Raw genomic sequence first — 72,089 nt, 5'->3', positions numbered from 1 at the left:
GGAGAGAGATCTAAGGAAGTGGTTGTTAAATCGGGCTTTGATCTTCCTCAGTCCCTCCTGCCTTCACACCCCACATACCTCTACCAGCTGAGGTAGAGCTTGCCTGTCCTCAGGGTTTCCTCACTCCTCAGTCAGGGGCATGGGGCTCCCTGTCTCTGCTCTACATTTGAGGTCTTCCTGGTTCAAGAACATTCCGCAAGCACCCTGGTGCAATTCCCAACTCCAGAGCAGGTCTGACAGCGCAGTTCAGACCTTTTTCTGAAATGGTGCTCACCAGGATATATCTGCTGTCACCTTCCACTCAGAGGGAACTGGATACCTCTCTCAATGATGCATTTGAGGTCTCTGCCACTTCAGAAAACTCCCCCTGGCACCATGCTGTGCTCCAGAGCAGGTCTGCTGCAGCAGTTTTCCTCTGACACTTCCAAGACTTCTTCCTTCTTTAGGAATAAAAGCAATTCAGTCCATACTTTCATGCAGTAGCAAATAAAGTGAATACAAAGAGCATCATCACAGGTCCCCAAAAGAGTTGAAGTGGCAGTGTTAGTGCTTAGAACCATGCTCTATGAAATCAGTGGAAGGATGGGAGAGGCCGCTGTAGAAGATTAGGAAGTAACACAGCTTGTGTTACTTTTACATTTTGTACATTGTGTTACTTTTTACATTTGCTAGTAGAAGCAGAGCTATGAAGGTACTTGAGATGATTACAGTTCTTTGGGCACAGGGTATGGGCAGATGCCTGCAGCATGTGAATCCTTGGGCAGCAGCTGATTCCTCTGTCAAAAGCTCACCTGACAACTGTGGATTCTTTCTGTGATTTTACAGTTGCAGGAAGTAGAAGAAAAATACCTAAATTCTGAGCGTTGTGTTCAGAACTTGATGGCTGCCTTGGATAAGAAGGATAAAGAAGAGCTAGCTGCTGCTCAGGAACTGCAGGACCAGCTGTCAGCATGTTTTCAGAACCAGACTACTGTGAAACAACTGGAAGAACATGTGCAATGGTAAGGGAGCAACACAGTGGGAAGAGGTGTCTGTTGCTTGCAGGGGCTGGGTGGAAGCCACAGGATAGATACTCTGATTTTGAAGGAGACTCTTGCTTTCAGTTCTGTAACTTCATGCTGTTTATCTGGGATTGGTGCTTGTTCTGGTGGATTTTCTGGCAGTAAGACCTCTATTTTTTTTTTAAGCCTTGAAATTCAAAACACCAAATTGGAAGCCACTGTTCACAAACAAAGTGACAAGATTGAAGCCCTGCTGAGAGACCTGCAAGCTTCTGCCTCAGTAAGCTGCTCATAAATTTCCCCTTTCATGACTCCTGTGCCTACTTACCCAATTCTGTGGGCACATTTTATGGTGACGTTTTCCTGAAGAGCCAAGGAGAGCCTGATTCCTGCATTTTGCTGAATATAGGCTGCTCAGAAATCAGCTGAGGACCTACCTGGCTTTCATAGCAAGTGGCCTTTGAATAGAAGCAGTGAAGTCTTCTCTGCTTCCCCCTGGCAGCATCAGGCTGCTGGAAAAGGAGGAGGAAGTGTTCACTATGATTTTTTGGCTACCTTCTGGTGGCCAGCAGGATTTCTTTGTTTGAATTCACTCTGAAGACAGGCCTAATTCTGCAACAGAATAAATAAAAGCACCCATAATATGCCCAGTGAAAATTTCATGCTTGTATAACACCATTTCCCTAGGGCTCCACAGCTGCAGCAGAAGGTTGCCAATGCAGTTCTAGAGCAATCTACATCCAAAGCTTCACTAGCAGTTACTATGAGCCACGAGGCTGACCTGGAGAAAGGCAACTGTACTTGCCTAAGGAATTGGCTGGGGTTTAACAGAGTCAGTGAAAGCCTGTGCCTTTAGAATCAAGCTTTGGGTGCCTGTCTCTTCCAATACATCCTAAAAAAGAACAAGACAGTATCCCAGGAAGCAGGACAAATCTAAAGAAGTGGTGGTTATATTGGGCTTTTATCTTCCTCAGTCCCTCCTGCTTCTGCCCCCCACTAGCTGCATCTCCTCAGGGTTTCCTCACTCCTCAGTCAGGGGCATGGGGCTCCCTCTCTCTGCTCTACATTTGAGGTCTTCCTGGTTCAAGAACATTCCGCAAGCACCCTGGTGCAATTCCCAACTCCAGAGCAGGTCTGACAGCGCAGTTCAGACCTTTTTCTGAAATGGTGCTCACCAGGATATATCTGCTGTCACCTTCCACTCAGGGGGAACTGGATACCTCTCTCAATGATGCATTTGAGGTCTCTGCCACTTCAGAAAACTCCCCCTGGCACCATGCTGTGCTCCAGAGCAGGTATGCTGCAGCAGTTGTCCTCTGACACTTCCAAGACTTCTTCCTTCTTTAGGAATAAAAGCAATTCAGTCCATACTTTCATGCAGTAGCAAATAAAGTGAATACAAAGAGCATCATCACAGGTCCCCAAAAGAGTTGAAGTGGCAGTGTTATTGCTTAGAACCATGCTCTAGGAAATCAGTGGAAGGATGGGAGAAGCCACTGTAGAAGATTAGGAAGTAACACAGCTTGTGTACATTTGCTAGTAGAAGCAAAGCTTTGAAGGCACTTGAGATGATTACAGTTCTTTGGGCACAGGGTATGGGCAGATGCCTGCAGCATGTGAATCCTTGGGCAGCAGCTGACTCCTCTGTCTAAAAGCTCACGTGACAACTGTGGATTCTTTCTGTGACTTCACAGTTGCAGGAGGTGGAAGAAAAATACCTAAATTCTGAGCGTTGTGTTCAGAACTTGGTGGCTGCCTTGGATAAGAAGGAAAGAGAAACAACAGCCTCTGCCCTGAAACTGCAGGACCAGCTGTTGGTACATTTGGAGACTGTGAAACAACTGGAAAAATACATGCAACAGTAAGATAAGAACACAGTGGGATGAAGTGTCTGTTGCTTGCAGAAGCTCATTAGAAACCACAGAATAGATACATAGCCTTGTTGCATCACAGCAAATCATGATGGTTTTGAATGATGCTCTTGGTTTTGAATATTTTACTCTGTTCTTTTGGAATTGGTGCTCTAGGAGATTTCTATAATAAGACCTGTATTTCTTTTTAAGCCTTGTATTTGAAAAGACCAGTTTGGAAGCCACTGTCCAGCAACAAAGGAACAAGATTGAAGCCCTGCGGAGAGACCTGCAAGCCACTACCTCAGTAAGCTGCTCATAAATTTACCTTCTCATGACTCCTGAGCCTAATTTCATATTTCCATGGGGAAATTTTACGGTATGGTTTTTCTGGAGAGCCAAGGGGAGCTCATTTTCTGCATTCTGCTGAATAGAGCCTCCTGAGAATGCAGCTGAGGACCTACCAGACTGTTATAGCAAGTGGCCTTTGAGTGTTCTTCATGCCCTGTCCTACAGAGATAGTGCCCTTTCATTAGTAGCTTTGAATAGTAGTACTGATTTGGGCCTCATCCTGAGTGAAAAGAATTATTTACTATACTACAGCAGGTCCAGGGTTCTGCCTTAATTGCTGATGGTAGTGAGGTGATGGTAGTGAGCCTCTGAGCCAAGCTAGGCCCTTGAACTTGGATAGATGCAATTGACAAGTGGGGAGAAGTCTTTTCCTTTGTAGTAGTTGAAGGTGAAATGTCTCTTTCAGGAACAGGCAGCCATTCAGGACTTCATAAAACAAAACAGAGCCAGTCATCATGACTCACTGACCAACCAGCTAAAAGACAGAATTAGAGATCTTGAATGTGAATTGGATAAAATAAAAAATACTCAACAAGAGAGTACTCTACAAAAACAATGTACACAGGCAGAAGTGGAAAAGTACAAGGAGCTGTATCTGGAGGAAGTGAAAATTAGCAAATACCAAGCAAAGGAACTGGAAAGGCACGTCCATATTTTTTTGAGCGGTAATAATAACAGTGACTCCTGTTTCCTCATGCACCTTCCTTCCAAATCACTCTTCTCCACCTGCTCAGTGTCAGGTGTAGACACATGAGATGACATAATTCTGGTGAAAGACCCTTACCCTTCATCAGACTTAATTTATTTTAGTGTTTCAGCAGCAACACCACAGTAGCAACATCATGGCATTAACACCATACTTTTCGAGTTGATTTTAACTGGCAGCTTTTTTAACAGTCTCTATAATCTCTTCATCTGGCATACCACACAAAAGATTAATTTCATGTCCATTACTCTCTGTGTATAAATAGGCCCCTCAGAAAACAGAACTGGATTCTGTGAAGGAAAAACAGAAATTATCTTTTTTGATTTCTGTTTAAGCAGTGGCTCTGAGCTCTGAGTTTTCCTTGGGAAGGGGGGACCAGCTCAGAGTTGTTATGGAGGTGACGTACCTTCCAGAAGAAGCTGTGTAAACACATGGCTTTCACAAAAGGCTTTGAAGCCCTCATGCTGAGCAGTCCTAAGCGTTGGTGACACTTGCTCATTGCACCCTAGTGTGACATCTTAGAAACAGGCCCTCCAAACAAGCTCAGGTGAAATGATGGACTATTTTTGGAGGCTCTTCATCTCAGAAATCAAATAATAGTCAAGAACCTGGAGAATAACTTTGGGAAAGTGTTACTACCAAAGGTAATTGCTTGTGTGCTTCCAGATTTTTCAGAGCTAATGAGAGACTTGAAGAAGCCAATGCTAAGCTCCTCCGGGAGCGCCAGAAAAGCAAATCATTAATCACAAGCAGCATTGTCAGTGGAGGTCTGGCTGCAACTCCAGTTCTGTATTCAACTGCACTGGGATATCATGGCAACAGTTTAGGACTGGACAGAAGTCTCAGTCTAGGAGGAAGCTTCCTAAGCCAATATGAGAAGATCTTATTGTCAAGAAAGAGGCTGGCAGACTCTGTGGCCAAGGTAAGCATTTTGAAATACCATTCTCAACTGCTGCCGATGAGTAGCTGTATGCAAGGTTGTTCTTTTCAGCCTGAAGTTAGAATCCATTTATTGTTCCATGCCATATTCTCTAATATGCAAAGAAACCCCTAATCTTCAGAACAGTGCACAGCACTACATTGTAAGGCTGAAGATTTTTGGTCATCCGGATCTTAAAAATTTAAAGTCTTAAAACCTGGTCTTCCCTCTCACAGTCATAAATAGGAAGCACTGTTAGTGGTCTGTGTACCAGAATATGGAAAATGAGGCCTTAGTGCATAGCCCAAGGCTAGGGATGTTTTGCTGTCTGCTACAAGTATTGCAAGTGCTGCAAGAAGATTTTGGGACTCAAGGCTGCTTGTTATATTTACAAATTGGCAAGCTTCCATCCTAACAGCTGTGCCAAAGGCTCCTGCAAATGCATGTGGGTATCTTGACATGGAAAAGAATAGCGAACACTGCTAGCTGCAGCCAGTGTCAATTGGTGGATTTATGAAATCAGTTTCCCTACATAATGTGAGAAAGGGAATGTCAGCTCCCTGTGCTCTCTCAACTTCTGTTCCTCTTCTGATTTCATTTTCCAACTACCCTCTTGTATTTTAGTGGTCTTTCTATTGTGAGCTATTTTCCTTGCCTCATGTACATGTAGGCCATGTTCTTGTGTCTCACTGAAGACCTTTGAACTTAAGGCTCTTTTTCTTTCTTTCTCAGCTCCTTAACCAAAAATCTTCTCTCTCAGTGCTACTACAAATGTTTTGTCAATTTATGCTGTTAGGTTTTGATTCAAACTTGCTGATGCATTCATATTGGCCTAAAGCTGGAAATGCTTTGAAGTTGCTGGTTTCCCTGAGTGAAAGAGTGACTACTGCTGAGTACTTCTGTGCTTTATGTATTTGTGAAGTTATGGCTTCTGTGGTAGTTCCGCTTCTGTAAGATGGCACCGTATGTATGGATTTCATGTCTTCTAATGGAACTTGGTCAAACTAGAGGAGAAGGCTCTTTACTGCCCTTGCCTGTTCTGACAGTCAAAAAGTTCTGGGTAGCAACAGCAGTTGTGTGTGGAGTAGCAGTACTGCTCTGAAGTTGAGCTCCTAGACCCTAAGTATCATCTCATGGAGGCTTAGAGGATCCAAATTACCCTGTGCTCAAGAAGCTTCCTGGGTAAGTAGAAAGTCAACATCACTTCCTGAACCAGAATGACAGAGATGGTGACTGCTGCAAGTCACCCAGTATGTTACTGCCTGAAGAGCTAAGCAGTGAGAGGTGCCTGCCCAGGAGGTTTGGGCTAGTCAGCAGTGATGCCTTCTCCAGAGGGTTGGGGGCCAGGAGAACAGTGAGGACACTCTCAGAGTCCTCAAAGGTGTATTTTCATTCAAAGGCCTTTTCATTCCTTTTCAGAGAAATCCATGTGTTGGCTTTATTTCCACCTATTTCTCTGTCCTTGGGCAGGGAGGAGAATCACAGAAAGGTTACTGGGATAAATGAGGGGCAAACAAGACCTTTTTCTTCTCTTGATTCATCTGCACATCCCATTGCAGAGGGTCCTGTGGACCTTCTGGTCGTTGTGAAGGCTTCATAAACCGGGGAAAGTGGTTTCTTCCATCACCTCAACTACACTACTACAGTGCTGCTTAGGATTAGTCTTGCTTTAGGCCATCTTTTGCTCTAGGCCTTAGATTTCCTGCTTCCTTCTACTGCCCATGTCTCATTTCATGTTCTGGAGGGGTCCCTTTTCTCCAGGATTCTACTGTCCACATTTGAAAAACACTTGAGGCTTGGGGGGAGTTGTTCTTTGGCACCACTGAGAAGAGTTTGGCTCCATCTCTGTAACTCCACCCACAGTAGTGGTAGTTAATACACACAGACAAGGAGCTTTCACTGCTCGTGGAAAGAAACAGTCGCAGCTCTCTCAGCCTTTCCATATGGCTCATGTGGTCCAAGGCCTTCAGCATCTTCTTGGCCATCACAGGCCATCATCTCCATTTGGGATGATGTTTTTTAGGTTTTATCACATTGTCTGTGGGGTATAAGAATGTTGTAGGAGTTTTAGCAGTTACATTTGAGTCATACTATGTCTTAACTATGTATTTGACATATCATTCTAGGTACGACAGGAACTGGATGAAAAAATCACTAAGGAACTGAAAGAAGGTAATGTGTCATTACATTAGGAGTGTTATTAAGGAAAAAGGTGACTGCTTCCAAGTCTCGACAGCTTTCAAGCCTTTATTTTCAACTTCCTCTGCTAAGCACAGAGATTTTTTCCTGCTAGCTCTCCAGTTTAGACTTGAAGGTAAAAAATTCCTGCTTCCCAAAATATTGTATAAAATGCTATACACTTGGCTAGAAAAAAACAAGCAAAAAGAAAATTCCCCCACTGCCCCACACAGAAATACTTGGTTTAAGATGAAGTTGTCCTTCACTGGCAGCAAAAATATCAAAGAAGCCCCCATATTTTTATAGTTCTTTACAGACTGCAGCCACTCCTTCCTTCCATGTACATGGATTGCATTCAGTACTAAACCATACCATACATGTTCCTACTGTTCAATCTTGATTTTTCTTGCTATGATTCATGGCTTGCCTTTGTAGCTCAGGTGTTGCAGTCCTGTTCTGAATAAGTAAGAAGAACATGATCAGGGATAAAAGACAACATTTCTTTAGGAAGAGATCATTCAGTAGTGTTTCGGCAAGCATGAGCTCAATGCTTGTAACATGGAGCATAAAATCCACTCTACAATTTGAGACCAGAAGACAAAATCCACCTGCTTCATGATAGTTGGTCCTCCAGAGGAACTGCCTTGCAGGGACTGTAGCTGTGTAGTTGTAGAGTTCCAATAAAGCACAGCTTTGAACATTGAAGGAAAGCAAATACTTGAGGTTGAAGAGCTCTGCAGGGGCTGTGTTAAGAAGCACTTTTGAGGGCCACTGGAGTCATGTGTAGCCTCCAGAATGTCACTAACTTTAGAAATGCAGTTGACTGATATGCACGTGTACACAAAATGTGTTTCTTCCTTTGTGCCCAGCTCCTCTCTTGTTAGGTGTCCTTGGAAATTTTAAAGTCTTGGTCAGGTTTGCAGACTCTTGAGTTATGTAAAATGTTCTTACAGGGCCTTATTTCTCCCTGTCTGATGCAAAAGTAACATAAGGAATCTTTTCATTTCTTCCCAGCCACTGCTGAACTTGAAACTGGATGTGCTGGATCTTCAAAAAACCTTCATGTGGATCAGGATCCCCTTTGCAGAGCAATAGATAAGTACTGAAATGTTTTAACCAAAACTTACCTAATTAAATGAAATGCTATGGAAAGGCTCTGGACATGTTTTGCTTTCATAGGACATCTATGGTTTCCCTTCTCCCTGCTTCAGATGTGAATACTTGTCCATTGCAGTCTGAACATAAACTCTGAAGTCTTTTAAATGGATGTCAAGCACAGTGCACTCATCTATTGGGATTTTCCTGCATAGCTGGCTTCTTTTGCACTCACAGTAAGACTCAAATCTGTTTTTCCTGACCAGCAGATTGACTGATCTGCATTCTTGAGCTTGACAAAACTGTCTGTGTTTCCTCTTACAGTAGCTGTGTTATGTTGCTCCACTCACGTTCTGTGTTTTAACAAAAGCGTTCTTTGTTCTTGCTTGTCTTTTCACTTAATGTGTTTGGAATGTTTTCAATGTTATTTTCATACTTACAAACATGTTTGAGACCTGGCAGTTCAGAAGAAACACCTACTTCCCAGCAAGACCTGGGAGTGACATTTATGGAAGTCCGCCTAACCAGTCCTCATCTTCTCAAATGCATAAAGGCAGGCATTAGAACTTTGACACATCACTCTCCACACAAATACCAAAACACAGGCAAAAAGTGCATTAAAATAATGTTCCACCTCCTCTCCGGGTGATCCCCTTCAAAGTTACACATATAAAGTGAATGTAGGGGGTGTAAGTCCTAAATGCCCTTTGGAAGCCAACAAATTTAATTAAACAGTACATTGCACAAGTTCTTCACATAATTGAGAATGACAGCTCTGCAAAGGAGCAACAGTACTGTAAACTCCAAGTAAAGGCAAGTGATGTAAGAAGCAATAAACTCTGTGATGCCATGTGAGCCGATGAAATCTAGATGCTTAGCAGTTTGATCAAAGACTATGCAATATAAGCAAATCACTTGCATCCGTATTTTGATTTAGCACTGATTTCTTTTTGATGCTGGTTCGATTTCAAACATCAAGCATGCATAATTATTTCAGAAAGTCTCAGTCTTCCAAGAAATTGAAACTAGCTTGAACTTGGAAAAAAGCTAATAATCATTATGTGAAGATCAGAGAAAAACTGTTTACCAACTGAAGCTTTCAGGGGACTTTTCTGGGAACAGTCATGGTTCTTTCCCTCAGTGTCTGTTGAAAACCATGTCTAAGCCTATTCCAAACTAAAATTTATCATATCTCAAACACAGCTGGCACAAATGCTAAGCACAACAAAACATTTCATCCAACAACAGAGTGAATAATGTCATCATTAACTTTCTGCCTACTCTCTTACTTGTATAATTGTTTGCTGCTGGAAGGATGAAGGCTCCCATACCTCTTCATCAGAATGTTTCTCACATGTTCTCTGTACTCAAGCACACCTCTGGACAGGGCTGATAGGTGCACTGTAGACTCAGAATAACTGATAAGTTCACTGTATGGATGCACCAAACCCAACCATAGGTCTAACCCTACAATGCATTGTAGCTCAAATTATTTCACTACCATTACTGGAATCACTGATAGACTCTCCATTGAAGAAGAACATACAGCCTTGATGCAGTTGGATTCCGAACATTCAGCACTTTGCAGCATATGAGTAAGACTGGAAAGAAATATTAGTTCTGCCATCACTGTTGCCATAAATAAAACTTTCTACTTGATTTACTTGATTGTTTGGCATTGTTCTAATTTAGCCCAGGGGTATCCCAAATATCATCTACCTGAGTAGGCCTGTGCCTGCTCAGGACCTGACATTTGTGGCTATCCCAGAGCAGGTGGTCCAGGACTGCACTCTTGGGACCCAACACTGCTCAAAAATAGCAAAAACACCTCTATACTATCATTACTGTTCAGAACAAATGCAAAACAGCGTCATACCAGTCACTGTGAAGAAAATTAACTCTACCACAGCCCAAACCAGCACAATAACACACTGATGTTTTGGCTGTTGCTGAGCAGTGCTCATCAGAAGTCAGGGAGTTTTCAATGTCTCATGTCTCAGACAGTGGGGAGATGCACAAAAAACTGGGACAGGACCTGGCCAAAGGGATATTCCACACCATAGAAACCAGGCTTAGTCAGACAGGATGGGCATCAATTGGTGGGTGGTGAGCAACTGTATTGTGGATCACTTGTTTCTTATGGATTTAGTTTTTCCTTTTTTAAAAATTACAATTCTTATCATTTTGTTTGTATCAATTATTTAACTGTTCTTACCTGAACACACAAGTCAGGGTTTTTTTGTTATTTTTCTAATTCTCTTCCCCATCCCACTGTGGCAGGGGAGGTGCTAGTGTGTATGCAGGGGGTAGTGATCACACAGCTGTGTGGTACCTCAGTTTGTGTCTGGGGTTAAGCCACAGCATTTGGGAATTGAAGTAAGTTCTCAGTGCATTGCAGGCCTACTGTCAGCAGACATTTCTCCCTTTCTTATGGTTTATAATTTCCAAGTAGCTTAATAAAAAGAAGACAAAGGTCTTATTTTGAATTTTTCTCAACTAAAATGAAACAAACCTCACAAATCAAATTGTGACCTACCTGACTCCACAACAACAGACTTCATTTCCATGATTGGTAGCCCAAAAAGTGTGAGCCAGTGAGTATGTGTGGTTCTGAACAAGCTAGGAAGCCTCTTCTGAATCACAGTATCACAGAAGATTCTGAGTTGGAAGGGACCTACAAGGGTGGATCAAGTCCAACTCTTAAGTGAACGGCCCATAAACAGATTGAACCCATAACCTTGGTGGTGTTAGCACCATTCTCTGACCAACTGAGCCAATCTCAGAGTAGCTCTTATACTGTATTGAAAATAAAATGTCTTGTTCATCACATAGTGGAAGCTACAAGAAATCCCTTCTACATTCTGAATGGAAAGCTAGCTGTTAATCCTACTGTGTGCATGGGATATGGTATGTCAGGCGGGACTGGGAACAAGTCAAACTGCCCCCACTTGACTTGGTAACTACTCAATGACTGTAGAAGGCTTCAGAGGCAGCACACCAGAAGCACCCCCACAGCAGCAGCTCTCAGGGCAAAAGCTGCTCGAGTCCCTGTCTTCAGGATGTGTGCTAATTACCCCATCCCCTAGACCCTCACAGTTGGCACTACTGAGACACACAATCCTCCCAGCTTTTCTAAGTTGTACCACTCCTATAAATACAGCAGTTGCAAAGCAGGTGTACTAAACCAGATGCTTAGCAGTATATTGTTACTAGCCCAAGTCTTTACTGACACTTTTCCTTCCTGGTAGACAAAATACACCAGGTGCTCTAATAGGGGAATTAGCCATATTGGCAAAGGGGAATTTCAGACTTCCACTTTATACCTTGGCTGAGCTAAAGGTAAGAGCAGAGTTAAAGGTTATAGCAGACTAATCCAAATACCAGTACTTATGAAACACTTAAGTCACACTTAAGCCCTATTTGGAAATCTTCCTCTGGTACACAAGTCTTGTAATGAAACAAGAATTCAGGAACAGGAATGAAACATTTCACACAGACAGAAAAAGAAACAGCTGCTATTAGATGATACTGAGAAAACTACAGAGAAGCATAAAGCACACTGAACAGAAAATGCAACAGAATAGGAAATACCAATATCTAAAAAAAACCCAAACCTAAATCCAAAAATGAGCTATAAAAATGAAATTAAAAATATAAATGGATCAAAACTAAAAACAAACACTTTGATATCTTCAACAGCACCCTGAGCCAACACAGTTAAAGAAATAGTGTGAACAAAGATTGAGACAAAGTGCTGCCAGTTGCTTTAGTGACAGAGACTAGCTATTTATTTTGAATCTTTTTTGGTTAGTAAGAAAGGAACAGTTCCTGTTGTACCCATATGGCTCTATGACTCCATCAGCATCCCCTTATCTTTAAAAGCATGAAACCAAATTTTAGCCCATCCAGTTATCCAAGTCACCACCTAAAACTGACATTGTAATCACAGGTTTTTTATTGATACCATTCTGAAATATTTGAATGGAATTAGGGTGTCCTGGTCTTAGCCGGGGAGCAAACTGGCTGTGCATGTGTCCACTTGAAAAGAAGTTGAGATTAAATACTTCCTCCTGAAGAACATAGAGATGACTCATGTTTACCCCATGTTGCCATCTTGTAAATAAAACTTGCCTTTCTTCTAAGTCAGCTGGAAGAAAACAAATATATCCAGTTAAAAAAATGAATTTTGCTCTCTATTCTTCCATTAAATGGTCAGACTGACTATAGAGACACTCTCAAAATGGTTACTAATAGTAATCTCCTAATACTCATAGAAATTTAGGTTTTGCAACCTGAACCTGCTTAGCTGTGGTTTCAGCAAAAGAGTATTTTTTCATCTTTTTTAAATTATTGTTATTATTTTGGCTCTTCTTTCTAGCGATCAGGTCTGAAAAAACAAAACACTGCTAATACACTGAGAATCAGCTAATGAAAATGACTCTACATCAGTCACCTCGGTACAAGAAAATACTGCCAAAAGCAAACATTTGATAAAACCATGAAGACTCATTCTGGAAAGGAAAATAAAAGATTTTAATGTACATACCATTCTTAGAGATAAAGGACAAGAAAATATTTCCAGGGGCTGAACTACCTCCCTAAAAAGTGGTCCTATATTCCTGTCCCATTGCAATAACTATTTTGTTTGCCATCTGTTTTTCAGAAATTCAAATGCAAAAAGCAGTTTCTAAAGATAAGAAGGAGTGTTCCATTAGCCAGACACCCTAGGGTATACAGTACCATGGCATCACCCCCAAATTATATGGTATATGAACTACCCAGTGCTATCACTGTAGCAGTACAATATTGAGAATTATGCCAAACTTACCAAATATTTTGCTTTCTGTACTACATTCTCATACAGGCCGTCCGCACGCATGTTTGTATTCCTCTATGTCGGTACCAACTTAGCCTCATTTACCAGAATGTAACTTTCTGACTCTGTCACGGGTGTTCCGGAAGCTTCCCCGTGTGACCCTTCAGCAAACTCTGCCAGTCACACACGCAGGCCCAAAGGCTTTGAGGGCTGGAGGCGCAGCCCCTGCACGGCGGGCGGCTCCCGGGAGGTGCGGGGCGCCCCGCTTGAACATCTCCCCACACCCTCCTCTCGCACAGTCACACCAAGTTTCCTTAGCGGTTCGACCGCACGTTTCCCATAGCAGAGCCTCAGATACCTCGTTCCATAAAGCAATTTATTCCTGCGCAGTAACACAGAAACAGCTCGAGCTGGTGCCTCTGAGGAGAGCACCACCATAGAGAACCTGTGGGCTTCCACAGCCTCACAGGTGCCCTCTGACCCAGTCTTGCTCTTCCGCCCGAGTCTTCGGCTCTCGTCCCACTCCCCATGTCTATGACTTCGCTGGAGTCACCGGTCTTCACCTCCTTTTTACCCAAAAAGTCGGCAATTCCAGGCTCCAGCTGTCTCTCAGTCTGCTCACCTGACTAGCGTCACCCCCCCCTTCGCGCCCCTGGTTATCCCGAACGTTGGCAGCTCACTCTTGGCCTCTTGTCTCGGGCTCGCATCCAAAGCTTAACCTGCATCTCAATCGGCGCTTACGAACCCAGCTACCTGGACCATATGTATTCCTCTGCATCTGGTCAGGCTCGTTACTAGATGATGTCTGAAGCTCCGCTCCATCTCCTTTCCTCCTGCATTAATCCTCGCTGTCTATTCTTAGCACCCACTCACCCAACCCTAACAGCAGCACCCACGCAGCATTAAATGCCCTGGGACATTAATTCCGTCCGGAACTCCCCGCCCCCCGCGGCCGCGCCTGCGCGGGCCCGCCCGCCGCTGCCCTCCCGCGCCTGCGCGGGGCTGGCCGCGCGTGGGGTCGGGGTGGGGGCTGGGGCTGTGGGGGGGTAGTGGGCTTAGTCTCTGTCCCTGTCCCCGTCCCCGTCCCCGTCCCCCTGCTACGCCCGGGGTTCGCTCTGCCGGAGCCGCGTCGAGTCGAGGTCGCTGCCGGGAGCTCCCCTCCCCTGTCCCTGCTTGAGGCACGATACAGCTTGTGCTTCCCGCCGTCGCTCTACTTAGACGGGACTGTGCCTGCGTTCCTGCTGCGGGATGAAGAGGATCTTCGGGTTCGGGAGGAAGAGGAAGGGGCAGCCGCCGCCCGGCAGCTCCTCCACTCCCTGCCCTGCCGGTGCCTACGAGCTTCGGCAGAAGGACCTGGGCAAGCTACACCGCGCGGCCGCCAGCGGCGACCTGGCCCAGGTGCGGCAGGGACTGAGGAAATACGGCATCGACGGGCGGGACAAGGCGGAGCGGTAAGGGCGGGAGCCGCAGGTGCAGCTGTAGCAGCCCCCGGAGCTCCCCGGCGCAGGAGTGGAGCGGCAGCGTCGCTGTGAGGAGTGGGAGTGCGGGCGCCGGAGCCCAGCGCAGCTTTTGGCTGGCTGTGGAAATCAGGCTTCTGCCGCCAAAAACCCCTTGAATTCGGCCGTCTGACGCCTTAACATTTTTGGCCCGGCCTCCTCAGTGCCCTCATTCCCGGAGTCGTATGTCTTGGTGCAAGGGTGGAAGTGAGCCATTAGCCTGGCAGAGGGGACTTGGAAGAGGAACCTCGTGGCCATTCTGGCCAGGGTTTGAAGTCTGAGTGTAATTGCACCCATCTCTATGCATCTCTGAGGGCTCAGCGTGCAGGTTCCGTAGTTAAGCCCGAAGAATGCACTGCCTCAGCTGGGAGCAACTTAAAAAACAGGTGGACAGTGCAGTTAGGAAGGATTTAACACAAAATAAACGCGTTGTTTATTGATGCTGCATGCATGTTGTATTTTGTGAGTGTGATGCGGCAACCTAAGCCACAGTGTGGTTTTAGGTGGCAGTTTTTTGTTCTGAGGCTTTGGTACCGCTAATAACTTCCTTGAACTGGAAGATCTGGTCAGTGACTTGAAGAAGAAGCTGTTGCTTCTACAGGTGTTGTTCTACGGGGGTTTGAGTCAAGCACAGCAAACACTTTTAACAGTTGTACCTTAAGGAGAAGCCCTGGGCTACAGCAGAGTTCCTAGTGAATCTATCATGAGCATAAGGGAATCACCTTTTCTGAAAAGGCTGAGTCCAGTCCTTTGTGATATTCTGAAGAAATGCTGGTTTTAGCAGAGTAGCTCAGCTTCCTAGGCTGGCTGTCGAGAAGGCTGGACTTCCAGCAGCAATAAAACTCATCTTGTTTTATTGCCCTAAAAACACCTAGATTTCTAGAAGGAAACACATGCAATGACTTCCTCAGTGATTGTGTCTTTGTGTACAAGTAGACTGGTTAATTGACATCATACCTAAGATGTTGTGGTTTGAAGGACTGCATTTCTTTCTGGCAAGGCTTTAAATTGAAGAAAAAAGTACAGTTTTCCTGTGCTGGTTATATAGTGTAGAAACACAGTATTGCCACCTTGGAGAAGACTTCTTCTGTACTGGGCTTTTAATGACTATGATAGTTAAACATTACAGGAAAGTCAAAAACTACCTTCCTGTAGTCCGGATCAGAGTGTTCTGCTCTCTGGTTTGCTACATTTTGTTGGAGGCGCTTCAGTAGTAAAAAAATTAGAGAAAATGGAGAAATACTCAAAGTGCAGGGAAACTGTAATATTCTTGCAATTAAACCCATCTCCTACATCTCCAATACACTTCTGGCCCATGAATGATCAAAGAAAAACTTAGAAGTTGACTTGCCATAGTCCTCAAATTCCCTAGCTTTGGTCTCTGTTGCTGTGCTACGTCTGTAGTCCCACTGAGGGTAATACCGAATGTCTGGGCACAGGAATCTCTGCAGATCAGTTCTACGGTGAAGGAAATGTCCCCTTACTTACTAAGCAGATGCTGTGGAGGTTTTTTGCTAGCAAGTCCCAAGCATTTGGTGTGCAGCTACTGGTACTGCTAATGAAGTGGGTTCTTAAGCTTGAGATTTGCACAGTGAAACTTGTAGTCATATCTGTTTATCAAAAAAGCCTGAAATTATCCTTGTCTGTGCTAACTCAATTTATTTAATTTTTAGGACAGCTCTGCATCTTGCTTGTGCAAATGGCCATGTGGATGTAGTTATGTATCTAGTAGAAAACAAGTGTAAGCTAAATCTTTTTGACAATGATAACAGAACGCCGCTGATGAAGGTACGTGGACTATGGTATGCTCTTCCAAGTGAGGCTTACTGATTATGAACTAAATTACGTATTTTTCAGTATTCTTTATGAAGACCTTTGTAAAATCACGCAAATTGTGATTGGTGGGGAATGGGCATATGCTAGCTAATCTTTGAAGGTTCTCTTAATTCCCAGTATTGGGAAGATAGAGGAATTGCAACAAAGTGAAATGTTAATGCTGGAAGTTTTTTGTGTTTTGTTTCCAGGCAGTACAGTGCCAGCAAGAAAAATGTGTGGCTATTCTGCTAGAACATGGTGCTGACCCAAATCTGGCAGATGCTGACGGCAACACTGCCCTTCACCTGGCTGTCCTGCCTGGTAATACTACTGTAGCAGGGCTGTTACTTGAGCATAATGCCAATATTGATGCCCAAAATAAGGTAAATTTTTATATTTGTTGTTGAAGTGCTTTCCAAAAGTTGTATTCATATTCTTCTTGAAGTTTTGTTTTCTTGGTTGTTTTGGTTTTTTAACTTTGATTTTTAACTTTATCTGCTGTTTCAGGAGGGATTTACTCCTCTTATTCTTGCTGTCTCTGAACATCATGAAGAAATAGTGGAGTTTCTCCTTAAAAAAGGAGCTGACGTGCATGCTCGAGATCAATGTGAAAGGTGAGGGGCTATCAAAAGTTTACATGAGTCTCTTTAATATTCTTCAGGTTAGCTTGAAAGAGGCATGGGAATGAGATCTGAAGAAATACAAAACAAGGAGCCACACTGAAGCAGTTACTTCTGTGTGACTTGTGAGAGATGATCATACCTCATTCCATGCTTTCCACATTGAGAATTGCAAAATGTTACTGTCTGTGATGGCCTTCCTGGCAGGAAGCCTGCCACTAGCTCAGCAGCATTCCCTCAAATTGAAAAGCCAATCTCTTGCGCAGTAGTAGAATTTTTAAGTGTTGTCTGTGTGGAAGCTTTAAGATTAATCATTTAATTGTTTTGAGACCCTCTCCCATTTTATTGTTTTTCTTAATGAAAATGCTTTTTCTTTTGTTCATTTTAAAGTAATGGGGAGAATACTTTTTTGAGGGCAAACAGAAACAAAAATAATTACAGTGACTGTATAAAACAATCTATTTCATATCATATTCCTTGGATCCTTCAGAACCCCACTTATGACTGCTGCTTCTGGTGGAGAGCTTAATCTGATAAAGGTTCTTCTTCGTTATGGTGCTGATGTTTCCCATAAAGACACTAATGGATGGACAGCTGAGGATTATGCTGTTATTCATGGATATTCTAGGTAAATTTTAAGCTGTATCATTAGAGCAAGTTGTCAGTGTGGTATTCTAAAAATTTTTGATAGCAGCAAGGTTTAATAGTGTGGTGAGACGTGAAGGGTTGAAGGTGTGCTCAGTGATGTCTTCATGGAATCATTTAGATTGAAAAGGCTTCTAAGAATCAACCTAACACTGCCAAGCTCACCACTAAACCATGTCCCTAAGTGCCAATCTACAACATCTTTCATATACCTCCAAAGGTGGTGACTCAACAGCTTCACTGGTCAGTCTGTTCTAATGCCTGACAACCCTTTCACTGAAGTAATTTTTCCTAATATCCAGTTTAACCTTCCCTAACACAACTTGTGGCCATTTCCTCTTATCTTCTGATATGTATCATTCCATTGTCTAGTGTTAACTTGGGAGTCCAGGAAAATTTTTACCCAGCGTTCTCTGTTAGATTTCAAGTTTTATTGCTAAGCTCACATTTGCTCAATATAAACCCTAAAATATATCTGTATCCTACAGTTCTCCAGAGGTGAAACCTGACAGGTACCCAGCAGGAGTTAATACCTTCATAGGTTTGAATATGACTATAGAGTGAGCATGACTGTAGTGAATATTGAAATGTGTAATAGTCATGCAGTATGTGCATATAAGTATATAAACCTATATGGCTATGGATAGGATTAGAATAGGCTGGATAAGAAGTGGCTGTTAACTCTTCTATTAAATGGTGTATGCAGGTATGTGATTATTTTTTACCAAATGTATTTCCTCTCTTTCTCTGTGCAGTCTTAGTAAACAACTGGCAGAATATGCAGACTGGGAAAATGCTGGAGAAGGTGCTTCTACAGGTGGTGGTGCACGAGGCATCACTGCACTTGGCACTCCACACCGGGCAGCAGCTGCTGGCTTTACATTGGGTGCACCTGCTGTGGACAGGGGAGGTAAGACCCTTAACCATAGAGTAGCTCACAAGGAGAATCAGTGTGACCTTTTCTTAGTGGGTTTGTGTTGTCAGTGCTTACTGTGTTCATGTTGGTTTTAGTGGAGGCATCAGATACAGTAGCACAAGCTTTGTGAATGTACTTATTTGATGATAGTTGGAAGTGCTGCTTGTCAGCCTGTGAAAACATTTGATTTGTGTTCTGTGTTCACTTCTTAGGGTTGTTACTTTCTGTCTGTCAGAACAGAACCCATCTATATGGGTTTTCCGAGAGACAGAAGGAGGATAGGGAAGGAACCAGGTAAAAGTGGTTTTACTTTTCAAGTGTGTACTTTTACCTAGAGATAGCAACTCAGATTATGAAAATCCAATTACAAAAGCAGTGGGTTCCACCTGAGTAGTTGTTCCTCTTTCTGTAGCTGGAAGGCTACAGAGAAAGCAGCAGAAGGGTACATGTCTTGTTGATTTTCATGGAGTTTGTGTCTTCATTTTAATTTTAATAGTTCCATCTGCAAGGTCCTTTTTGTGTGTTCTATTTCTCAAAATCGATTATAACTGTTTCCATTTAGGCGCTGTAGAGACATACTTAGCAAACATATTGGAAAAGTAACTTCGTTGGCAATAACATTGCAGTGTCTGTGTATGCTGTATTGGCTTAAACATAGTTTGATTTACAATAAAAATAATGCTTTTCTTCCACTTTCAGTAGTTTTTATGAATTTTTTTTTAGAAAATAATTATTACCTTGTGATCCAGAAAAACAATTAAATTGCCTTGTGATCAAAAAATTAACTCCTTCAATGAGTTTTAAAAGTCCAGTCTATGGTTATGAGTGCAGAGTTCTAGAGGAATCTTAGAAAATGAATACCTTAGTATAAATGAAATAGTTTGTCTTGTACGTTACATCTCAAGTCCTACAAATAGGAGATTTTATTATTTCTGAATTTTTAAGGGTGTTACTCTGAAACTGTGTGGCAAATGGGTAGAAGACAGTGCTCAAACACAGTTCGTTATTCTTTTAAATACAGTTTCTTACACCATTTTTAAATATGTCCAGAAAATAGAGCAAAGTATGGGATATTTTTCCTCACTGACTTTTCCGAGATAATAGGAATTTAAATTAGAGTCACGCTTCATTCCTTTGACTTAGGAACACTTGATTTGACCTAGTCAGAGATTTGGAAAGTTTCTTGATAGATTGCAGAAATTTTTTCTTTTTTAAAGGTTTTGGTACAGGTGGTTTAATCAGGAAGATGTTGCTTTTGCCTGAACAGTGTACACTGTTACTGTCTCTGAGAGATTAGTAACATATAGAAAATATTTACCTGCATTAATTCTGCAGTCTCTAGCTTGCACACAAGAAGTGCAGGTCCTGTATCGTGAGAGTCCTTCTGATATGCTGCAGTAACAGACTTTGAAGCCTTTGTTAGAGGAAAGGTTGGAACGATCTCAGGAGAGCAGAGAAACCCATTTTGGAATTATTTTTGTTCCTGTTGTTCTTCTATACAATTTTTGTGGGATCTTCAGTGTTGTCCTGGTTCCTTTTGCTGCTTTTGCACTTGCTGAATATTTTTCAAAATATTCTGCTCTAATGAACAATTCAGCCTACTTCCTAAGTTGGCTTTTGTTTATTTGAATATTTACTGTACGATGTATTGTTCCTTTCATGTTCCTGGGTCCCTACAGAAACTGTTTGGTTTCCATCATAGAACTCTTAGAAAAGGATTTAGTGCTTCAGTGATTTCTCTCTCCCAAGGTCAGTAAAAGCTGTCCTGTATTATCTCTTCAGAAAACCAAGAAATGTAGAAAGGATGAGAAACCATCATGAGGTCCTTTCTTAAATATTTAGATGTATCTTGTTTTGATACAAGTGATTTTGCCATATTCATACTGTGTGGTCAAATCCAGTGTGAACAGGACTCCATTCTGCTCTGAGACAAATGTTACATCATGAAGGAATTTGGTGTCAGTTAGCTGCAATAACAGAATGATTTGTTGCCTTAAAATAAAAATTTTGCTTAATGGGATGGGTAGAGCAGATGCATAGTGATTTATATTCTGAACTTGTGTTCCACAGCACAGAGACATGTACACACACAAGCACATCTGCATGATACACCAGTCAATGCACCCTTTTCAGTCACTGTGGCCTGCTCTATAGCCCTGGGGGAACATGCTGCCCTCTCGTGTCTGTATTCTGGCTGGTGGCATAGCTTTTGTATGAGTGGTGCAGCATGGTCAAATGAACTCTTCAAACTCAAATGACTCTTCAAACTGAGGTAGAGGTGACCTGTCTTTGTATCAGGCACCGACACAACTTTTAAGATGAGCTGGCTTGAGGCAACAAGTTACTGGGTTTCTTTTTTAGTGAAGGATAACAAACATGCTGAAACTGTAACTTGAGTGAGTGTAAATAACATAATGTCTCAAAGTTGCATGCTGGTCTGAGTACAGGGAGCCAAGATTTCCTTGCAACTTCTGGATAGTCTCCAACGTTTGGTTCTTGACACATACGGATTTTTGAGATGCTTAGAATAAGGAATTTTGTGTGCTGTATGTGTAAAGCACTCTACAGTCATGAAGGAATTTAATTTGCATCTCTGCTAGACAAGGAATAGTCAAGTTGAGGGAAATACAGAATTGTCAGGAGAGTATATTTCTGTTCATCTGTTTCACTGTTTCAAAATACTGAAATATGGCTGTTTTTCATGGAGCGAGTACATTAAGTTACTGTTTGACATTGTCCCTTGAGAGCTGAGTTCTGTAGATTGTGGTTGGGTTGTTTCTGTGATAAACAGTGAATTTATTACAGTTTCCAGCACTTCTAACTGTAGAATAGGCTGATAGTCGCAGTATGTTCCGCCATTTCTGTAGCTGTTTTGATGTACTGCTTGTGTTCTCCAAGTCTTTGGAAATTCCAGTTTATTCTGATGTCATTGTTCCATCTGTCCTTTCCATGCCTTTTCCTAAATGGATATAGGAATGCAACAGTCTCCTAACCAGACATCAAGAACAGGAAAATCAAGGAAAGGTATTTTATACAGTAGCATTTAAAAATATGAAATATGTTGTAAAGTATACAAATATCAACACATCTATAATGTTTATTATCCTAGAGGTCCCTATTTTGATGGTACTGGTTTTATGAACTACATTTGAGAGCAGGCTTTGCGTGATTTTTGTTTGTTTGCATGTTTTGCCTTGGTTCTTTTGAATTTGGCGTTTGCTTTGTGTCACTGGTGATAGTAAATAATTTTATTTTTAAATAAGCCCTTCTTTTACTCTGAAATAGAAATGGGCTTGAGTTAAAGTAGAAACAAGCAATCCCCAGAGACTGCTCTTCTAGATCTCATTTCTACTGTAATCAGAGTTCTGTCTGAAAGGTAGCTCATGAACTTTCCCTCTTGCCTTCTAAAGGACAATGTGACCTGGTCTTGATCATTGCTTAAAGTTACTATTCACAGAATGACACAATATTTGGAGTTAAAAGGGACACACAAAGATCATCAAGTCCAGCTCTTAAGTGAATGGCCCTTACAGGGATTGAACCCACAAACTTGGTATTATTAGCACCATGCTCTACCCAACTGACCCAGTCTATTCATTGGAAGCAAAATTTCATAAAACTGACTCAGCTCTTTTGATTAACTGTACTAATTGAAAATATAACTGAAGTCACCCATCAAGAGTGATAACTGACTGCTCCACACTGGTGGAAATATTTTTATTCACCTTGGGACATCAGCAGGTAGGTTAGGCTGCTGGTACTGATTGAGTTAACAGGAAACTGTTGCATGTACAACTATATAATGTGGTTTAAATATTGTGTGTTTGTAATAGGAAACAGTAAAAATTAGAGACTGTGTTGGTATTTTACTTGTTAGCTTGTCCTTGTTTCAGCTTCTAGGTTTTCTCTACATGACGTGCACACTGTATTTCATTGTCCAAAAGCCCAGGTCAGGAGATGTACTCATCAAAATTCCCACATGTACCCTGTGTTTAGAACAGACAAAATTTCCATGCTTTTTTGTGTTTCATGCTAGCAGAGATGTCTTCAGGCATGATATGTCTTTCTTTTCTTTTCCCTTTAATGATTCTACCAAAGACCTTGGATTGGTTGTTATGATAGCTAACAAAAATTAGTTACCAAGAACTTGAGTAATGCTGAAATAGCTATGTGGAAATTGTGTTTGTTTTCCCCTTCTGTTTTGGGAATTGAAGAGCCCTTTACTTCATCTTAGTTGCTGATAGTTGAGAGGTTCTAGCACTCTTGAAGCTGGAGTCCTAGAGTTCAGGTTTCTTTAGTAGATCAGTGATGTGCTAGAGTACACTCCCTTCAAGATTGCAGATAGCCCTAAGTTGGGAGGATCAGTAGATGCACTTCAGGGCAGTGCTGGCATTCAGAGGCATTTACTCTGACAGGATGTGTAAATGAACTGTCAGGCCTGCCTAGCAAAATTCAGCCAGGGCAAGTGCAAAGTTTGCACACAGAAAGGTACAACCCCTTGCTACAAAGCATGCTGGCACTGCCTGGCAGGAGAGATGCCTTGCTGAGAAAGCCTGACGGGTCTTGTCAAAGTGAGCTGAGAATAAGCCAGCAGCAGGGTGCCCTGGCAACAGTGTCCTGAGTTGTATTAAGAGCAGCATAGCCATGAGATTGAGGAAAGTGATTATCCACCTCTACTTTGCACTCTCTGGATTGTGTCCAGTGCTGTGGGTGTAATTTGAGCCTCCAGTGCAAGAGAGATTTGTCTTTCAACAGTGCACAAGTTCAGTAGAAGTCCATCAGATTGATCAGGGACAAGAATATTTGCCCTTCGAGGACAGGTTGAGGAAACTGGGATTTTTCAGCCTAGAGAAGTGAATTTTCAGGGGACCTAGCAGCAGCTTCTGGTACATGTGAGAAGACAAAGCCAGGTGCTTCCCCGTGGTACATGACAGGAGGTGGAGATATAAGAGGCATAAGTGGCAACAAAATAGTTTCTAATTGGATGTGGGAACAGTGAAACAGAGAGGTTGTACAGTCTCCCTCCTTGGAGGTGTTTAAGACCAGACTGGATAAAGCCCTGAACAACCTTATCTGACCTCATAACTGAACCCGCTTTGAGAAGGCTAGCTAAGAGACTTCCTGAGGTTCCTTCTGACCTGATTTATCGTATTATCCTATGTGCAAGTCACATTTGTAACACTGATGAAAGCTTGGAGTGTGCTATAGAATGCCCTGGGATTGCCACTTTTGTTTGTTGAATGCCCTTTTTGATGCAGTGTACAGAACTGTTGGTGATCCTTCTACTTGAACTTTAGAGCTTGATTGCTTTTTGATTTTCATTACCTTTGCAAAATAATCTGTAACTGGGTAGAGCAGCAGATAGTGTAATATCTAGCGTAATGTTACAATGCTGCAAAAAATAATAAATCTCTGCATGTGATGTGTACTTGTGTGTAAGATGAATACTTTCGAAGTTCTTAATGTCTTGCTAAACCACCACCATTTTGTTAATTGTTTACTAATGTAGGATGTTAATATTATACTTTATTTATTTATTTTTTTTCGTTTAGGTGTGTTTCTATGTTTTTTAAACTTCTAGGTATAAGAGTCCAAAAGAAAGACAGCACTAGTCTTTTTATTTCCTTTTTTTTTTTTTTTTTAATTCAGTGTTGTTTGAAGATGCAGTACTGATTTGGAAATTAAGTCATTTATGCCACTTGTAGTGAATTTACTACGCAGAGTATCATTCTATTATGATGTGTAGAATTGTCCATTTTAAATGTTTAATTTTTAAATGGTTAATTCTTAGCATGCTAAATTTAATTTCAACATGTCAATTAATCTTTGAACAGCAATAGATGACTTTTCCCAAGGAGACTCAATAAGGTGAGACTTTAAAAATACATAACACTTACCTGAAGAATGACTTGAGAGACACAATACTCATTTTGCTTTGCTTTTAAAGAAGCTCTGAGAAAGAGGGGAGTGATGACAGTTGGCATACCTCTGAGGAAGAGGAGCTTGATTTTACCCCCAAGGTATGTGCATTTACAGGAAAAATATCCTGTAAAAATAAGGGGTGTGCAGGCAAATTTTCTTTGGAACTGAAAGAATCTGCAGCTCCAGCCAATATTGTTTTCTCTTTAAAGCAATCTCTGGCCAGCCAGCCTTCCTTGTGCTGTGAGTTTTTCCTAAACAATCTGTAGCTGTAACAGAGTATGCAGTAGATTTATAATCTGGAGCCAAAAAGCAGTAGGTGACAAGATAACCACATAGTTTTTGGGTTTTTTTTGTTCATATAAGTCAGATTTGCAGACTTCAAAAATTTGTAAGTTATTATAGCCTATCCTGTTCTTCTTCAATCATTATTATTGTTTTCTGTAAATTTGGGGTTAGATTCCTAAGTGATAAAGGACATTTATTTATCAAGATCTACAAAAATCCTTCATCACTTATTTCTCCTTTCCTCAGAAGGTTCCTCAAGAGTGCTCAATGAACAGATGAGTTACTCAAATGGATCATTTTCTTACGTCATTTATCATTATCTTATATAATTTTCTTATATAAGATGACATTCAGTACTTGCATGTGATCTCACTGCCTGTTTTTCCTCTTTGTTTTTGAATGCTCGGGTAGTACTCTTGTTAGTTACAAGCTCTCATGCCTGCTGTTTTTACTAATGATCTGTAGAATTATCACTTCAGAGTGATGTCTGGAGCACCAACTCTGTTGCACTGGCATTGTGCAGTGATCTAGAGCCTGAGTGTATTAGTTCAACCCACTCTAATGCTGGACATGTGAGCATGTTCATGAAATTTGATTTAATTTCCTTGCACTGATTTAAATAGAAATGATACATTTTTCTGCCATGATTTTGAAATTTAGGGGTATTTTTTAAGTGTACTTGCAGAATCTAATTTATGCATTAAGTATGAGGATCTTAATAGTTACTTACCTTGTGCACACTTGCAAGTAAGCATCCTGAAAATGCACTTTTAAATATAATTGAATTTTACTTAAGTATTGCAGATATTAGAAACAGATTTTTAGAATGATTATGCACGCAAACATTTTTGGAAACAATTTGCAGAAGGGTGCCTGCACAGTGTGAAAGACTTACTGAATTGGATATGAGAGGAATGTTTGTATAGTTAAAGGTATAGGATGGAGCCAACACTATCATAAGGGCAGTCTGAATATATTTACTGTTCAAGATTTGATGTGAACAAAGGATTTGTTGTTACTGTTAAAAAAATTTCTTAAATAAATCTTTATTTACAGAAGCTGCAGAAGCCAAACCTGACACTGTTAATGAATGCTTCACAGCAGTTCAAGAAAAACAGTAAGTTATTTGCAAAAGGTTGCATGATATACTATATATATAAATATATATGGAGGATATATACTTTATATATATAAAGTATAGATATATATATATATAACTATATATATTTATAAAGTATATATAAAGTATACTTGCTAAGTAGGTTTTGTGGTTGGTTTGGGGTTTTCTTTTTAAATAGGAAGTGAGAAATGCAGCATTTTGTAAACACAGCACTTAATTCAGAATAAAATAAGTCATTAAAATGAAGTTATTAGTCCTCTCTTAAGCCATTTTCCTTCATCAGTTTCATCCTTCATCCTGCCCAACCTCACCTCTCCATTTTGAGACATTCCCAAATGGCTCCTCTCTTGTACATTAATCTGATAACATGCCTGTTACTGTTTACTCAAGTCCTTCTGTTCACATGCATTTTTCTTTTTTTTGTACTTTAAGATGATGGTTCTAGAATTGAAAGTCCTAAGTCACCACAGAAAAGTCTCAAACAAAGAACCCCATCAGGTGCAAATGTGAACAAAGGAGACAGTGAAGATCTGTTTAATCAAGATGTCCCAGCTGTGAGCAACCCTGATGAAGAATTGGAGGAGGAGGAGGGGGAGGAGGAAGAAGAGGAGGATGAAAAGGACAGTGGAGATGGTGATGAAGATTATGAGGAGGAGGAGGAGGAGGATGATGAAGATTTTACTGAAGATGAAAAGGAGGAGGAAGAACTGGAAGATGAAGAAACTCAATCTAATGAAATACTGGAAGAGGAGAAAACAGAACCTAAAGGAGAAATTAATCAGCAATTAGAGTATTTCAGTAAAACAAAGTATGAAGGGGATGCTCAGTGTGGAACTGGAGATGTCTGTGATGATGATGAAATAAGTAAAGAACATGATGAAAACATGGAGGAATCTGTTGATACTCCGGTGTCTTTCATAGCTGGGTCTAGTGAAAGATCTCAAGAAAATAAAACGACAGTGTCTCCAAAGATAATGAATAATGAAATATCATGCAAGTTAGTACCAAAACAAGCTGTCTTTCAAAATCTAAATAATCTGCAAGATATGCAAGAAAGCTGGAACAGGAAAAGCATGATTGAGGAGAAGTTTCACAGAAATGCTAACTCCTGTTTTTCAGACTCTGAAATGACAGACTGGAAAAAAGAGATACCTCAGCCTCTCTTAGATAGTTCTGGTGTTAAGGAGAAAAAGTCAAATATCAGTGATGGCTTTGAAAGTAGCAGTAATTCTTGGTTAGCAGAAAAAACGCCAGGACCTGAAGGTGGAAAACCAGCCTCTGTCATACTTGAACATGTGGATGATGAAGATACTGAAGAAGAGGAGTATGAAGGAGTAGATGATAAAGTCTGTAAACTATTGAAACAAGAAAGTGAAAACTTGCACTTAAATAAGCAAGAAGAAAATTGGAGAGCAGCATTCCATTCAAGCACCGAAGTAAGTATATAAGGATGAGTCAATCACAAGGGCATTTTCTCAGGGTCAGATAGGTAAGAAACACATAGTAAACTGGATTTCTCTTAGTACTTATTTTTCACATATGTCCATCGTTTGATCATGCGTTTTTGATGTTAGTGTCTTATTTGGAGTCAAAAGCTTCTTTGCTACGATATGGTAATATATTATAGTATGGAAAAAGAATAGTTGACTCTCAAATTGGTTAGATTTTTCTCAGTTCTATGTTACAGTTTTTATCCGTGAAGTTTTACTACCATTTATGAAAATTCATGGTGTGATAGCTGAAAGTGAGGAAACAAAAAGAATTTTGCATGAGCTTGAGAGCAGGAAACTAATTATTTTCTGTGGAGCAAAGTAGAGGAAAAAAAGAAGTATGCTCTGGAATGTTGTAACTTAAATGAAGCTAAAGTTAGACTGACATGAGGAACTGCTTATAGAGGAACAGCAAAGATGATGTTTATTTGATTTGTTCTTTTCAGCTGTTCTGGTTGATCTCTTTTAGGAAGAATCATCTAAACACAAAGAAGAAGAGGAGGGTGCTGGCAAAAAGTTACAGGCTACAGCTGCTGAGGATGTGAAAAATTCTGTTTGTAATGATAGGCATGAAGTCCACAAAGCTTCAAAGGACAATTCTGGTGAGACAAATTACTTTGTAAATCCTGACCCAAGTTCTTCCTCTACAAATATTAATGCATAGAAAATTAACTAAAACGGTGATTGGTATGATAGCTCCTATGATAGCAAAATTTTCTCTTGCTTCTGAGTCTTAGTGGGCATTGGCAGAGAAGGAAAGCAGGTTGTGTTGCTTTTCATTCATTCTTAAAGAAATGAAATTGTAGCATTGTATATCAAGCAATGTGATATGAAGTAAGTGCCATTCTTAATTCGTTGCTGTGTTCTCCCCAAAGTGATCTGAACAAAATGCACAGATGAAAAAGAGAAGGAGGACTAGCGTGTCTTGAGTGACAACGGTATTCCCTTTTATCATGAGTACTGTCACATTGAAAGGCTCTGATTGCTCTTGGCTGAGGCCAGGGAAGGATTTGGGTCAAGCTGAGAGAGAGAAAGCTGTTCCAGTATCTCACCTTGTCCAGTTTTAAAATGTAGAAGGTCTCTTCAGCACCACATGTGGGTGCTTGAAAACATTACCAGCCTAGTGAGAGTAGAGCACTTTAATACTTCGCTGACATAGCTTAAAATAGAAACACAATAGTAAAATCTGTCTAGGAATTCCCTGAGACTGAACCTTAAAATTGTGTGGTAGAGAAGAGGTTTGAATTTTAACCCTCTCCCCCAAGACGGAAATGGCTTTTGAGTGTTTGGGTTAAGTGTTTGAGGTGTGAGCCTATATTTTTAAATGGCCATGCTTAGGGGTTTAGCTTCTGGGGAGGGGCTGGTTAACAATTTTGTCAGGGAAGATCTTTCCTAGTAGCACAAAGAGAGCATTGTTTCTTGGTGACTTTGTGGATGTTAGTGTGAGGAGATTTTGGATAATGTTTCTATGGTACCCCCTGTACAGTGGAAAGTGATAGTAAATGCCAAATTTTGGAGCTGTTGGCTGGAGAAACCTTGACTCTGTCTGTAACGGAACTGCAGAACACTGGAGTATCTTCCTGAATGATAGCCAAGCGTGTTCAATATTACCTGTAGCTTTATCAGCTATTGTGCATAGCCATCTTCCGATAGAAAGAGGGCAAAAGCAGTTGGAAGTGTAAAGGAGATAACATGATGTGTCTGGGTGGGAAGAAACACATGAATAAAACTTGCTTCTTTATTTGTTTTCATCAATGCAACCTGCATCTTTGGATGTACAAACACTCAAGGTTCTTACCTTATTACCTTAATCTTCTTACCTTATTTTCAGGTATCCTTCCAGCGGTGGGAGCCGAGCAAGAGGAAGAAGATGCTGAATCTCCCTGGGATTCTGAGGTACTTTTTTGTGAAGGACACAAGGGTTTCCACTGCAGGAAGTAGTAGTAAGATCCAGAATCACTTGAGAACTTCCTTTTGATTTGGACACTACTGTTGATAAGGCTTATTTCCTCTTTTCTTCCTTTTCCCATGTTTGTAACTGGGAGCCCTTGAAATACTTCCTCTCTAGGCCAGCTGTTCGTTTAGGACTGGGATGAAGTTAGGTTGAGCTAATGGCTTGGGCCTCTGCAAATGGCCGTTGAGTTTGGTTTCTAGTATAGTACTGAAACAGTGAAATTCCTTGCTGCTTAAAATATTCTGACCTTTTCAGAGAGGCTGACAGGATTGTTGCTTTTTCACCATACAGCCCTAGTCTGCTGACCTGGTTAGCTGCTGCCCTTGGGGGGTCTCTGGCCCTCTTTAAAGTCATGTTCAACAGAGACACTGCACATGCTGGCCTTGTTTGCCTTTTTCATTCTTTTTGTCTGTGGCAATGAGGAAGGTCTGCCGCTAAGTTCCTCTTGTTCTTGTGAGAGAAAGAGAACTCTTCCTACCCCTTAAAAATACAAGGCTAAAATGTTGTTAGTTTTAAGGTAGTTGTAAGCTCTGCCTTGCTAATCTTTGTTCAGCCCAAATGGCTCTTGTAATTGGGAGCAGCACTGTGTTCATTCACTACTGCAGGATGTATGCCTAGGGCATGTCAGTACCAACTTGAATGTCAGATAAGAACAAATGTTGGACCACTGCAGACATGCAGATGTTGGTTCACAACCTGTGTCTTGAGTTACCATGTTAATTCTTCTGTAGTTGTCCAGTTTGTCAAGATTTGTCAGCATGGCAGAATATTGGTGTGAAGTTTTTGCCTAAGATCTGAAAACAAACACAAATGGTGTGATTTTCCAATATACTGTGTTTTGATTAATTCTTGCAAAGGGCCTTAAAAATGCTTTTGTATCTAGAATATACTTGATACCATGCTACATAAATTGTTTTTTGTATAGAAATGAGTTGAAATGCATTTGTACCAATTCTCATTCATGTGTTTTAGGTTACACAGGCAGATTCTGAAGTGCCAAGAAAAATATCATGTGGTGTGCTGCTCCCAGCTGCAGAGAGACATGGAGCACACTCCCAGATTGTGTCAGGGGAAAGTGACAATGGTAACTTCCTGGTGGGCTAATGTTTGTCTGTAAGCATTTATAGGCTAAAGTAAGTTTTTGTCAGTGTCTGTCTTAGAAATGCTGTCACAGTGCGAGTGCAGAGCACACCAATGAAGTTCTTACTGTTTGTTAATTAACACCAGTAATGACAGCACTTGCTGGCCACTTTGTAAAGGAAGTTCTCTGTATTATTTCTGTTCTTCAAATGAGTATCTAGTTTCCTTGGTTCAGGTTCTTGTTTCATAGTGATGACAGTATATGTCTATTAGGACTGACCTTTTTCAACATTTAACATTCTTATATGATAATGCAGCAGAAGACAGCTATAATCTGGCTTAGCATTTTCATCCCCCCTAGTTTAACCTTTGATAGCATGTGGATAGCTTTATGTTGTGCTTTGACTCCAAGTACTGAGGTTTTTGCTGAGGATTTCTGCCTGTAGTTTGTGACACTGTCTCTTGAGCATCTTGAGCAAAACTTTACAAGCTTCCAGGAGCTTCAAATGTAGTTGTTAACTATTTGTCATGGAATTCTGCTTAGACAAGAATTCTACTAAGACAAGTTTAGGATCAGTATGAAAAGATGGTAAAAGTAGTTTGTGGTAGTATTTTTAAGGTCTTTCCACACTGCTGGACCACCAGGTTTACTGAAATTGAATGCTGTTTGGTTTTGTAATGTTGGTTTGGGTTATTTTTTATATAAAATATTAAAAAAAAATATTTAAATACAACATTTTTGCCATGGAGCCATTCTTAATAATTTTAAGTATTCTTTCATATCCTTATTTATTGAGCGAACTCAAAGTGTAAGATGACTTTAGAAGATTTGAGAAATATAGGTGTGGGTTTGGAAATGATTTAACTTTGGACAAAATTTAAAAAAAATATTTGGAACTATGTTACAGATGTAGATTAAAGCCAAACAACATTTTTTTCTGTTGTTCCCTGCAAGCTAAACCACAACAATTTGATGAACACTGCCTTGATTCTACCTTGTTAGACATCTATGAGGTTTCTGTGTCTGTACCCATGCTTTCTTAGTCCCATCAATGGAAAGGAAAATGCTCTTCAGTACTAAGCACTTATAGAATAATCACAGTCATAATGCTGTTATATGATCATTCATTGCAGCAGACCAGCTTTGGCTTTTGAAATAATCCTTCAGCTCCTCAAAAGGAATAAATATTTTAGTCTTGCTCTGTTAACAAGCATGACCTTAATGCTTCACCTGTATTGTTCTAGTTCTGTGATAATTTTTTTTTAAATCCAAGGCGCATGGTGGGAAGTATGCATTGTTCTTTTCTTGTGTACTAAGACACATGCTGCATGATGAGGTGAATGGAATGTTCAGTATTGTTCTCTTGATGAAATAATGGTTGTGACTAATACTTAGTTGTAGAAACTGCTGATGTTGAATGGAGTAAAAGGTACCCACAATTTAAAAAAATAACATTTCCCAAAATATTTTTTACTTCCAGGCTTCTTGGAGAAACCCAGCAATTCACAGGTAAGTACTTGTTCATGTCAGACTGACTACTTATGTTTCTCATTAAATAGTTTGTACTCACTTTGAATTTGGTGTTTTATCACTGAATTTTCTTTCATAGCTGAAGACTCCCATATCTGCTTTGGAAATGAATGAAACGTCTCCTAAAAATAGGCAGCAGAAATCAGGTAGTACTTGCCTTAAGTCATTCTGGGTTTAGCTTCATAATCTTTTAGGAGTATTTAATAAGGCATCTGCTTTATGTTTTGCAGATCTATTGCAGGAATTTGATTTAGAAGATGTTGAGGATATTGAAGGTATTCATGATCGTCTCTTTTTCATGTTCTTTCATGGACAGGCACATTGTCATTGCAAATCTTTCCCTAATTTTAAATTAACGGTTCTAACAAGGTGTCCTGGAAACAGAAAGACTATTGAAATATGCACCTATACGTTTGTTCCCTCCTGTAGTCTACCCTTCCATGATGTTGGCTTCCTCCAGCATACAAGTTGTCTTCTCCCCTTTTCAGACAGTCCTCAAGATGAAAGAACATTGTTGCCTTGTGTCTTTCCTGCCTTTTCCCTTATTCTCTGCTGGTTACACAGAAATTTCAAGATTGATTAAGCACTATGTTAAATAGATCTTGTGGGCTCCAAAGATCCTAAAACCTTACTTGAAAACCGAAACTTCAAACTTAACATAGCTGCTGTTGAAAACTTCTCTGATGAGGAAGACTAAATAGGAGTTTGGGTTTGATTACAGCAGTCTTGGTAGGGATAACTTAGGATGCACTCTGCAGTAATTTCTGTGGTGCTACCTACAAATGTTCCTCAACCACCACCACATCTGTCTGTTTCTACTGTTGGCTGGAGCCTTTTGTATTTTTTATGATGCTACCTGCCTATTTTTCTCAATCTTACTTTTCTTGTTGGAAGGATATTGTGTTCCGCTTTAGCCGTGAAACTTTGTGTATAGAAGGGCTATTGTGTAGAATCCATGGCATTATGGAGCAAGACAGGAGGTGCAGAGTGCTAATGGTGAAAAGCCTCCATCTCTAGTTTTTAGATGCCTCACTTGAGTTGCTAAGACTTGTTTCTTTCTGAAAACTTGTCACTTGAAAGTGTACAATGTGCCTTCCACAAGAACAGTGACAGTGAGGTGCTGCTTCTAGATTGTACTTGGGATTATCTTTAGTCCAATTCTCTGGTGAAACTGAGATTCAGAGTAGGCTGCCAGGCTGAGTGAATGCATCTGAGAAGTTTGTGGTATGCCCATGTTATATATAGAAATTCTGAGAGGGAAGAGTGGAATCCGTTTTTCAACAGTATGAGTGAAGTGTTAAGATCATGGATTGTTTCTCAGCGTTACACAAGTTTGTCTTTCAGTTCCCATCTGTGTCTTCTGCAAAAGATAAGGCAGCAGATAAGGTAGATAAGTTGAAATACTGAATCCAGAACAATGTCTGGAGACAGATTTGTTTCATGCATGGAGTAAAGCTGGGGCCTTAAAATCAAAGCTGGATTTTTTTTTCATGATTTTTTGTGTATTGCGTATATGCAGATAGAGAAATTACAGTTGCTGGAGCCATGTAACTAGTTACTGTATGGCATGCAGCATTTCAAAGACAGAGATCAAGATAATACACCTTTAAGAAATAGGATTGGTTGATTTGTGGCCACTTACAGCAATTTTCAGCAAATTTCCTTTAAATGCCTTGTAAGAAAGCAATGTACACAGATGCATCTTCAGTCTGTTTTATGGTAATTTTTTTCTCTAAGAGGTCACAAATTAGAGAGGATGCATTATTTTATGTTAAGATTTTTCTCATAAATGTGATTTAAAATGCACTCTAAACATAAATAAGTAGTATTAGGTCATTCTGGTTATCAAAATACAGTTTTCTCACTGTAGGTGAGTACTCAGGATCTACTTTCCATATGTCATCAGCAGCTGAAAAAGAAGATAAGGATGCCGTTGAAAACTATGGAGTGTGGGTACGTAACACCAGTGATTTTGAAATAAGAGTCTGAATCAGAAAATTGTATTATACACATGTAAAGTAAAGGAAACTTACCAGCCAATGAATAATTCTGGAGAATCCTGTGGATAAAGGTTGTATAACAGCCTGAAATAAAATGAGATGCAGTCCTCTTAGGGTGGGGAAAAGTCCTGATCATTGTATTGAATACTTGCTGTTACACTAATTTGTTTCCAGCTGGTTTGCTTAGACTTTGTTCAGTGTTCTTCCTTTGGCATGGTGCTGAGAAACAGTGTAGTCAAATTCTTTTTTTTCCCTATGCAAAATGCACATTCAAGTAAAGAAGGAAGTTTGTCTGTATGCTGATCTATTTTATTAAGTATGACTGGTCTTCCACTTTTCAAGAGAAGAAGAAACAAAAAAAGTTAAATTTTGTGACCTTCTCAGTGCTTTCCCTGCCTCTGCAAAATATGTGCTTGTTTGGCCATGTTAGGAAGTGTTTGAAAAGGTTTCTTTTAGAGAACATTTTAGACAGGAATAAGGCAGGCATCCTGTTTGTGTTGGGCCTACAGCAGGAGAGGGAGAGGGCTGGATAGAGGGGTCTGGAGTCTTCCGTAGCACCTCCAGGGACAGTGGAGCAAATTACTTCTACCCCACACCCAGGTACAATGAAAGAGGGACATGCTTAATATTAACAGGCAGGGCATGGAACTTAGGCCTGCTTGAAGATGGTAGGGGTTGGGCAGCAAACTTTGGGAATGGAAAGGCTGGGACGGACAGATGGCAGCTGGCTGAGGTGCTCCTTCCCCCTTCTGAAAGCAGGAATTTTTGCAGAGAGAGGAGGGCTTGGCTAATGAGAGAGAGGAGTTGGATGGTCTTAGCCCCTTGGGACTAAGGCTGCAGGCCTGTATGGAAGGCACTAGGAAGCTTTTGGGGAAGGAGCATGTTGGGAGAAATGAGACACATGATGGAAGCACTGAGAAGTGTTGAGGAGCAGGGTGTGGGGTCAGGGACATGAGGGAGATAAGGGCAAGCTGAGTGAGGCATGGTATGGTTTTCACATAAGTTTGGGTTCCTGACTTTTGGGATGAGGGAAGGAATGGGCAGATTTCCCTAATAAATGCTTTTCTTTGGAACTTGCAGTGGAATTTAACATTTCTGCATCTTGTGTGAAGAAACAGACCTAGTTATCCATGTGGTGGACAATAAAAAGGTTGTTGTGTTCATTAACACTGTATTAGCTGGCAGGGGATTATAAAATGCCAAACAGTAGAACAGTGGAGGAAGGAAGGTGAGGAAACATGGGAAGTTCCAAAGCAAAATTATATTAAAGCAGTAAAACATGAAAAAATAAATAATTGCTTTCTAACAAAGGCCATTGGCTACAGAAAGCAGGCAGGCCTAAGGACAAAAATAAGCCTCGTGTAGACAACTCCGATCCTAGAAAAACTGTTGTCTCTAGTAAGTCTTAGTAGTGAGTAATTCTGAAGAAAAAAAGGCTTTCTTTTTAAGAAAAAGGTAAGTGAACCTTTAATTTAGTATCCCTTGATTTCTGTTGAAAAAATTGCTTTCAAAAATATTGATGCTCTTATTTCTGTTACATGATAGGATGAATTTGCACTGGAAATTACCTAGATTAATTGTAACTTCCTTTTTCTCGGTAATCTTTTTGTCTGTACCGTTCACTTAAGGATAAATATATTTTCGAAACTACCAACTTGATAGAAAAAACAGCACATGAAAATGAGACTGACAAAGCAGAAGTTTCACATCGGGAAGCCCTAACAAAAAATGAGGAATCGTACAGTGGTGACAAGGAGTTAAATCTAAAACCTTGGGAAGAAAGATATGAAAGAATGTGGGTTGAAAATGAGAAAAGGGAACTGAAAACAAATTTTAAAAACATTACAGCAGAGCTGAAGCAGTTGTTTGGTGAAAATGAAGCTGGGGAAACTGCTTGCCTTGTGGAAAAAATATCAGAAGATGGCTTTGGTGAAGAATTGAAAAACTCTCATATTATTTCATCTCCTGTGACAGAATCAAGTAATAAGTTAGAAAGCCAAGGTGAATTTGGAGATATTAAACTCAGGCTAGGTGGTAAAGTACCCAAAATGGAAATTGTATTTCCAGATATTGGTGTTCTTCCTGATCAAAATAGCTTAAAGACAAATGTAGAAGATACCTGGAATACAGATGAAGAAGAGAAAGGAAAGAAGGAAATGAAGAGTGAAGGAGAGAAAAAGAAAATGGAAAGTTTTCCCAGTATGGAAACAGAAGAGAATGATAATGGAAATAGTAAAAATGCAGAGGAAGGTCCTGCATGTTCCCTGAGACATAGCTTAAAATCACGTATTTTGGGTGATATTTCTAATAGTCTTCCTAAAATAAGACCTGTTTGTACAAGTGATGATAATGCGCATTCTGTAACAGAAATGAAATTTAAGAAATACTCTGGTTTTAATGATGATGCTCCCAAGGACTGCCTTATCAACAGTAATATAGGAGAAACAGAAAGTCTTTTTGCTAGTGCTCAGGAATCGTGTGGCATGCTGGAAAGGAGTCTTGATGAAGAACTCAAACAAGATATGGAAAGATTTAAGAGTAAGATAGGAATGCTGCAAACAGTGTTCCTGGCTTTGGAGAAAGAGAAGGTACAGCTGCAAAAAGAGGTAGTTCACCAGCTACTCCTTATTCTTTAGTCTTTCTCCATATCAGTGGTCCTGTTCACTTCAGCTATTCATCATTAAATGAAGATGCTTTGTGCAAATTAGCTGTTTGAATGAAAATACAATACTTTTGAATAAAGAGAGCAGTGGAGAGTTCCCTTTTCCCCCCTTTTTCAGAAAACACAGAACGCACTGTTGTTCCAGTTTAACAGTACATGGTACTCAGTTCCAGTCTATGAAGTTACTACTTCATTGACAAAAAGAAGTGCACACATTAAATCAGTTTTGATTCTGAAACAAAGAATGAAAAATAGCTTCTGAACAGGGTCTTGACTGAATTTTCCATTTGCTGTGATTTCTGCATGGTGTGTCTTCATTGCCCTTCACTTAAATTCCTGTTTGCTGTGAGTGGAGTTGTTTCTACTTGTGGGTTTGGAATCTTCTTCCCTGCTACCCTACCTGCTCTTGGTGGAGGAAGCAGTAACCAAGCACACTTTCATTTGATTTTTTTTATTTCTGTTTTTATAACTAACATTGTGCAGTCCTTCTAACTCTTTAATCCATCAGTAATTCTTTTACATTTTTGTTGTTCGTGTTTTAAGATACACTGTTGTTTTCTTTCTAAGGACTGTGTTTCTGTTACATCACAGAATCTTGAGCGAATTCGAAGTACTTTCAATGACAATACACTTTGTAATTTAATTTTTTGTGAAAATACTTGTCTATTTTTTTTTTCATTTTACATGTTTTCAGAGGTAAACCCTGAATTATTCCATCTTGCATACTGTGTTTCTCTTTTATGGAAATACTGATTAATACTTGAAACTTAACTTTCTTCTTGTAGGTTGAGAAGGAAAAAAGAAAAGAAAGATGTTTCAATACCCAGACAATGTCAAAAGAGGAAAATGATGATAAATTAAGTACACAACCAGGCAACATTACTAATCAGCAAATGAAAGAAAAGCTTACACTAAGGAACAAAGGCTGTTTGAAAATGGAGGATGAAAACACTACAGAAGAAAAAGTCAACAAGAATTTTTTACCTGAGGAGAGGTCAGAAATTATTAAAATGCCAATGAAAGTATAAACTAAAGACATGATCTCTAATTCTTATTTGTAGGATTACGCAAGTCTTTTAGGTTTTCTAATATTCTACTAGTTGAAGCAATTTCATTAATGCTGAAAGCAATACTGAGTGGTCCACTGCTTCACATTTAAGAAAAACACATTTTTTTTTTAGGAAGAGGGAAAAGATATTACCAAATGAATCTCAAAAGTTTGAAGGAGCCATTGATATGTTTATGAAATCCTAAGCAGGATTTCATAAAACTAAGAAGTAAGGAGTTCTTAGATTCACTCCTTAGTTTCAGAACTAGGGAGTGTTCTTCTGTCTGTCCTTCAAAGGATTCTCTGTTTTTAATACTTCCTCTAATGTGGATGTAAGATATTGCCTGAATCTAGTTGAGGTTCCACAGTCTCCCCTCATTCCTAGGGCAAGATTTTTTAAATAATTCTTTTTAATTGTTTTATTATTTTTAAATAACAATCCTTTGAGTTATATCTGTGTTTTATCAGAGATATTTTTCATCTCAGTTATTTCTGGACATCATCTTAAGTATGTCTGTTTCAAATAAATATTTTCTGTAAAGTTACTCACTTGGTAATTTCTTTTTCTTTCTGTTCAATGTAGTGAATTTCCTTTGAATCATGATGTTGCAAAGAAAAATAAAGGACAGACTTCAAAGCAGAAGGCTTATCAGCAGATGAGCTCTTGCAGTGGGAATAATTTTCGAGTACCAGATGATAGCACGTCCAGTGAAGCATCTCAAGAAGAAGGAAGGTACTGAGTAAAGGAATGTTATAATTAAAATTTACTTAATGATAAAAATTGACCTAAAGCTAAAGGTAAGATTTCTGTAAACATGCTGTGCACAGTGGTTTTTGTTCCTTCATGTGGCAATATGACATGATGCTTTTTGTTTTCCAAAACACATCTTTTTTGCTTAATGTGCTTTGAACTTCTTAGCCAAGTTCATTATAAAGACCATGTGCACAAGTGCTGAAAAATTAGCTTAAGGTCAGTGTATATGTGAAAATGTATTTTTAAAAAGGGGGAGGGAGAGACACAAGAGCAAAATTGCTATTTTATCACCTGCACCATAGGGTTTGAGTTTTTTTACTTTTTATGTTTTTTCTTCAGCTCTTGACTTCTTGCCTACCTTGAGCTTAACTGTAGGGGGCAAAATGAGAAACAGAAATTGTTGACAGGGTACAGGCACTGTTTAGCAATATCTAAAGCACTGGTGTGTTGTCAACACTGTTTTGGTCAGAAATCTAACACACAGCATTGTGTGGGCTGTTCTGAAAAAAATTTAACTCCATTCCTGTCAGCCTAAGTACACTAGAAAATCAAAAATTACAGTTCTTTGACCCCTAAGGGAAAGAGTTTAAATACTGAAGAGAACTTCACCTGTAGTATTAAACAGGGAGTGCACATAACTGTATATCACCATGTCTGTAGCTGTATGATTCCTATCACTTTGAGTGAACAGTTATTTCAACCATTTGCATAATATCTTGTGAAAAAAATAATCTTCCAGTAACAATAATTTTTTTCCCGGTATTTGCCTAAATCTGAAAAAAATTATTGTATTAAAGTTTGCTTTAATTCCTACTGAAATTAGGTTTTCAAAACAACTTTAGATATTGTTCTTAATGCAAGATACATATCACAGAACTGAAATATATTTCTGTTTTCCAGACCTGCAACAAAAAATGCGAGTGAAAAAAACAAGGTACTGTAAAATTAGTTTCTTGATAAACAATCTTATCAGCTTTTAATCACTCTGATGGATCAATCAGATATGGACTGTGAATGAAATAATGAGTTATTCATACATCTGTAATATTACATAGTTGTATACAGAAAATACTGTATTGTTTGTAGGTCAGCATACAAATGGATATAACTGATGACCTTGATTTAACTCACTCATCTGAAACAACATCAGAGGATGTCAAATTGCCAACATCCACCTACAAAGAGGCTGTGTTGCTCTTAGAACAGCTTACTGTGGATCATACAGGTATGTTCTAAAGTCAGTTTTTCCTCAGATATTAGAAGTTTCTCTTCTAAAACATGGTTTCTTTGTGTGCAGTCCTAGGTATCTTGGTTCATTTATATTTAAGATAACACCTCCCCCTTCGTCACTGCCCTGTGTGTATACAGAGCAGCTGTTTTTCCTATTTGTTTCCTTTTCCTTTGCCTGAGTGGTGATTTTGTCTTCTCCAAAATATAGTATATGTTCCTCTTTGTCTTTTCTGTCTCAAAATAGGTTCTGCTATTTTACTGAAAATTCAAAACATACTTCTTAAATATGAACAAATAATAGAGCATGAAAAAAATCGGTATACAGCGGTCTGGAGAGAAGTAAAAAGATTGGAAAGTGAAAAGGAGGAATCAAAATTAAGAGCGGAAGAGACTCAAGATTTGAAATCCATATTGGCTCATCAAGAAGTGGAATGGAAAAGTGATATCCAAAGCCTTAAGTATGTAATCTTTTGTTCTGATAACGTGTTACCTTGTCCGTGTTAATGTGCCAGAAGGTGCTGATGATAGATGTGATGGATGAAAAGCTTGTAGACTTTTGATTTTCTGTATTTTGAATGCCATGGGCAAGTTATGCTAAAAGGAAGGATGTAATGTCAGGAAAAAACACCTGGATATTAGTGCCATTAAAATCATCTGGATGTTTCTACTTTTTTTTAACAGCAGGAGAAGAGAACAAGAGAGTTTTATGGGAAAATGAGATTTACAAGAGAGGTGATTTAAATGAGATGTGTATGTTTTTGTCTTTGCTGTTTCTGTTGATGTATAGTACTAGAAATTCAGGTAACTCCACATCATGAAACTCAGAAATGTTTAGAGAAGCATGGAGTGCTTATTTGCTTGCATGTTTGCTTATTTGAAAAGTCAAATTCAGGGCTGTCCCATTCTCTATAATCCTGAGCTAGGCTTGGATGATGTGAGGATTTTAACCACTGTTTGCATCACTTCAGACATGAGGAGCTGGCACAGACCATAGGAAATGCAGCAAGAATAAATGCAGAGCCTTGCTCTTGGGAAGGAAGATTGTCTTGTGATGATGTCCTGAGGATGGCCTGGCCAGAGAGCTTGCTGAGAGGACCTTGGTGGTCTTGCCAGAGCAAGATGAATATGAACCACTGTGAGCTGGCAGCTGAGAAGGCCACTGGCAGCAGATTGGGAGATGGGAGTGATTATTTGCCCCTATTCAGCACTTACTGAATGGCATCTAGAGCACTGTGTCCAGTTTTTGGCCTTCTAATACCAGAGGGATCTTAGTTGTTGTGTGTGAGTTCAGCAGAGAACTAGCAAGCTGTTCAGGGAGCAGGAACACCAGCCCTGTGAGGAGAGGCTGAGGGAACTGAGCTTTGGGTTGTGCCTCATGGTATGTGAAAGAGGATTATGAGGAAGCCAGTCCCAGCTTTACCTCAGTTGGACTCTAGCAGTGTGTCATGGTTGAAGCCCAGCTGGCAACTACACCCCATGCAGGTGCTCACTCACTTCTCCACCATCCAGTGGGATGGCAAGAAGAGAATCAGAATGATAAAAGTGAGACAGCTCGTGGGTGTTACCTCCCTCTCTCTTTTCTTTGCCTCCTTTGGGCTCAATTCTCTGTGGATACAACTTTTCTCTAGTCTCTCAGCCTTCTTTGGGCTGAATTCTCTGTAGATACAGCTTTTCTATAGTTTCCCAGCCTTCTCTGGGCTGAATTCTCTGTAGATACAGCTTTTCTATAGTCTCCCAGCTTTCTCTGGGCTGAATTCTTCTGGGATCCTCCCTCGTGGGGAGTTCCACTTATCTCAATCTTTATTATTCGAAGTAAACTCTCGAGCTCGTTATAATCTTGTTTCTCGTGTTTATTGAAGGATCCTTACAAAAGTTAACAGGTCTCTCCAGGCTGGTTACAAGGTTAATCTTTGCAATTTGGTACATTTCTTTCTTCTGATGGTACAAACAAGGCCTTGTGGCACACTTCGTGTCTGATACACAAAATGGCCCCGAACTACGCAGTTCTATTATCTTTATACTTATTTTTATCCAATTAACAATAGACACATATATTATTTTTCTTAATGACCCAATGACCCATCACCTCTGTGATGCACTGCGGCATTTTCTATCTAATCACTAACTATTACCCAAAAACCTCCAGGAGAAGAACATGAAGAAGAAAGAAGAAGGACAAGAGACAACGCCCTAAATCCTCCATCTTGTCTCTTGTTCTCTAAACTACTTTTTCACCCAGTGATTTAAGAAACTTTCTAATCTACACACCTACCTTTCTTATCTAACTTTAACATTTGTTTTCATGTATCACCATGAAAACATGCTCATGAATTTCATATAATATGAAATTCAGTGTTCTCTTGAATCTCAGAACTAAAAATTAAAAACAAGGGCACACAGTCTGTATTTCAGACTCCAACAGTGGGTTGAGATAAAGACAGTGTAATAAGGAAATCAAAAGCCATGCACACAAGCAAAGCAAAAAGGAGTCCGTTCACCACTACCCCTGGGCAGGCAGGTGTGGATCCATCCCTAGGAGAGCAGGGCTCCATCACGTGGAACAGTCACTTGGGAAGACAAAAGCCATCACTCTGAATATCCCCGCCTTCTTCCTTTTGCCCACTGAACATTTCATATGGTTTGGGAAATCACTTGTGTCAGCTGGGTCACCTGTCCCAGCAGTCTCCCCTCCCAACTTCTTGTGCACCCACAGCCCCCTCGCTGGTAGGGCAGTAGGAGAACCAGAAAATGCCTTGTTGGTGTGTAGATGTTGCTCAGCAACAACAACACCATCTATAATATCAACTGTTTTCAGCACAAATTCAAAACACAACTCCATGTGAAGAAAATTAACTTTACCCTAGCCAGTGTTTTTCAAAATTCCCAAGTATCTAACAAGTGTGAATAATTATTTTCATTGTTAATAAATTATGAAAGCAATTACATTATGCTAGCCTTACACTTATAGAAGCTTTTTTTTTTTGGTGAAATTACCTTAAAAATTATATGTAAAGCTTTCTTCCTTGCAGTATAAACCATTGAAATACAAATCTTACTGTCAGTCTTTCAAATGATTTATTAGAGACTGCTGCTACTTGTTTTTGCAGAATTCTAAAGCAGATTTTCACTTGCCACCTCTGTCGTTATGTTAATACTATTTTTTTTTTTACTTGTTGACTGTTGCAAGGATTTGAGAAAAAATACTCAAAATAATTATGAAGCGCAAAACTGCTTTTTTGTTTGGGTACTGTGGGCACGCTATGGACCATTTCTTACTATGTTGGTGCTTACTGCTATCTGTCTCAGTTAGTAAAGAAGTTGACATTCCCTAAGGGTTTGTCTGTAGATTATCATCAAAGTCAAATTGCTGTTGTTTCTTCCAGATGTAGATCCTTAAAGGTTTAAAACTATTTTTAAACACATTAAACTTAAACCCTCCACATTTCTAAATAAATTTTTGAAAATTGATCTCATTCCTAAGCAAATAGAAACTTTGCTATGCTTTTCCTATGGTCAGCCATTGTTTAAGACTTACAAAAGGCTTGTTAAAAAATTGGTGGGTCTGTCAGAGAGATAAGTGATGTGCTGCTTTGTCAGCATTACTTGCAGTTACTGAATCCATAATATGCAGGCAATGCTCATCATATTAAGAAAATGTATATTAATCATAGACAAAAGTTTATGTTGCTTTGCTAAGAAAACAAATTCCTTTTTATTCAAGTGTCTGTAATATGTCTTCAAAAGTAATAGAAATGTGCATACCTCAGTATATTTGCCTAGATAAACTGAAAGGTGATAATACAGTCAATGGTTTATTTCCATATTTTGTAAAACTGATACCATGGATAATGGAGTGATATTAGAATTTTTAAAAAGTTAAAAGTTAGAGTAAAAATATAAAATCTGAAAATATTTAACCTTTTTATGGTTTGAGTTGTTTCTGCAAGTTCATAGCGTAGAATATCTAATTTTTATATCAGTGCTTTAGTTTTTCAACTGTACTGTTAAATCCCAGGTTCACTTTGAAGCAAGAAGAAGAAAAGAGGCTCAGAGTAGAAACACTATATGAGAAAACAAGAGAAAAACTCAGAAGGAAAGAAGAGCAATATTGTAAAGAGATAGAGGAGAAACAGCAACTTGAGTTACAGTCAAGGAATTTAGAAATGGAGTTAGTAGCATTGAGAAAGCTCTTCAAACAGGTATATTAGATAATGACTTAAACACTTACCTTCTTATTTTTTGCTTCTTTTTAATTGGTGTTGTATTCCAGTATGCCTAAAGAAGAGGCACTTTGTTCATGGAAGAGGCACTGGGGGACTATTTCCAGATTTCTACTAGTTTCCAAGTAGTCTGTTCCCTTTTCTTTTGTTTGTATTTCAAAGCCCGACTTGGAGTTATTTTTCTATATTATTACAAAACATTCTGTATTTCTTCTGAATTTTTCAGAAGAAAATTAAAATTTATAGAGGGATTATCGTAACTGGAGAAAGCAAAAATATTTACAAGAATAAAAGGGAGAGTGGAATGATACTGCTAGCTTTGATTTTTCTGAAGGTGCAAGTAATTTAATTGTTTTATTGTAGGTTGAAGATGAGCGTGATGAAACACAGAGACAGCTGTCTCAGGAAAAGAGTGCCAGAGCCCTGCAAGAAGGCATTTTGAACAACCACCTTTGGAGACAAAAGGAATTAGAAGAAGAGACAAGAAGAACGATAGGAAAAAGTTCAGATGTAAGCAGATCTTTTTTCTAATTAATTAAATTTTGTCATGTTTGTTCTAAAGTTCTAATAAAACTTACATATTTTTTTCTGCTTCTTGATGGATTATTTACAGTTTATCAATGTAATTTTACTGGGAAAATACCTCTTCTGTTTTCCCTTACGTCTTTAAAAGTTCTGGAAAGAAGTATCAGTGCTGTATGTACTTACACTGCATGTACAAATAGAAAGCTAAAAGAAAACACTATTTATGCTGTTTTTTCAACTGTCTTGTTTTTATTTCCTTGACATTTTATCATCACTTGTAAGGTTTCTAACTGTGAAACATATAGCTAGTTACCTACATCCAGACTGACCAGGAAGGAAGTTGTTTGACACTCATTCTTTGTTCTCTTTACTTGGGGGTTTTTTAAATTATTGATTCCCTTATCAAACTTGAAGTATCAAGTTATTTTCCACCTCCACATATTAAAGTTTTATGAAGGAAGGTCAGCAATGAATTAAACTCTTTATACTAGTTAAAATAATTGATGGAGAATAAGGAATCATGAATGCTACCGAAAAAAAAGAAGTCTTGAAAAGTTTACTAAATTTACTAAGAATATGAAATTCTTGGAAGAATTATTTGTTCTTGACTGTGCTGCCCAATAAATATAGGGTGATTGTATTTACATGGAAAAAAATTTGTATAATAAAACAGGCACTATACAGGACTCTCGTATTCGAGGGATGATTCAGCTGTATAGCAAACTTCCAGTAATGCTAAAAAAAGCGTTAAGAAGACATTTTAAAAGGAAAATACCATTTTTAACTCTGGTGAACAGAGATTTTACCAAATTGGTAACACAGCTAAATTAATCAAAAAGGGAATATTTTAAAGGCATGCACACACAAGAAAGCACTGTCATTTTATAACCTTTATACCTTTATACCTGCAATATTTAAAATAATTTTATTATTTAGTTGCTGGTTTATGGGAAAAAAGGCATTATGTATTTGGCACGTTTATTTATGGCTATGTTACGCTTTCATTCTATGCCTACATTAGACACATGCAGTGGCTCATAGAGTAGCTTATGTCTTACCTGAAATTTCATTCTCATCTTTGAAGTCATGTTGCAATGTTAGAAACAAAAATGCGGTTTAATGCTGAAGTGGTTTTGTAGATTTATTTCCCACCTGGATATTTATTCATGTTCACTGTCATTCAGGAATCCGACACTGAGAGAGAAAAGGATCTGTTGTACAAAAATCAGTTACTGCAAGATGAGATTGCCATGTTAAGACTAGAACTTGATCAAATAAGACTTAGGCACCAGGAGGAAGAAGGAAAATATCTAGAGGAAAATGAGACCTTGAAAGAAAAAAATGAAGATCTCCAAAAAGAACTTAAGCTGAATGAGGAAACCTTAACACAAACAGTTTTTCAGTACAATGGACAACTGAACTTATTAAAGACAGAATCTGCAATGCTGACTTCCAAACTTGAGCAGACAAAAGAAAGCAAAGACAGACTAGAGACAGAAATCGAATCATTTCGTTCCCGCTTGAACACGACTGTTCAAGAACTTGAGCGTCACCAGTCATCAAAAAGTGATGCTGAACGAACATTTCAGAGAGAACGTGATGAATGGCTTCGCCTGCAAGACAAGCTCAATCATGACCTTTCAGACGTGCGAGAAGCCAACAAGAGCTTGTCTCAGCAGCTGAGTAAAGCTGAAAGCAAAGCTAATAGTCTGGAAAATGAGCTTCACCAGTTAAGACAAACACTCAGAGAGAAAACATTGCTTTTAGAAATGACACAAAAAGAATTAAGTCAAAGCCAGTGTCAGGCAAAGGAATATGATCGTGCTCGACAGCTTGAGAAAGACCAAGTAAACAAACTTACAATAAAGCAGGAATCTTTGCAGGAGCGCTTGGGCCAGCTCCAGAGTGAAAACCTTTTGCTCCGTCAGCAACTGGAAGATCTGCAGAACAAGGGGATCATCAAAGAAAAAGTAGTGAATGATGTACAAGATCGGTTTAATGATATTTTCAACAAACTCAGAGCTGATACTGAAAAGCAGGTTTACCTAGTGGAAGAGAGAAACAAGGAATTAAATGCCAAATGTATTGATTTAAGAGAACAAGTCTTCAAATATGAGACAGACAAAATAGAGAGAGAGGTAAAATATAGATTTACTGTAATTTATAGTTTTCCAGTTTTTAAAATCATTTTGTGTTTCTAAAGTATATCAGTTATAAGCCATATGCATGGGACCCGATAATGATGATTTGTTCTGGTTTGTTGTGTTTCTCTTGAAATGGTGGAAGGTTTGGTAAATGGGATATTACTGCTCAGATCCGAGCAGATAGCAGAAAAAAGGTATCCAAGTCTGCTTTGATTAAGAAAGGTGATTCTTCTCTAGAACTTCTTTCATCTCTTTTTCTTAGTCCATTTTTTGCTCTGTAGAATTGGTTTAGGTATTTGATGATTTTTTTTAAGTATTGTACTAATGACACAAGTAAGAGGGATGTGAAAGGAAGAATGATCCAATATGTGACAGCTGAGAAATGAAGATGCAGATGAGTGAATATGAAGTTCCTACAGAGGAAAAACATTGCCTCTCCCTAAGTTGCTGTCAAAATTGAAGAGTATTATAGTGTCCTGGTATTAATTTATAAATATTCTGGGGGCTCTAAAGGGTCTGCCTGGAGAATGAATTGTTATCTGTGTTCCTAGGAGTAGGTAGGGAATTCTGTAATGATACAGTATTCTGGCCAATTTCAGGTAGAGTATTGACTTAAAAATTGCCTTACTCATTTTGTTTAATCTCCCTTTCTAGAAAACAGGAATTAAAGTCAATATTTAGACACATGTACTGGTATACGGTTTGTCTCCTTTAATGATTTAAAATAGAATAGTGATTTAAAATTACACTTCCTTCTTCCTAACAAGTCTGCAATCTTTGAGATAAATACAGGCATGTGTGACATAACTGTATTATTCTTCATTTGTCATTTACTGTAAGATATGTGTGGGGAGAGTACTCCAGCAACACTGTCAGTCATTTTAATCTTTGAATTGCTGTATATTCTTCATACCAAAACAGCAGGTTCCCTCTGAAAATACCACATTTATATAATTGTATGAATTCTCCAGGTTTTAGTAAATCTAATATATCAGTATAAAGGTAGGTGTTATTCTAAAACATGCTTATTAAGACAGCTGTAAGAGGATGTGATTCATCATATTCTTAGAGTATATCTAAAAAGAGCTTTTAGATATAGATACTCATTTAGTTGTATTTGTAAAATGTAGGAATAGAACAAAGAATGATGTGATACCAAGTCCTGCCTTTGGTCAACAAAATAGTATCTGCAGTCAGATTATGGCTCTTGCATCACAACAGATTTCTTTGGATTATGTTAAAAAAATTCCCGTGATTTCATTGTGTGCTTATGCATGGTTTCAAGATACTTGGATCTTTTTTATCTATTAGGAAACAGAGATCCTCATGAACAGCTGCTGACAGTTTGGGGATGCTCAGCTGAGAAAGATGGAGAGGTGATTGTGTACTTCCCTGTTGGTGATAGAATTTCACTTGCATTCAATCCAAAAACAAATCTATCATCAAATAAGTCAAAGTAAAGGCATTTTTCATGTTCTTACAACTTTATTCATTCTCATTGAATTGTTTCATTAGGGCATTATCAGACAGCTGCAGCAGGAGCTTGCTGATGCTCTTAAAAAGCAATCTATGTCAGAAGCTTCACTCGAAGTTACTACGCGTTACCGCAGTGACCTGGAGGAAGACAAGCTGTGCTTGCAAAAGGAATTGGAAAAGGCTAAAACTAAGGTATATAATGTCTGTAATTATATAAGTAAATCCTAGGGTGGCAGTTAAAAGCAGGATTGGATGTTGTCCTAAAACTGCAGGAAAAAGACTCAACAGCATAGATTTAATGATGTGTGAATCAATTGCATGTTTAATAAACTTGGTGTACCTGTCTTTGACATGTGGACATTATGCCCTTACTTGGACAAAATTTTTTATTTACTAAGGTGCTTTTCACAATAAATTTGTGTCTATGTCTTGTTGCCTTTGGTTTAGCCAAGCAGATTATCTGATTTCTGAAGAACAGTAGAAGTATTGGACTGCTGTGTTTGGATATTTTTATGCTGTCCTGCTTTCCCCTGCCCCCACTTCCCCCACCCTGCCCTGGCCAGGTAACACGTCAAATTCTGATTGCTTTTGTAACTTATTCTGCATTTTTTTTCCCCTTGTTTGGCCCTGCTGTAATTTGCCATCTTTAAGTGGTTTTCCTGCAAGGGAAATATAAGCTATTTCTGAGTTAGGGATCACCTTTCACAGTGTTTTTCCAAGGTATGGATGTATAGAGGCCTTGGAGTTCTAAAAGGAAAATAATATAAAATCTGATTCTTATGAGGGCCTTGTGGAGTCACTACATACAGATGAACTTCTTAATTCATGTTTTCACGGAGGAGCAAGCAAGTGAATACAAAGAGCATGCTAAATCGCCAGAAAGGTCAGAACGCCAGTGTCAGTGCTTAGGACCGTGCTCTAGGAAATTCATGGAGGGATGGGAGAGGCCACTGTAGAAGATTAGGAAGTAATACAGCTTGTGTACATTTGCTAGTAGAAGCAAAGCTTTGAAGGCACTTGAGATGATTACAGTTCTTTGGGCACAGGGTATGGGCAGATGCCTGCAGCATGTGAATCCTTGGGCAGCAGCTGACTCCTCTGTCTAAAAGCTCACGTGACAATTGTGGATTCTTTCTGTGACTTCACAGTTGCAGGAGGTGGAAGAAAAATACCTAAATTCTGAGCGTTGTGTTCAGAACTTGAAGACTGCCTTGGATGATAAGGAAAGAGAAGCAACAGCCTCTGCCCTGAAACTGCAGGACCAGCTGTTGGCGTCTTCTGAGACTAACACTACTATAAAGCAACTGGAAGAACATGTGCAACAGTAAGAGAACAGTGGGGTGAGGTATCTGTCACTTGCAGGGGTTGGCTGGAAACCACAGCATAGATAGGTAGTCTTGTTGCATCACAGCAAATTATTAAGATTTTGAAGGATGTTCTTGTTTTTTATTATTTTGCAGTGTTCTTTTGGAATTGCTGCTCTGGCAGATTTTTATAATAAGACCTGTATTTCTTTTTAAGCCTTGAAATTGAAAACACCAGATTGGAAGCCACTGTCCAGCAACAAAGCAACAGGATTGAAGCCCTGCAGAGAGATCTGCAAGCCTCTGCCTCAGTAAGCTGCTCATAAATTTCTCCTTTAATGATTCCTGAACTGAGTTACATATTTCTGTGGGGAAATTTTATGATGAGATTTTCTGGAGAGCCAAGAGGAGCTCATTTCCTGCATTTTTCTGAACAGAGGCTGCTCAGAAAGCAGCCTGCTCTACTTCACAGCCATCTGGTTTTGAAAATTTTCCTGTGCTATAGCAAGTCAAACATAACAACTCTAAAAGGTAAGGATTTGACAGCAATACACTGATGTTGTTATTGTCTGCTTTAGACCCTTCATAACATCAGATGCTGCTTTGGTGTGTTTTATTTAAGGTATTCATCAAGTTAACTGGTGGAAAATCCACAGGGTATATTGATTCCAAGCCCTTTATGCCAGAGACCTGGCTGACATCATCAGACTGAAACAAAAATTACACGTCCCAGAGCTTTTGCTGTGCAGAATTGTTTTTCCTTTGGCTACTTGCTGTGTGTTCTCATGAAACAGTGAAGAGAACGGCTTGTGGTATCTGCAGAACTCAGTGTGAGGCTTGGAATTTACCACTGCTTTTACACAGTGGTTAATTTTAGCTCAGATAAGTTGCCTGAACTAAGAGAGATTTTTTGTTGTTGTTGCTTTTTGTATTGTAGCCAGTGAACTAGGGTTCTTGTTACAACTGTAGTTGTCAGTTATAGCTGAAGGTATTTTGAACATCACTGCCTGTGATAGTCAAACTTTGTGATGTACTGATACTCTCAAGAGAAGTGGGAAGGCAGTCACAAATCCTTCAGCTTTGATTAATAAGGCATGATTTTCAAGTGTACTGGGGGTGAGAAAAGCTACTTCTGCCTGTTTTCATTGAAGATTCTTTATATCTCATGTGGTCTTTTCTCTCTCCCTGCACCAAATGGCAGAAGTGATGATTGCTAACAATATTACAGTGGCATCAAACTAAGGCTGTTTTGATCATTGTTGCTGGGTATAAATAATGTAGGAATAAAGAGGTGAAGAGGTTCTGTGTAATACTTTTGTCGGTGAGGTATAACTTCAATCTAGAAAGTCATAGTGTGCCTTCTTGCTTCTTGTAATGCTTCTATAGGTTCATAACCGCCTGGAAGACTTGATAATGAGCTTACAGACAGCACAGGCAGCTGCAGAGGACCACCACAAGCAGGTACATGACAGGCTTCTGTGAATGACTGTTTTAGTCTTTGAATATTTTCTGTATAGGTAATGGATAAAAAGATCATATGGACTGTGTAATCACACAGCTATTAAATACCCATCTGGTTTTAGAGCAAGGCACCCTCAAGGGAAAAGGCTGTAAATGTCCACTTTTTCTTACTGCTGTGTTTTGTATGTGTTGTGGTGTGCAAGGTAGTTGTGTTCATCAACATCTGATGAATTCTCTTCCCTGTCCCACCTGCAGGGATACGAGCAAGTGGCTGTGTAATGCTTCACTGCCTACCAGGGTTAAACCATAGCAGATGACTGATAGAGTGGATGTTGTGGATAACATGAAGATCTGTGGTTGAAAGCTGAGAGAGGAGACCAGACTTGACAGATCCATATTAGCTTTGCAGTTTTGTCAGAGCTTGAGGCCATGTCAGTTTTTGTCATGACAACCAGTGTTTTACCTTCTCTGTAAGGACTTGAGAAAGTCATACAACCTAAGGATTTTGTTTTTCTGAGACTTTGTGCTGTTTTGTCACTTTCTGTAGCCAGTAAACATCTCTCTCATCATTGTTTTTTCCTTTTCTGATTTTTTAATTTTCTTTTTATTTTTTCATTAAAAAATGCCACTAAAAGCAGCTATCTAGTCAACTTCCATTCTTTATACTTGAACCGAATCAGCAAGTTCTGTTAACTCAAATGCATCTATTAGGCAAATCTTTGTCCTTTTAGACAGAACCATCAATACCATTGTCAATTTCAAAATGTTTTCTTGCTCTCAGATGTACAGCTGTTACAGAACCCACGAGGGTAGGATATATCCTGTGGTGGGCACTAGAAATGAGTAAAATAGAAAGTATGTCATGAACTCTGGAGAACCTTTGGAAGAAAGCTACAGGGTGATTTTGTGTGTGTATTTGTTATTCCCCAAAGTTCAACCTCATCTCACCACCCTTACAGCATTCATCTTTTATACCATCTTCAATTTCTCTTCTTGGTCATGTTTCCCAAGCTGTGTTTTACATTCCACATTAACATTAACCATAGACATTGGATGGGGAGAGGAGAGAGTTTCCGTTTAAGTTACAGCTTTCTGTTGCAGTGTTTTCTTTATGGTCACCTTAGTTTCGTCTTCTGCCATTGCTGCTTTTACAGGTGCAAAAGCAGAATATGATGGCTCTGACATCAAAGGACTTGCAGAGCATGTGGGAAGAGCAGTTTAAGTCAAGATCCAGCCTCGAAGAGCGTGTTGCTCAACTTGACAGGGAAAAGGCAGACCTCTTTGAACAGGTAAATCCGGATAATTCTCTGGAGACCTAAGCCAGTACCTGAGAGAACCACATTAATCTTTTGGTCAAGTTCTTACATAAAGAGCATTTTTTTATTACCCCTGCCATTCAGGCTCTGGATATGTTGTGATTTCTGGATCATCCAGGAAGCAAATGAAAGCTATCTGGATATCTTGTGTAAGTTCTGGAGTAACTGTCTGAAAGAGTTCCCAGCATGGTTTTGCATCAGTTGAGTATATCAAGCAGGGCTTCAGTTCCCCAGTTCTTTCTTGCATTCCTTCTGGCCATCTTCTGACCCCTTGTTTTCCGGGCAGGGTTGAAGTATTTAATTTTTCCAGCGCGGTGAATGGAGGAGCAGCAGCATGTTTTAAGACTAGTGGATGCTTAAAAGCCTTGCAGAAAAACATACTGAAGGAATTCTGGGGAAATGAACTAGTGCTTGAGAAACAAGAAATGACTGACAGTTTCAAAAGGCCAATCTTTCCCTCCTCGTCTGTAGAGGAATAAAGGAAGTACAAAGCAACTAGCACATAAGTAAGTAGCCACAAAGAAGAGGTGGAAGGGAATTGTATATTGAAAAAATTCCCAAAGACCAAATTCCTCTGCCTGCTGATCAATAAAGATCCTGTAAAACCTTTAGATTGATTTGTATTCTCCCATGATAAACATACCTACATAATCCTTGCTGTGAGTTGAGAACTCCTGAAAGTAGTCCAGCATCTTTCCCATTTTTGTTTCAGTGGAGGCATCTGTTTTTGTTCTTCAATATTGGCCAGCTTGCTGTGAAACCTAACGTGGAACTTGGCTAACAGATGGAAGTGGACTGCAGCTTCTCTGTGGAAAATGCTAGAGACACATACTGCACATAGCTATTCTTACATTTTGTGTGTTGTGTCTCTTCTGTTTTGAAAGTGTGAGAGTGAAAGAAAGAAAGTGAAGAAACTGGTAGAGTTAAAACGCCCAGTTGAACTTCGTCTGGACCAAGAAATGAGAAGAAACTTGGAATTGCAGAAAGACTTTAAGAGGTATGGCATTTTGATACGATGAAGAGATCCCTGAATAGAAGTCCGGTTTTATTGAACTGTAATGTAATGATAGGTATACGTACTCTGTGAGCGAACTGAAGTCTCATGTTAGTTCCTGGAAGGTACATCTGTACATGAGCCTATACTTATAGCTGCAAGAGGAGTTGCCAATCCAGGTTGTTCTGCAGTTCTCCAGGTGTGGGGAAGGAAGTCTTCAGTCCATCTTTTCAGCTGAAATTTGCATGCACCAGGTGATTTGTGGCACCAGAAGAGCAGGATTTTTCTCAGAAATTCCTGGTGCTGTTAAGTATGTTAAAGATGAAGCTATATCTGCACTCCTTATTTGAGAGCATATGGAAAAGATTGCTTATTCCTCTGTTTCATTGTTTTCCGAACAATGTTTAGGCTGAAGAGACTTCTCAGTAGAGCTACGAAGAAAATAAGGGTATATGAGGAGAGAGAAATGGAGTCACAGCTTAATTTGAAGGGAGAAATGAAGAACAGATATTCTGAAATGGTCAGTGAAGTTGATAGATTGAGAACAAAGGTGAGCTCTGCATAATTTGGGGTGGGTTTGGTTGTTTTGTTTCAAATCTGTGTGAAGTTCTCCCTGTATTTCTTGTAATGTTGATGATTTTCTTTCCTTGGCTGTATTTAAGATTTGATTGATCTCTCCCAGTGCTTCTTCTACTGTTGGAGAAGCAGGTGGCTATAACTCATACTGATGTAGTTGTCATCATGCGTAAATATACAATCCTTAAGTGCAATGGCACAGGGAGGGCAGAGTGTCATGCAGAGGAAGGGCAAGCCAAGAGTGGCAGCAAGGCTGGCAGGGTCCGTGCCCTCATGGGCCGGGGAGCAGTCCCACAGGTGCTCACCAAGCAGAACAGGACTGGTGGCAGCAGGCAGGGTCAGCCAAGAGTGCAGAACCTCAGACCCAGCCTTAGGGATGGGCAGTTCTGCCAACCAGGACATTGTGTCCATGGGTGAGGATCAGGGCTGAGAGCAGCAGGCCTCAGCTGAGGCCTGGCTGCAGCCTGAGGCTGTGGCAGCATCACCTACATCTGACAGATGGGTTCCTTCTCTGGAAGAGAGGGGAGGAACACTGCTGTTGCTCACACAAGAACAGCCCTTGAGCCCTGTCTTGGGCACGAGTTCAGCCAGAGGCAGTTGGGACTTTGCTTTTCTGAAAAGTGTTTTTTTTGCACAGGGTACGATTACAAGAGGTGACATAGGAAAACTGCTGTAACTTATTGCTCACAGGTAGCTGTTTCAGCCCATCTTGGCAAGGGGACCCAGAAGTATTGTTGCTGGAGATGTTTTTGAGGTTCTGGCTGTTCAGTAGTAGCATTTATAAACTTTATGTACTTCTCCGTTCATTACTCAGATTCATTGCGAGAGAAGCCACAATTCACAGTTATGCTCTGCTTTAGAAGGCATCATTGTAAAATCAGTTACTGCCTTTGCAGTGACCCATTTTTAGCCCAGAAGCTAATAGCAGTTTTGCATGAAGAATTGTGAAAGAATTCCTCAGGTTCCCATCCTGTCACAAATTATGTGAAGGCTCATCTTGTTGGAAAAGAAGAACCCAGTTACCTTAAGTTTCTAATACTAAGTTTCTAATAATGAGTATGCAGATGATAAATACAGACAACTCCTTTAGTGATTTTAACAGAATTCACTTTCTTTAGATGCCTCTGAGTTTTTTGGTTTTTTTTTTTTTCCTTGTGTACAGGTTGCTGAACTTTCCCAGCAGCTGGACATGGAGTCTAAAAAAAGCATGCAGCTGGAAGCACAAAACCGGGATTTGCAAGAAGAGCTATCTACCCTGCAAGGGAACTGTGAAAAACTGGAGAAGAGCAAATGCCAGCTGAAAGAACAGGTGGCAAAACTCCAGCATCATTTGGAGACCAATATGGTGGATCACAACCAAATAGAGCAATATAAAAGAGAGGTTGATGAGCGAGCAGGACAAGAAATAAGACAAAAATTACAAGAAGTCAATCTGTTTTTGCAAGTGAGTGACTTTCTGACATATATCTGTAGGTACTCTGTAGACTTTGGTTGTGGCCACCATTTCTTAGTGTTTTGCTTTGGGTGCTCAGTTCTGTGTGTTAGCATTGTACTTGTGTCTGTACCAAAGGGCATATGGTTGGGCAGGAGTGCCCTTATGGTGTGTAATGTGCTGGCAGGTCCCTGAATCAAAAGCTTGCCCAAGGTAGGTTTCCATTTTGCAGTGCTTGGGGCTGTCTTTGTCCACTGGGCTGCTTCTCACTGTTTGTGCTTGAAAAGGTTTTGCACCTTCCAGCTGCCACAGCCAGACCTACAGGTCCGGTTTTGTCCTTGTACGGGGGACAGTACTCAGAAAAGAAGTGACTGAAGTTGCAGGTGTGGAGACTGGGAGGAGGTGAGGCATCCTGCTAAGGTCTTTGAGGAATCCTGTTCTCCTTGCCCTGTCCTACAGAGATTGTGCCCTTTCATTAGTAGCTTTGAATAGTAGTACTGAGTTGGGCTTCATCCTGAGTGAAAAGAATTATTTCTCCTGAGGTAGCTCCTGGGTTCTGCCTTAATTGCTGATGGTAGTGAGGAGACAGCTACTTCTGAGCCAAGCTGGACCCATGACCTTGGTTACATGCAGTTGACAGGTGGAGAGAGTTCTCTTTTCGTGTGTGGTGGTTGAAGGTGCAATGTCTTTTTCAGGCACAGGCAGCCTCCCAGGACAGACTAGAACACATCAGAGCAAGTCATCATGCTTCTCTGAGAAACCAGCTAAAAGACAGAATTAGAGATCTTGAGTGTGAATTGGATAAAATAAAAAATACTCAACAAGAGAGTTTTCCAAAGGAATGTGCACAGGCAGAAATGGAAAAGTTCAAGGAGCTGTATCTGGAGGAAGTGAAAACTAGACGCTGCCTAGCAAAGAAACTGGAAAGGTAAGTCTGTGCTTTTTTTGGACTAGTAATAAGAGACTCCTTTTTTCTCATGCCTATTTCTTGTTAATTCCTCTTCTGCACCTGGCCAGAATTGGAAGCCTATGATGGCGTGTCTGTGGGCAAAGTACCTTAAGACCTGGTTCAACAGGCTTTCATTTCTCTTTAGAGTTTCACCAGGTGCACAACTGATCATGGCTTTAACAAGGTACTTTTCAAGTTGATACTGTTTTAACTGGCAGGGTTTTTCTGCCAGTCTCTATAATCTCATCTTCTGTACAACAGAAAAAATGAATCTCATGTCCTTTATTGTTTAAATAAGGGTAGGCCTTTGAGAGAACAGATTTCTATTCTGTGAAGAAAAGATAGAAATTATCTCTTTTGATTACTGTTTAAGCAGTGGCTCTGAACTCTGAGTTTTCCTTGGGAAGGGGGGACCAGCTCAGAGTTGTTATGGAGGTGACGTACCTTCCAGAAGAAGCTGTGTAAACACATGGCTTTCACAAAAGGCTTTGAAGCCCTCATGCTGAGCAGTCCTAAGCGTTGGTGACACTTGCTGCTCTTTGCATCCTAGTGTGACATCTTAGAAACAGGCCCTCCAAACAAGCTCAGGTGAAATGATGGACTATTTTTGGAGGCTCTTCATCTCAGAAGTCAAATAATAGTCAAGAACCTGGAGAGTAACTTTGGTTACAAAGGTAATTGCTTGTGTGCTTCCAAATGTTTCAGAGCTAGTGAGAGACTTGAAGAAGCCAATGCTAAGCTCCTCCGGGAGCGCCAGAAAAGCAAATCGTTAATCACAAGCAGCATTGTCAGTGGAGGTCTGGCTGCAACTCCAGTTCTGTATTCAACTGCACTGGGACATCTTGGCAACAGCTTGGGACTGAACAGAAGTCTCAGTCTAGGAGGAAGCTTCCTCAGCCCAAGTGAGAACACGTTATCCTCAAGAAACAGGGTTGCAGCCTTCGTGGCCAAGGTAAGCATTTTGAAATACCATTCTCAACTGCTGCCGATGAGTAGCTGTATGCAAGGTTGTCCTTTTCAGCCTGAAGTTAGAATCCATTTATTGTTCCATGCCATATTCTCTAATAGGCCAAAGAAACCCCTAATCTTCAGAACAGTGCACAGCACTACATTGTAAGGCTGAAGACTTTTGGTCATCAGGGTTGTAAAATTTTCAAGAGTGTCAAAGGCCATGAAGTATTTAGGTCAAAGCAGTGAACTCTGTTACTACATTCTTTTACAAGAGAAACTATGACAAGGAATACTGTGGCAAAGGGAGTTCCCAGCTAAGCTCAACATGAGATTCCAATGTATGGTTTGGCTAACCTGTTTAAAGTGGCAAACATCACACTGAGTGACAAGTTAAATAAGACATCTGAGACACCTTTTTCTTCTTTCTTGATCTTCACTCCAGTAGTTTCTTCACAGAACTTGCTTTAATAAGTTAATACCAACAAAAGCATGCTTCAAAAATAGGATGATATGAATGGGATGGCATAGCCTTGCTCTTACACTTCGCTGCAGAAAACATACTACATATAGCAGACATTTGTTCTGGTAGTTGCTGCCATGTGTCATTTCATGAAACAGTAGAATTACCTACTCTTGGCAAGTTTCCAGAGCTTTCTGATTTTGTAGCAATGCTGCAACCTCTGAAATACCTCTGGTGCAAGTATGCCCTGTAATTAGCAGTCAGTGTGATAGCATATCCCTTACGGAACACTGACCATTATACCATGAAAACCCATACTAATAGTTGTAATCAGTGGGAGACCATGGGATTGAGGCATGGCCAAGCTTCTCTCTTGAGTCATTGTATTCTGTTGTCGAGGAAATGTGACAAGTATGTGTTCACTTTTAAGTCCATCTCAGTTTGGCGGTTCCCCCTCATTGGAAAGAACCCGTTCAAACCATGTGTCTACATAGAGCACCTGTTTTACACACAGAAAGCCAGAACAAAGGGGGCTAAGGCAGCATGGGAAATGCTTAGTTGTGGCAGTTACAGAGATGAACTCTCTGTAGCTGTGAACACTCTTTTGAGGGCGGGGAGGTGGACAGACAGACCTTACTGGAAGAACTTGTGAGGTCATTAGTACTGTATCATCTGCAGGGGCTATTCTGCGTACAAGCACTAGAAAGGAAGGAAAATTCAGGGGCCAGCTGTGAAAGGGAAATAAAGAGGAAACCAGGAGGAGTAAGGAGCACAGAACAAGAGAGGAAAAGAAAGGACAGAGAGATGGGAGCAAGATATTAAGAAAAAGGCAAAAGAGGAAACCATTCCTCTTCTAGGCAAAAAAGCTGCCCTAGGTTAAAAGGAAAGGTTTAACACTTGTGCCTTTTTTGGAGAAGAATGAGGAAAACAGACAGCAAAAGGAAAGAAAGTGGGAGTACTCGGTGCTTCTTCAAACTCAATTACAGCAACAGTTTTCAGGTAGTGCTTTCCATTTTCATTTTCCTGAAGATACTGGAATATCTGAGAATCTCAGAGTTTTGTCATTATCAAGATAGATAAAACCTCCACATGCTTGCTGCCTTCCCTTAAGTAGGGAAATTTAATTACAGAAGTTAAATATTTATCCAGGCCATTTTGTGGCTCGTTGTTTTATACAACTGCTAATAAATACACATGCATTGTAAATACAGCTCAAACTGCTATATATAGGCCTCTTCAATGTTTTGTGAGAAATGCTTCCAAATCCACTTGTGAAAAAACATTTGAGCTGATTGCAAGACAAGTCTGCATTAGATCTGAGAATGGTGATATTGTTCCCTCTTGGTGTCCTGGCTTCAACAGCACCCACAGAGTTTCCCTCCAAAGCATGTGTGTCTCTCAGCTTTGAGCATACTCTCAAGGAAGCTGTTGAACAATTATGTATGACATTTTCCCAGTCTTCATTACTGATGTCCAGAGGGAATTTGCTTCTTAATTTGGGCCTTTCTTCTATACTAACATTTTTCCTTCCTAATGCAGTTTTGTTGGTAGGACTGAGTCCCCTGAAGCTCTCTCTGCTGTTGATCACAACATATTGAGACTTTTAGTTTGTTGTCACCAGAGGAGCTAAGGATAATTCACTCTCACTATACAGTTTGTCTTCTTAGGATTCCCTTCGAAATCTAATACTGTATCAAATTCTGAAGTTTTCTACCTTGAATAAGGGCGAGTCAAACAACTGCTGTACACACAGAAAACTTACCTATTTCTTACCATTTCAACCATGTTTTCTTAAGAGAAAGATGGAAATCTCAGCATACCAGATTTCTCTCAATCAAAGCAGAAGGCAGGTCTCTGGGACTCAGATTTCCTGCTGTGAATTTATCCTCCCTCATATTAAATTGAGATGCACATTCTATTGTGATAAGTCTTCCTGAAATTATCAATTAGGGAACAGCGGAGACTGTCATAGCATCATCTGTAGCCTCAAGTACCTCAATGTTCAGTGTGTTCAGGAAAGTCCTAAGACCTGGTTTTCCCTCTCAAAGTCATAAATAGGAAGTACTGTTAGTGGTCTGTGTACCAGAATATGGAAAATGAAGCCTTAGTGCATAGCCTAAAGCTGGGAATGTCTGTCTGCTGCAAGTATTGCAAGAAGACTTTGGGACTTGGTATATTTACAAACTGACAAGCTTCCATCCTAACAGCTGTGCCAAAGGCTGCTGCAAATGCTTGTGGGTATCTTGACATGGAAAAGAATAGCGAACACTGCTAGCTGCAGCCAGTGTCAATTGGTGGATTTATGAAATCAGTTTCCTTACATAATGTAAGAAAGGGAATGTCAGCTCCCTGTGCTCTCTCAACTTCTGTTCCTCTTCTGATTTCATTTTCCAACTACCCTCTTGTATTTTAGTGGTCTTTCTATTGTGAGCTTTTTTCCTTGCCTCATGCACATGTAGGCCATGTTCTTGTGTCTCACTGAAGATCTTTGAACTTAAGGCTCTTTTTCTTTCTTCTTCAGCTCCTTAATCAAAAAATCTTCTCTCTCTTCTCTGCAGCCAGATATGTGACAAGGTTTGTAGCCTGTACTATTTAACCTTGGGTGCTACTGCAAATGTTTTGTCAATTTATGCTGTTAGGTTTTGATTCAAACTTGCTGATGCATTCACATTGGCCTAAAGCTGGAAATGCTTTGAAGTTGCTGGTTTCCCTGAGTGAAAGAGTGACTGCTGCTGAGTACTTCTGTGCTTTATGTATTTGTGAAGTTATGGCTTCTGTGGTAGTTCTGCTTCTGTAAGATGGCACCGTATGTATGCATTTCATGTCTTCTAATGGAACTTGGTCAAACTAGAGGAGAAGGCTCTTTACTGCCCTTGCCTGTTCTGACAGTCAAAAAGTTCTGGGTAGCAACAGCAGTTGTGTGTGGAGTAGCAGTACTGCTCTGAAGTTGAGCTCCTAGACCCTGAGTATCATCTCATGGAGGCTTAGAGGATCCAAATTACCCTGTGCTCAAGAAGCTTCCTGGGTAAGTAGAAAGTCAACATCACTTCCTGAACCAGAATGACAGAGATGGTGACTGCTGCAAGTCACCCAGTATGTTACTGCCTGAAGAGCTAAGCAGTGAGAGGTGCCTGCCCAGGAGGTTTGGGCTAGTCAGCAGTGATGCCTTCTCCAGAGGGTTGGGGGCCAGGAGAACAGTGGGGACACTCTCAGAGTCCTCAAAGGTGTATTTTCATTCAAAGGCCTTTTCATTCCTTTTCAGAGAAATCCATGTGTTGGCTTTATTTCCACCTATTTCTCTGTCCTTGGGCGGGGAGGAGAATCACAGAAAGGTTACTGGGATAAATGAGGGGCAAACAAGACCTTTTTCTTCTCTTGATTCATCTGCACATCCCATTGCAGAGGGTCCTGTGGACCTTCTGGTCGTTGTGAAGGCTTCATAAACTGGAGAAAGTGGTTTCTTCCATCACCTCAACTACTACAGTGCTGCTTAGGATTAGTCTTGCTTTAGGCCATCTTTTGCTCTAGGCCTTAGATTTCCTGCTTCCTTCTACTGCCCATGTCTCATTTCATGTTCTGGAGGGGTCCCTTTTCTCCAGGATTCTACTGTCTACATTTGAAAAACACTTGAGGCTTGGGGGGAGTTGTTCTTTGGCACCACTGAGAAGAGTTTGGCTCCATCTCTGTAACACTACCCACAGTAGTGGTAGTTAACACACACAGACAAGGAGCTTTCACTGCTCCTGGAAAGAAACAGTCGCAGCTCTCTCAGCCTTTCCACATAGTTCATGTGGTCCAAGGCCTTTGGCATCTTCTTGGCCATCACCTCCATTTGGGATGATGTTTTTTAGGTTTTATCACATTGTCTGTGGGGTATAAGAATGTTGTAGGAGTTTTAGCAGTTACATTTGGGTCATACTATGTCTTAACTATGTATTTGACATATCATTCTAGGTACGACAGGAACTGGATGAAAAAATCACTAAGGAACTGAAAGAAGGTAATGTGTCATTACATTAGGAGTGTTATTAAGGAAAAAGGTGACTGCTTCCAAGTCTCGACAGCTTTCAAGCCTTTATTTTCAACTTCCTCTGCTAAGCACAGAGATTTTTTCCTGCTAGCTCTCCAGTTTAGACTTGAAGGTAAAAAATTCCTGCTTCCCAAAATATTGTATAAAATGCTATACACTTGGCTAGAAAAAAACAAGCAAAAAGAAAATTCACCCACTGCCCCACACAGAAATACTTGGTTTAAGATGAAGTTGCCCTTCACTGGCAGCAAAAATATCAAAGAAGCCCCCATATTTTTATAGTTCTTTACAGACTGCAGCCACTCCTTCCTTCCATGTACATGGATTGCATTCAGCACTAAACCATACCATACATGTTCCTACTGTTCAATCTTGATTTTTCTTGCTATGATTCATGGCTTGCCTTTGTAGCTCAGGTGTTGCAGTCCTGTTTTGAATAAGTAAGAAGAACATGATCAGGGATAAAAGACAACATTTCTTTAGGAAGAGATCATTCAGTAGTGTTTAGGCAAGCATGAGCTCAATGCTTGTAACATGGAGCATAAAACCCACTCTACAATTTGAGACCAGAAGACAAAATCCACCTGCTTCATGATAGTTGGTCCTCCAGAGGAACTGCTTTGCAGGGACTGTAGCTGTGTAGTTGTAGAGTTCCAATAAAGCACAGCTTTGAACATTGAAGGAAAGCAAAGACCTGAGGTTGAAGAGCTCTGCAGGGGCTGTGTTAAGAAGCACTTCTGAGGGCCACTGGAGTCATGTGTAGCCTCCAGAATGTCACTAGCTTTAGAAATGCAGTTGACTGATATGCACATGTACACAAAATGTGTTTCTTCCTTTGTGCCCAGCTCTTCTCTTGTTAGGTGTCCTTGGAAATTTTAAAGTCTTGGTCAGGTTTGCAGACTCTTGAGTTATGTAAAATGTTCTTACAGGGCCTTATTTCTCCCTGTCTGATGCAAAAGTAACATAAGGAATCTTGTGTCATTTCTCCCCAGCCACTGCTGAACTTGAAACTGGATGTGCTGGATCTTCAAAAAACCTTCATGTGGATCAGGATCCCCTTTGCAGAGCAATAGAGGAATACCGTGATGTTTTAACCAAAAATTATATGATTTGAATGAAATATTGTGGAAAGACTCTAGACAATTTTCGCTTTTATAGGACATCTATGGTTTCCCTTCTCCCTGCTTCAGATGTGAATACTTGTTCATTGCAGTCTGAATATAAACTCTGAAGTCTTTTAAATGGATGTCAAGCACAGTGCACTCATCTATTGGGATTTTCCTGCATAGCTGGCTTCTTTTGCACTCACAGTAAGACTCAAATCTATTTTTCCTGACCAGCAGATTGACTGATCTGCATTCTTGAGCTTGACAAAACTGTCTGTGTTTCCTCTTACAGTAGCTGTGTTATGTTGCTCCACTCATGTTCTGTGTTTTAACAAAAGTGTTCCCTTTGTTCTGTTTAATCCTTTCATTCGATGTGTTTGTTAGTTCTTCAGTGTTACTTCAATGCTCAGGACATCATTTGATGTGCTTTGAGCCCAGTGTTTCAGTCCTGATGCAGTGACTAAATTTATGCAGTGATGCAGTGATTCAATTTCTGTTAATTAATTTATAGTGGTGTTCAAGCTGGAGAAAAGAGCACTTAACATTGTTGTCACTTTATGTGACGTAGATTTAAAATTACTGTGAGTGTGCAGTAGTGCCAAGACTTGTTATATGGTCTTTTTTGTATTTTTATTTTGTATCACAGAATGAGTGAGGTTGGAAGGGACTTCTGGAGGCTATTTGTTCTATCCCTCCTGCTCCAGGAGGACCACCTTTAGCTAGTTTCCCAGATCTTTGCTGGTTTTTGAATTACTTCAGAAATGGAGACTCCAGAGCCTCCATGGGCAACCTGGCCTCATGATCAGTCACTATCTCAATACACTTGAATATCATGAAGGCTATTCAAACTCATTACTTCTCATGATATTGGTGTTTCTTTATTTAAAATTGCTGCAGCTTCAGACTTTTGCAGCTCTTGCTTAAATACTTGTGGTACACCTGAAAACACTTCCATTGGGAGAGAGGAAAAAGAAACATTAATACTATCAACTTTCCTCAGTGCTCTCCAGAACTTGTGTGATAGGATACCTAATCTTTTTGTTGCTGTTAGCAGCTGATGATAATGGTGTCTGCAGGCCAGATGTGGTGGAAAATTGATAGCAACCATTTAAGCAGGTTTATCTATATCAGGGAGTTACCAGTTTTTAATTAAGATACGAGTTGTCATTTCCCATCTGCAAGTCACCAGAAGAGTATAGAACAAAGTCCTAGTTTTGGAAAAGTAAGAATGATTGTACTGAGATGAATCAAGACTGAAAGAATTTTAGGGTTTTACCTACTATTTTAAGGACTTAACAGATAGTGAGAAAAGCATTAAATGCTGCTGTGACACTTTTCCTTTTTTATATGAACACATTTTTGTGAAGCTATTATACTGTATTTAATTGAACTTGAGATTTAATAAATTTTGCAATCTAGAACATGGCTTTGTTTTATTGTTCCCCTTCTTGACACTGCTTTTCACCCCTTCCTTGCTCATAGAACTCTCCAGAGCTCTCGATGCATCTTGCCTGTCCGTAGAGACTGGCCTGCTACAGATGAGTGACTCAAAACACTTGACCATTTGCAGTAACTGTCCAGGTGCTGCAAGAGACTAGACTGGCTCAGACAGTCAGCTGTGTGCTTGGCTAGTGATGCACAGAGTGGCCTCCCCAGTGCAGGTGGTGTGCCCACCTGAGGCTACAAACTGGGTTTCCAGATAAGGGAAGAGGCCAATAAGAGGCAAATCCTGCAAAGTGGGATAGTCTTTCTTACTATGCCAATATCTTCCCTTACATAATGGCTCAGCTGTGTGAACTCCCCTCTGAAGTATCCTATGGTAATCCAAGGATGAAGGTATTCATCTTGGCTCATGGGCTGTGATTGAGCTGTACTGGGTAAGAGAGACAGCTGCAGCGTCTTAGAAGGTGTCAAGGACTCATGGAATGTCCCATGATCCAGTAATATATCATCCAGGGGAATTGCAGGAGGTGTTTCCACCTAGCCTCAACAAAATGTAAACCCCATGGTGTTTTGTGGACTCCTTCCTCCCCACTTGATGGATACAGCCTGCAACCACCACATCAACAAGACTGTAACCACCAAGATGACAAAAGACAACCAAAAGGCTGTCATTGGAACCTACGGGGTGATATATCTGATATTTCAAACAGTTTATTCTGTTTCTCAGTATCTCTTTCTCCCTTCTCTCCCTCTCTCCCTCCACTTTTTCCTATCTCTCTCTACCTCACATTTACTGTTAAAGAAAAATCTGTACTATTGCCTTTGGCATATGGTCTCACTTTCACCTTTAGTCAGACAGAGGCTTCTCTTTAATAGTTTTAATAGGTCAGATCTTAACAGCGAGGGGTCAGCCAAATATGTCCCTTTCCTCCGAGGGACCTGAAGCACAGTCATGTTATAATCATGGGCTCGAGCTGAGCTAGTACTAATTACAGTTTCCCAGACTCTTTGGGCATTTTAGAGGAATCCTCTTTGGGATCTGTGCAGAAGGCAAAGGCGCTGGGTGAGCTTCTGGCAGCCATGAAAGGCACATCCTACCAGTCTGGAGCCTGTGGGGAGCTGACCCAGATGTAGCCTGAAAAAGTGTTAGGAAATTTCTCCAGCCTGCTTTTGGGACGTCGTAGTGTCTCTCCACCCAGAAAATTTTGCTTATCTTTGGGACAAACAAGGAAATGTTTTTAAGTATGTTTGTAACAGGCTGCATGCTGTTGCTTGGCTGGTGGAGCAGCTGAAGAGAAAGTCAGTGTAGGCAGGGGGGCACAGGGATAAGGAGAAATCCACACCGTCTCTTGAAGGTCCATTTCCAGTGCCCCAGTGAGGATGCCTGGTGACCTGAGAGGAGCTAAGGTAGTCAGGGGAGGCTGCTGACACCTGGAAGACAGGAAATATCTGCCCCATCTTCAAGAAGGGCAAGACACAGGAGCTGGGGAACAGGCCAGTCAGCCTCATCTCACTGCCTGGGAAGGTGATGGAGTACATTCTCCTGGAATGCCTTTTCTGAAAATGTTAGGGACAAAAATGTGATGGGGAGGAGTTGGCACAGGTCTGTGAAGGGGACAATGCCATGCCACTCTGGTAGCCTTCTATGATTATGTGAGTAATTCAGTGGACAGAGGACATGTCTTTACTTTAGTAATGCTTTCTTTTGCTTGCACTGTAACAGTGACATTTAATTTTTGGAACTTCCTGATCACTTTCCAAAGGGAAAGCAACAGTGTTTCTTAATTTCTTTGCTAAAATATTTTAGAAACCCTTGCAGATCACTGGCTGCAAGACAATTACTAGAATTTGTATTACAATTGTATAGAATATATAATTCTGTTTCAGAAAATCTCATTGTATCAGTCACTTTTTCCTCACAACAAATGATGTAAGAAGTTTTCTGGGTTTTCCAGTCTTCAAAATATTGCACTGAATTGTGGCCACAAAACATAATTAGTTTTTCATTGCTATTTGTTAGCAGAATAGTGGCTTGAACAATTGATTAAAGGCAGTTTGAATAGTGCTATCTCTATAAGTGAACCTTGACCTCTAAAATATCCAGGATCTGCTTACAATTCACTGACCTCTGCAGTTCCAGCTGCCTCTTTAATGCTTTGCAGAGAGACTATAATTCTGGTATCCTGTCAGCATACTGATCAACTCTTTTCATCTTCTCTTTACCTTAGAGGCACCTCTCACTGCCCTTACCTGGATATAGAGATAAATCACCTGTTAATAAACCCAAACAAGCTATAAGTTTCCTTTTCCTGGAAAAGCCAGTGGTAAATGCTTCTTTACTGCTGGCTTTTGGTGAGAAGTGAAGGTTGTCTGCTGGACAAAGCAAACTAAAAACCAGTGTTAGCACCTAGCATACCAATAAGGGAAAGTCTAGTCAGCTCATTAACTTGAAAGGTGATTTGTTTGTTTTCTTGTTCAGCAGTGAAAAAGCTTCTTAAAAGTGGATGGCTGATTCTTGGTCTTTGTTGAAAACAACACCCTGAAAATGGTGTGCTACCACATTACATGACAATATTCTTTACCCCAAAACTCCCCTAAGCTTAAGCAGCACTTGGGTTGAAGTTACTGTAATAGCTGACCATTCTACTATTTATTGCCTGTGATGTGTTATTGATGATTAATTACTACTTTTACTTAATTACTGCTAATGGATGGTGACTTCCACAAGCAAGAGCACAGTCCATGCTTAATTTAAGTTGGACCATGTAAGGCATTATGAGCACAGCTGTGTTTTGCAAATGACAAGAACAATTTTCATTTTTTGTCTTCTCATCATTTCTTTTTAACTGTAGAAACAGAGTAAAAAATCTCTTCCTACCTCAGAGGCCTATTACTAGACATCTATAGCAGCATCTCTATGTAAAATGGAGCTCTAGGCATCTCTGTAAACAAAAAAATTCCTCATTCACATTTATAAACACTTGTGATGCCTACATGAACACTGCTGTTAGTACCCTTCTTGCCACTGAAGTGCTGACTGTTGCAGCCTTAGAGAAAAGTCACCTTTTACCTCCAGTTGTATTACCAAAATCCTGTGCATACAACTACATTCGATTTTGCAGAAATGGATACACAGTTCCCATCCAATTCAGATTCTCCTCTGGAATGGCTTTTCATGAAATGGGATCAGGCTGACAGTTTTAGCACATCAAGGGAAAAGTAACACAGTACAAAGCTAACAGTCCTTTCACAGCTGCTAGGTAGCCACAGCAAAAATTACTTACTATGAAATTCTGGATGACTTGGGCACATTTCAGCTCTCTTTTCCACGCAATTCTTCAACCAACCTACTCAACAAAATGTCTTTGTATTTACCCAAATTGTTTTATGCTGTCTTCTAATTTTCAAGAGTTGCAGGGCTGTAGCCTGGGAATGCACTAATATTTTGAAGAAGCGGGGTTTCAAAACCTGGTTAATTTCTTGGTATTCGCAGTGAAGCCAAGCCTTCTTCCATTAAGAAAAGGATATATTTGGGGGTGAGGGTTTAATGTTTACCCATAATTTTTTGGGCAAAGAAGTTACTTTAAACACAGGCTGAATTTAATCTCCTTTTCTAAATTATTCTATTGCTTTCCAACTTTATTTTTAAACAAAATCCTGCAGCTTCATTTTGCCATCTGGGACCTAAGTCACTGTGAGAAAAAACAACTTTTATTTTGAACACAGAAGACAGGATGTGTCAATGTTCTGGGCATGCAGTCAGGAACAAACAGATATAATATGTACCAAAAGTGCAGGGAAAAGAAATTGCTCACTGACTTTTGTAACTCACCTGTACTTCTCTAGATTATCTTCACTGATTAGGCCTTTTTTGGTGCTGTAGTAGAAGCTTTGTCATCTTAGAAGTTTCTTGCTTCATTAAGTTACTAAGGCTCAGGTGGCCCATGGCAGAGAGCACAGAAACTTCAGTACTTTCAGAACTAATGTTCAGCTGCTTAAAGGCCCAAGAAAATGGAGGGCATCGCTCAGGCATACTTGTGTGTTGAAGAGTGGCATTAACAGTAGGGTAACCTGGTAATTCCCTTTTAGCTAAGGACCATTTTGCTGCCATCTGCACTTAGCTGTTGAAACTCAGAAAAAGCATAATTAGAACCAAACTCAAAACTATTGACACATACAGTGTAGTTATAAAACACTGTACATGTCTTATCCATAAATGAAATGGATATATACAAATATATTCATGTTTTTCTTTCTTACTGCTTTCTGCATTGGCTGGACTTCTGTAAAATGGTGAAATCAGAAGTTGCAGCATAAAACTCAAAATTACTTTGATGGATATTATAAATGATGCAAGAAGTCAAACTAGTCTCTGGACAAATCAGGAAGCTGTCCCCCTCACCCACATAATGATCATCACTTAAATTATAAAAATCACTCTGTTCCATTTCTTATCAGAGACTGTTTCTACTTGGATCCTAACAATTTTAATTGAATGTGAGCTGATGACTTTTCACAGAAGGTGTCTTGAGAATCAGAAGTGCAATTCCAGAGAGTGATCCTACGTTATAGTTACACAAAATAACCTTAAGCCTTTCTTTTCCAAGTCCTTGACCATTTGCACTTCCTAGATTTAAACTGCACTCACGCCTGACTCTTGTATCCAGGATGAGTTAGGACAACCCATAGAAGAAACATGGAAAAAGCAAGAAGGCTGTTTCCGTTCAGTATTGATGAACACACACGTTCATGGATTTTGCACTTGCACTTTAATCATAGAAATCATTCTGCACGCTCCTACTGCTAATGATCTCATTGTTAGGAGGAAGGCTGGCCCCAGTCCTACTGACTGTTTACATCCTAATGTGCTGGTTTTTAAATCTGTTTCCAAACTGACTGAGGTCCTATTGTCTGATATTTCCTCCACAGCATCACACATTTTCAATCAGCATCAGCTCCTTAGCCATAATCACTTCCTGCCTTGGCTTCTGTTCAGTCTTGTAACTCAGTGCAAAATGGAGCTCCTGTACATTTGGTCTGTATGCATGAAATGGTATAGAGATGAGGTGGTACTTAGGTGGCAGTTGGCAAGAAATGCTTTTAGTAATTGGAAATGCTACAAACCAAATTTGAAACGGTTCTAGATAGCTAGGGGTTTTATTGCTGCATGGTTTTTTTTCTGGTCTTTTGCATGCACAATGCTTTGAATACAAGCTTGACAACCTGTCCCTGAATCCATGGGCTCTACATCCCACACATGTTCATCAGTGTGAATGCTGCAGATCCCAGCCATACACCACCAGCAGCTCGAGCCAGTTTGCAGAAAGATGGCAGAATTTATGTGCATACAGCTTTCCATCTGCATCATAAACAGAGTTTCAGTCTGAAAATTAAACAAGTGTGAATTACCAAAAATTTAAGCAGAAAAATATAAAGCAATAACCATAATTAAAAAGTAACATTTTAGGATAGGAAGCTTCCATATAAAATTCCAGTGCCTTAAAATATTTCTGAGTAGAAAATGTTTTCTTACAATTTCTCAGTATTTCTTATAAGATGAATGATTTATACAGATACAGTAACTGTATCTGTGTTTAAGAGAATTTCGCTACAATGACCACAGCTGTAAGGCCCAACTTTGTTCACATTCAACAGATTTCCATCCTAGTTACTTCTATTTTTTTATACATTAGAGTACTTCAGATCCAGCTTTTTCAATTTCTCCACCTGAATAAACCATTCCCATTTCTACACAGAGCACTGTAATCATCACTGCTGGATTCAACACTAAAGATAAAATAAACCTAGAGTATAAAACAAGATGGCAGGAAAGCCATTAAAGAGGTTTTAGCAGACAAAAGCAGTATATGCCCATGTGCTTGTCCTCCCTAAAGTAATGAAAGCCTTTCATCTAAAAGTGCAAGTAGCAGGAAAGAAGTTGAGCACTCAGTGAAATTTTTTGGCATCCGGCAGCACAATTACTGATGTAAGGCTGAACGGCAGCAGCGCATTGTTCCAAGTGAGTTCCAGAGCACCTGGAATGTGTTGCAAGGCTCCAGGAAGGAATATTACCAAGTATATAAGTCCTGCTGTTAGGGCTACCAGATTTTGGCAAAAGTCTGAATACTATTGTGTTTTCAGCTTTGATTTTCACTTGCGTCAGTGGAGCTTTTAATTCCTTCAGGGAAAATGCTACTGATGTAAGAAATTTCAGCATTTCTGCCATTATTGTAAAAATTACGGAAAGGCAGGCCCCTGAAAAGGACCCTAAGGCAAAATATAGCACGCTGAGAGAGGCTATCAGGAACAAGATTCCCAGAACAAATACCTGATTCTTTACTATCTTCTGTCATTGTACTTTTAACCTAGGTCTGGTACAAGTTTTCCCTCTCACCTCAAGAATCTTGAACTTCTGGCACATCTGTGTTTCATAGTTACTTGTCCATGAATACCTGATATTTGAAGTTATAATTATTATTATTATTAAATAATAATGCCTTATTATTTAAGCAACAGAGAAGCTAAAACTAATTGATAAGACAGTTTTTCTGGCTACTGTAATCGTAATCTAATTCCTAAAGGAGCAACAGCACACAACCTCATATTTGTCATGTTAACTATGACAAAAAGGAATAAATTAAATCCTTCCATACCAATGCATGGAGAGACAATCCTGGTGTTTAAGGATAATTTCTGTATTAATCTGCAGAATAAAATTCTTAGCAGAGTGCAGCAGAGGCTAATTGGTGGAATTATGCTGCCATGGGTACAAAACACCTACTCAGGCACACAGATCTGGTACATTTGCTATGAAAGTAGCATGGCAATGACCATGAGATAAATACCATCAACCTGCACTTTATCTTCAGTTCTAGCACAGAGTGTTTGATGTGTATCTCAGCTGTTTACTTATAAAGTGGACTGAAGAATAAACACTACCTCCAGGGCTCAGGACAACAGGCTACAGTTGGTAGCAAAAGTCAAGTTGTACAGAAATTGTCCACTGTTGGATTACATCCTCAAAACAGTCCACGTTCTTTCAATGTAGTACAGCCAGTAACCTGCTTCTAGGCCACAAAATATTTGAAGTACTTAAGACTGCAAGTATGTGAAAGGGATATGGAGGTACTTAATGTGGATTGCAATTAGAGAAATTGCCCTTGGACCACAGAAGGTAGTTTCTGTGTTTTTCATGCACACCAAATTAATTTACTTAATCTCTTTATAAACCAGGTAGTTCATTTCACTGGAGGAATTATTTTCCACTACTAGTCAAGAGGTGTCCTTTCACTCCAAGATCTCTATTAACCAAACAAAAGGAGGAAGTGACCAACCTATGACAATGCAGGAAATTTAATGGCATATGACAATTACCTCCAATTCAGCATCACTTCCTTTTGGCCTTTCTCTGCCCTTCTCATTTTTGCATAGTATATTTATTACTCTGCAGGGACTCACTGGATTTTATTGAATATCATCTGTTATTTATATTAGTGAATCTTTAATCTAGGCTCATTGCAGGAAGACAGTTTCAGGAAAAATATATTTGTGATCTCAGCAGGGCTCTTCATGTACCCCATGGAACCAGTTGACAATCATAAGGCACCAGCAGTCAGACCTCATAGGGAGCACCTTCAGCCCCGAAAAGAGAGTTACTCTTATTGTTGAGAGTACTTTTCTCTCCAGGAAGAATAAAGCAAAGGCTTTTTTCAGACTTACTTATCTGCTTATTTCCCAGGAGAAACTTGCTTTTCTACATCTCTGCAATCAGTGTTAAACAGGAGAGAACCTTCAACCCAGCCAGCCGGCACAGAGCGATTGACATACCCCTGCTCAACACAGAACTATTATCTGTTGTGTTCTTTTCTCATTCTATTCAGTCCTCTTTCATACCTCTTCAGCATCTGAAGACTTTAAGTTTTCCTCTCAAAAGTTCAGCTCTACTTTATTTCCTCTGTTGTACCTTTTTACCATCTTCAATGTGCTTGCAACACTGACTGCAGAGCTCCCCTAGCATGAAGACATAGACAGGCTTTACATGTGCTGAGCTTCCACCCTACTCATCCTCTGGAGACTAACACTCTAGCTTTCTTTGGAATCACTAATACTAGGCCATCACTCTATGTCCACTTTGTGGTTTCACTCACACAGATTTTTCCTATCTTTATTCATTTATGAAAACAATGACATAAATTACTCACATTGCTGATCTGTTTTT

At 39.9% G+C, this 72,089-nt stretch overlaps 1 protein-coding gene across 1 annotated transcript; it reads left to right on the top strand.

Moving 5' to 3' along the window:
* Positions 1-14,118: 14,118 nt before the first annotated feature.
* LOC131591855 (ankyrin repeat domain-containing protein 26-like) lies at positions 14,119-63,843 on the top strand. Its single transcript, XM_058862956.1, has 39 exons — positions 14,119-14,367; positions 16,086-16,200; positions 16,437-16,610; positions 16,735-16,841; positions 17,338-17,475; positions 18,248-18,402; positions 21,382-21,432; positions 24,243-24,276; positions 24,356-24,428; positions 25,672-25,732; positions 26,168-27,171; positions 27,695-27,827; positions 29,057-29,121; positions 30,152-30,263; positions 31,741-31,769; positions 31,870-31,936; positions 32,021-32,065; positions 33,661-33,743; positions 35,419-36,396; positions 37,238-37,446; positions 38,084-38,233; positions 39,155-39,188; positions 39,341-39,479; positions 39,729-39,942; positions 43,500-43,683; positions 44,068-44,214; positions 45,414-46,367; positions 47,889-48,041; positions 48,998-49,173; positions 49,371-49,464; positions 50,540-50,614; positions 51,769-51,903; positions 52,815-52,927; positions 53,333-53,474; positions 54,663-54,944; positions 55,628-55,860; positions 56,587-56,833; positions 61,247-61,292; positions 62,315-63,843. The coding sequence occupies exons 1-39, from the start codon at positions 14,165-14,167 to the stop codon at positions 62,434-62,436; spliced, it is 7,476 nt and encodes a 2,491-aa protein (XP_058718939.1). The 5' UTR covers positions 14,119-14,164; the 3' UTR covers positions 62,437-63,843.
* Positions 63,844-72,089: the final 8,246 nt, after the last annotated feature.

Source organism: Poecile atricapillus, chromosome W (assembly GCF_030490865.1).
Source record: "Poecile atricapillus isolate bPoeAtr1 chromosome W, bPoeAtr1.hap1, whole genome shotgun sequence".
In the NCBI taxonomy this organism is placed as follows: Eukaryota; Metazoa; Chordata; class Aves; order Passeriformes; family Paridae; genus Poecile; species Poecile atricapillus.
The sequence above is the reverse complement of the archived record's forward strand: the minus strand, read 5'-3'. Positions and strand labels throughout refer to the sequence as shown.

Bases quoted from the DNA above. Each gene is read 5' to 3' on its own strand.
- LOC131591855 (XM_058862956.1), top strand. From the start codon at position 14,165: ATGAAGAGGATCTTCGGGTTCGGGAGGAAGAGGAAGGGGCAGCCGCCG. The intron at 17,476-18,247 runs GTAAATTTTAAG...TTCTCTGTGCAG, and splicing joins GTTATTCATGGATATTCTAG to TCTTAGTAAACAACTGGCAG. The intron at 51,904-52,814 runs GTAAATCCGGAT...CTGTTTTGAAAG, and splicing joins AGGCAGACCTCTTTGAACAG to TGTGAGAGTGAAAGAAAGAA.